Here is a 72,089-nt window from a genome sequence, read left to right as displayed (position 1 = left end):
TGAAACGCTTGTTCGCTGCTGTCGTTACTGCGCGGTCGGGAATCTTTCAGAGGGAAGGCCTCAAAATCCCTGGCTTTGCCTGCAGTTGGCGACCGAGATGGAGGTCGAATTGTTCGGACAGAGATGGCACTCAGTACTCGCTGTCGGAGAGTTGATCAGAGCTCGAAGTTTTTGGATATCTCAGAGTTGGACCATGGTCAGGTATGGCAGGGAGAGTTTTTCTTCTTTCTCCTGTCTGCGTGAGATGTGGGACATTTGAGAGACTTTGAATTTTTACTGTGCTCATGGACTTCTTAATCAAGTTATGGTATTGTTACACTGTTGTAACTATATGTTATAATTATGTGGTTTTGTTAGTTTTTTCTCAGTCTTGGTCTGTCCTGTGTTTTGTGATATCACACCGGAGGAAATATTGTATAATTTCTTAATGCATGCATTACTAAATGACAATAAAAGAGGACTGCGTGTCTTCATAATCTAATCTAATCTAATCTACAACAATTTTGCTCTTAGGTCCTCAATCTTGTTCTCCAGCAACAGTACATTTGCTAACACAATGCTGGGTAGAGGAAGTGTCATACCACTTCATTTGACTCTGTTTTGCAGTCCTCCCCTCCTCCCTCTCTTTTGGCGTAGTGATGTACCTATGACGGTTTAAAACTATATTATTTAAAGGGAAATTACAGGCTGCAGATTGCAATGAGAGTTATTCAAAAGAACTATATTTAGGAGTTTTGTAAACTGCCCACAGCTCATCACCATGGTTCACCAGCATCATCTTGCTGAAGCTATGCATTGACACAATGCATCAACTTGCATTCCAACTGCACCATCCATCCAGTTCTCTTCCCCTTCCAAAATTGGCTTAAACCTGACATAACATTCTAGCAAACTTGTTTGGTTTAAACCCGACATAACATTCTAGCAAACCTGTCCACAAGAGTATTGGTTCCTCTTGGGTTCAGATGTAACCTGTCAATTTTTTACAGATAATGCCTTCCCCAGAAGAGATCCCAGTGCCCAGTGATCCAGAAATTTGAAACCCTGTCCCCAGCACCACTTCCTCAGCCACTCATTCATCTATATTATCATCCTATTCCTGTCTTTACTAGTACATGGTACTGTGTGTATTCAAACAATTACTGCCAATTACTTCAGCCTCTTTTCTAACTCCTTGTACTTTAACTTTATTGACACCAAACAATTGATACTAGAATGTACAATCATCACAGCGATATTTGATTCTGCGCTTCCTGCTCCCTGGAGTACAAATCGATAGTAAATATTAAAAATTTAAATTATAAATCATAAATAGAAAATAGAAAATGGAAAGTAAGGCAGTGCAAAAAAAAACCGAGAGCCAGGTCCGGATATTTGGAGGTTACGGCCCAGATCCAGGTCAGGATCCGTTCAGCAGTCTTATCACACTATGCAGGACCTCCTTCCCCTCTCTACCTATGCCATTGTGCACCTCCACCTCTGATTAATCACCCTTCCTCTGCTCTCACCCAGGAGGCAACACACCATCCTGGCATCTCTTTTGTGGCCATTGGATCTCCTGTCTATCGTCAAGGAGATGGTTAGGTAGCCTACAATTCCACATCTTACAGGAGGAGCATTCCACTGACTTAACTACCATCCTGTCAACTCTTGTTATACCTCCAACTTCTCGGGCTTAAATTCTAGCCTGTGCCTATTCTCACTGAAGCCTGTGGAGCCAAATCCTGGCCACTCTAACATTGTCTACTCTACCAGGACTGCTCTGATTATACCTCGCTTCTTTCTATTGGCCCCTGCCGAGTCCCTAAGAGATTGCTATGATTGCAGCCTACTGAAAAGTTCCGAAAGGCACCAAGCTCTTTTTAAACCATACACTGCCTCACCAATGAAGTACATCTGCTGATGATTGTAGCCCACTGATATTTGCATTAACCAGCAGATCCACAGGTTACCTAATAAAGTGACCACTAAGTGTATTTTGATTCTAACTTCCGCTTGTCAAATCCATTTCCACCGATGCCCAGGACATCCCACATACTCTCCACCATTTTAACAACTTTCAATTCTCTGGCCTCCACCACTTCATTTTCGACACCTTACCTCCCTTCTATTCCCAATCAGGATGGCCCAAGAGCGCTCTATTTTTTTTCTGAAACATAGATCCAACTAGTACCTCTTAACTAACACCCTCTTCTACCTTGCGGAACCTGAGGTTACCCTGAACAAATTCTCTTTTGGTTCCTTCCACTTTCCAGTTCAGATGAAGCATCCCAGCCTGAAACATTGACTGCTCATTTCCCACTATGGATGCTGCCTGGGTTCCTCCAGAAGGTACATCCAATCTGCTGGAGGAACACAGCAGGCCAAGCAGCATCTGTGGAAAGAAAGGTTGTTTCAGGTTGATCTATGCGAGTGTCCTGATGCAGGTTTTAGACCTGAAACCACTCCACAGCAGCTACCTGACCTGTTGTGTTCCTTTAGCATTTTCTTGTATTGCCAAGGATTCAGGACTGTTTATTAAACAAAAAGCAAAAAGTGGGAATAAACATGTTATTCACAAGAAGCTTGGCTGTTACTAGGGGGATTCCATGGAAATCATATCAAAGATATAGTCCAACTAAGTCTTACTACCCAGTTGCTGATACAATAACAGTCAGACTAGTGAGCTGGGAGGAGGATGTGAGAATGTATGGAAGAAGCTAAAGATGAGATGAACTGACTAAGAGAATAAGTGAAAATATGGCAGTTAGACTGGTGAGCCTGACATTGGTAATTATTGGAAGATACTCTGGAGGGCAGGAGATTTAGATAGACAGAGCCTGCTTAAGGCTAGTCAGCATGGGTTTGACCATGGTAGGTCATGTCTAATCAATCTTATAGCATTTATAAAGGAGGGTACCAGAAAGTTGATGAAAGTAAAGCAGTTGATGTTGTCTGAGCAGACTTTGGCAAGGCCTTTGATAAAGTTCTGCATGGGAGTCTAGTCCAGAAGGTTCAGTCACTTGGCATTCATGATAAAGTAGGAAGTTGGATTCAATATTGTCTGAGCAGCAGAAGCCAGAAAGTGGCAGTAAATGGTTGCTTCTCTGATTAGAGGCCTGTACTGTTTGAGGTGCAGTAGGAATCGGTGCTGGATCCATTGATTTTTTTGTCATCAACTGTATATCAACGATCTGGATGATGATCAAATTTGCAAATAACCAAGATTGGAGATGTAGTGGACAGCGAGGAAAGCATCGGGATCTGGACTAGCTGGATAAAAGGGCTGAAAAACGGCAGATGGAATTTAATGTAGACAAGTTTGAAGTGTTGCACTTTTGGAGGACAAACCGAGGTAGGACACAGTGAATAGTTGTGCACTGAGGAATACAGTTGAACAAAGGGATCTGGAACACAGATCTATAATTCATTGAAAGTGGCATCATAGGTAGGTAGGGCAGTAAAGAGAGCTTTTGGCACATTGGCCTTCATAAATCAAATTATTGAGAACAGGAGTTGGAATGTTATGTTGAAGTTGTATAAGATGTTAGTCAGGCCAAATTTGGTGCATTGTCTACAGTTCTGGTCACTATCCCCATTTCAGTGCACAGAGCAGAAAGCAGTTAAATGGTGAGAGGTCAAGGTCCTAGATGAGCTTTCCATGAGGGACCTTGTCAAACACCTATCTAAAATACATGCATACAACATTCATAGCTCTACATTTATCAATTACCTCAAAAAATTAATTCAAATTAGTACTACCTGACTTGGCCATGCAAAACCATGCTGATTGTCCCTAATTAGGCATGGTTTTTCAAAGGCTGATATGTCCTATCTCTAAGAATCCCCTCTTGTAACTTTCCACATGAAATTCATCACTTTGTAGCTTCCTGGGTTATGCCTCTTTCCCTCTTGAATAACAGAACACAATGAGCTACAGCTAGTTCTTTGGGAACTCATTTGCACTAAGGACTTCTCACAAACTTTGCACCTCGGTGCTGAGTGGATGGTCAGATGTTCAAGGAACCCAGATGTTTATAGAGTCAGACAACATGGAAGCAGGTCCTTCAGCCCACCATGGGATACTCGTTTACTCACCTAGACACTTTTTAAATGCTGTCAGTGACTCTGCTTCCACCACTCTCTGCAACGGCGTGTTCCAGGTAATCACCACTCTCTGGGTGATAATGGTCTCACTCAGATCCCCTCTGAATTATTTCGCTCTTCCTTTTAATCTATGTCTTCTAGTTTTATCTGCCTCTGATATGGGGAAAATTTTCTGGCAGTCGACACTATCTCCACCCAAAATAATGTTGCAAAATTCAATACTATCCCTACTTAATGTCCTCTATTCCAGGGGAAACACACCCAGGATGTCTAATCTCTCCTCACATCTAAAACACTCCATCCAGGTGAATCTCCTCTGCAGATACTCTGGCACTGTCACAACTTTCCTTAACAACAGCATCGTACAGATCTTAGTTAGGATTAATTAATTAGTGCAGATCTGTACTATGGTTTCAAAACATGCTGACCCTGTGATTTGCCAGACCATTGAATGCTGGATTAGAGAGTAGAGTAAAATTTCCAGTGAACCCACTGTGCTTTAAAGAGTGTGGGGGATATACAAGCAATCCATACTCCAGCGCCTGCTGCAAATCCACCTATGTTCCTGACCCCTAGTGTCGCCAACCCCAACCATGGATCTGATTAGACATCTGGCTCAGAGTCCAGGTGTCAGCTGACTGAGCCATTTGCTGGATGATCAAGGTTTCTGAACAAGCAGGGAAAGGAATCAATATTAGCAACAGTATAGTGCTGTGGAAATTAACAGGGTTAAAGGGTGATGAGTTCTCAGGGACTGACAATCCACATCCTAGAGTAGAAGTGGCCCCAGAAATAGTGGAGGCATTGGTGGTCATTTTCCAAATTTCTTGCAGATCAGAGGATGGCAAAGGTATCCCTACTATTTAAAACCAAAGGGCTGATTGACTACAAGAGGAGGAAACTGAAGGTCCGTGAGCCAGTCCTCTTCAGGGATTAGAGGAGGAGAGAGTCAGCATCTTTAAATTCCTGGGCATTATCATTTCAGAAAATCCTGGGTCCAATACATAACTTCCATTATAAAGAAGGCACAGCAACACCCTATTTTCTTACCCCAAGTTTCTTAGAAGTTTGCAAAGGTTCAGCATGTCATCTAAAACTTTGACACACTTCTATTGATGTGCAGTGGAGAGTACATTGATTAGTTTCATCTTGGCGTGGTATGGAATCACGAATGCTCTTGAACGGAAAAGCCAACAAGAAGTAGTGAATACAGCTCACTCCATAATGGATAAAGCCCTCCCCACCACTGAGTATATCCAGAAGGGACACTATCGCAAGAAATAAGCATTCATCATTGACGACCCCTTCTCGTTGCTGCCATCAGAAAGGAGGCAGGGGAGCCTTAGGTGCCACACCACTAGATTCAGAAACAGTTATTACCCCTCAAGCATTAGACAAGGGATAACTACATTCAACTTCATTGATCCCAAAACTGAACTGATTCCATAACTTATGGACGCTCTTTCAAGAACTCTCCAACTCATGTTCTCAATATTTGATGCTTATTTATTTATTATTATTATTTTGTATTTGTTGTCTTTTTGTATTTGCAACAGTTTGTTGTCTTTTACATATTGGTTGTTTGTCCATCCATCAGTTTTTCACTGATTTGATTGTGTTTCTTTGTATGTAATGTGAATTCCTGCAAAAAAATGGATCTCCAAGTAGTACATGGTGACATATATGTTCTTTGAAAATAAACTCATTTTGAACTTTGAAGTGCAGTCTGATTAATGTTTTAAAAAGCCCCAGCATTACATCTTTGCTTTTACATTCTAGTCCTCTAGAAATGAATGCCAGCAACATCTTCATTACCACTGACTGCAAGGTAACCTTTAGGGAATCCTACGCAGGGACTTCCAAGTCGCTTTACACCTCAGATTTCTGATTTTTCTCCGCATTTAGAAAATAGTCTGGCCCTTTGTTCTTTCTACGAAAGTGCATGACCATACACTTCCCTATGCTATATTCCATCTGCCACTTCTTTGCCCATCTTCCTAATCTTTCTAAGTTTTTCAGCAGACTCTCTCTGTTTCCTCAACACTATATGCCACTATGCAGGGATGTCTTGTTGTAGCTATAGAGGGTCCTGGTGAAACCCATCAGGAGGTGTATGGTGTGGGTCTCCTTATCTCAGGAAGGATGTTCTTGCAGGAAGGTTCAGGGGAATATAACCATATAACAATTACAGCATGGAAACAGGCCATCTCAGCCCTTCTAGTCCGTGCCGAACTCTTACTCTCACCTAATCCCACCGACCTGAACTCAGCCCATAACCCTCCATTCCTTTCCTGTCCCTATATCTATCCAATTTAACCTTAAATGACATCGAACCTGCCTCAACCACTTCTGCTAGAAGCTCATTCCACACAGCTACCACTCTGAGTAAAGAAGTTCCCCCTCATGTTACCCCTAAACTTTTGCCCTTTAACTCTCAACTCAAGTCCTCCTGTTTGAATCTCCTCCACTCTCAATGGAAAAAGCCTATCCATGTCAACTCTATCAAGTCCCCCCTCAACCTTCTACGCTCCAAGGAATAAAGACCTAATTTGTTCAACCTTTCTCTGTAACTTAGGTGATGAAACCCAGGCAACATTTTAGTAAATCTCCTCTGTACTCTCTCAATTTTATTGACATCTTTCCTATAATTCAGTGACCAGAACTGTACATAATACTCCAAATCTGGTTTTACACAATTTCAACATTACATCCCAACTCCTATACTCAATGCTCTGATTTATAAAGGCCAGCATACCAAAAGCTTTCTTCACCACCCTATCTACATGAGATTCCACCTTCAGGGAACTATGCACCATTATTCCTAGATCCCTCTGTTCTACTGCATTCTTCATTTACCATGCATGTCCTATTTTGATTAGTCCTACCAAAACGTAGCATCTCACATTTATCAGTATTAAACTCCATCTGCCATCTTTCAGCCCACTCTTCTAATTGGCCTAAATCTCTCCGCAAGCTTCGAAAACCTACTTCATTATCTACAACTCCACCTATCTTAGTATCATCTGCATACTTACTAATCCAATTTACAACCCCATCATCCAGATTATTAGTATATATGACAAACAACACTGGACCCAGTACAGATCCCTGAGGCACACCGCTAGACACCGTCCTCCAATATGACAAAAGTTATCCACCACTACTCTCTGGAATCTTATCTTGCTCTGTCATTGGTGGAGGATTAAATGAAGAGACTGGAACTGGAGGAAGACAGAGATATCATGGGATTGTTGGTACAGAGAAGATTGTGGTGGTAAAAACGGCTACAGAAATTGTAAATAGTGGAAACAATCTGGAGGGCAGTCAGAGTTTACAGCACGACATTGACAGGATGTAGAACTGGGGTGAGAAGCTGCAGATGGAGTTCAACCTAGATAAGTGTGAAGTGGTTCATTTCGATAGGACAAATTTGAAGACGGAATATAATATTAATGGTAAGACTCTTGGCATGTGGAGGATCTGACGACAATCAAAGCTGCTGCGGTGGTTGACAGTGTTGTTAAGAAGGCATATGGTGTGTTGGCCTTCATCAACCATGGGATTGTGTTCAAGAGCCATGAGATAATATTACAGCTCTATAAGACCTTGGTCAGACCTCACTTGGAGTACTGTGTTCAGTTCTGGCCACCTCACTGCAGGAAGGATGTGGATACTATACAGAGAGGGCAGTGGAGATTTACAAGGATGTTGCCTGGATTGGAGAGCTTGCCTTATGAGATTAGGTTGAGTGAACTTGGCCTTTTCTCCTTGGAACGACAGAGAATGAGAGGTGACCTGATAGCTGTGATGAGAGGCATTGATCATGTGGATAGCAAGAGGCTTTTTCCCGGGGTTGAAATGGCTAACACAATGGGGCATAGTTTTTAGGTGCTTGGAAGGAGGTACAAGGGGGATGTCAGGGGTAAGTTTTTCACAGAAAGAGAGTGGTGGGTGCATGGAATGCGCTGCCAGTGAAGGTGGTAGAGGTGGTTACAACAGGGTCTTTTAAGAGACTCTTAGATAGGTACATGGAGCTTAGAAAAATAGAGGGCTATACAGTAGGAAAATTCTAGGTAGTTTCCAGAGTAGGTTACATGGTCGGCGCAACATTGTGGGCTGACAGGCTTGTAATATGCTGTAAATTTCTATGTTCTATAATGAAAATTTTGCTGAAGGGAAGGTTGTGTGACATGCTCCACAGCCTGGGTTATACACAATAGAAAAGGTACAGGAGGAAGCTTGAGTGGGAACTCCAGCAGAACAACATGAGAGAGGTCTGGAGTGGGATGAGGACCATCACTGGGTTTCGGCAAACTGGAGCTGAGGGCAGTGTGGACAGTGCCAACGAACTTAACCTGTTCTTTAACAGATTTCACATCTGTTGTCGGCCCCCAACCAACACATATTCCACTCTCCCCTCCTACCCCTCCTTACAGTCCCCCACCCTGCTCTCATGACTATACCCCTCTCCCACACGAAACCACCACGGTGGGCTTCATGGCTGAACAGGTGAGAAGACAGCTGAAACGTCTCAACCCAAGCAAGGCTGCAGGACCAGATGGTGTCAGTACCAGGGTGCTCAAAGCCTGTGCCCCTCAGCTATGTGGAATACTTCGCCACGTATTCAACCTGAGCCTGAGGCTCCAGAGTGTTTCTGTACTGTGGAAGACATCCTGCCTCGTCCCTGTGCCGAAGACGCCGCGCCCCAGTGGCCTCAATGACTACAGACCGGTGGCATTGACCTCCCACATCATGAAGACCCTGGAGAGACTTGTTCTGGAGCTGCTCCGGCCTATGGTCAGGCCACACTTAGATCCCCTCCAGTTCGCCTACCAGCCCCGACTAGGAGTTGAGGATGCCATCGTCTACCTGCTGAACCGTATCTACGCCCATCTGGACAAGCCAGCGAGCACTGTGAGGGTCATGTTTTTTGACTTCTCCAGTGCGTTCAACACCATCCTCCCTTCTCTGCTGGGGGAGAAGCTGACAGCAATGCAGGTGGATGCTTCCCTGGTGTCATGGATTCTTGATTACCTGACTGGCAGACCACAGTACGTGTGCTTGCAACACTGTGTGTCCGACAGAGTGATCAGCAGCACTGGGGCTCCACAGGGGACTGTCTTGTCTCCCTTTCTCTTCACCATTTACACCTCCGACTTCAACTACTGCACAGAGTCTTGTCATCTTCAGAAGTTTTCGGATGACTCTGCCATAATTGGATGCATCAGCAAGGGAGATGAGGCTGAGTGCAGGGCTACGGTAGGAAACTTTGTCACATGGTGTGAGCAGAATTATCTGCAGCTTAATGTGAAAAAGTCTAAGGAGCTGGTGGTAGACCTGAGGAGAGCTAAGGTACCGGTGATCCCTGTTTCCATCCAGGGGGTCAGTGTGGACATGGTGGAGGATTACAAATACCTGGGGATACAAATCGACAATAAACTGGATTGGTCTAAGAACAGTGAGGCTGTCTACAAGAAGGGCCAGAGCCGTTTCTAATTCCTGAGGAGACTGAGGTCCTTTAACATCTGCCGGACGATGCTGAGGATGTTCTACGAGTCTGTGGTGGCCAGTGCGATCATGTTTGCTGTTGTGTGCTGGGGCAGCAGGCTGAGGGTAGCAGACAGCAACAGAATCAGCAAACTCATTCGTAAGGCCAGTGATGTTGTGGGGATGGAACTGGACTCTCTCATGGTGGTGTCTGAAAAGAGGATGCTGTCTAAGTTGCATGCCATCTTGGTCAATGTCTCCCATCCACTACATAATATACTGGGTGGGCAAAGGAGTACATTCAGCCAGAGACTCATTCCTCCAAGATGCAGCACAGAGCATCATAGGAAGTCATTCTTGCCTGTGGCCATCAAACTTTACAACCCCTCCCTTGGAGGGACAGATACCCTGAGCCAATAGACTGGTCCCAGACTTATTTCATAATTTACTGGCATAAGTTACATATTACTATTTAACTATTTATTACTATTTTTCTATTACTATTCTATTACTATTTATTATTTCCATGACTATTACTATTTACTAAAAGTAGTATTACTATTACTATTTATTATTTATGGTGCAACTGTAATGAAAACCAATTTCCCCAGGGATCAATAAAGTATGATTATGACTATGAAAAAGAAAGTCTGCTCATTTTGAGAAAGGCAGTTACAGATTCTGTAAGTAATGAGAAAGGTAAATGGATGAGGGGAATTTTGTCACAACCACGGATTCGGCAGCGCAGTATATTTGGCAATTGCGCTCATGAATATGCATTTGTAAACTAATTATCATTTCATTGTGATAGTATTTAACTCCATTCATTCTGTCACAGTATTTGTTGAGACTTGGACACAGCAACTGTGCCTTGCTTGCATTATGACTTGCCTGAAAATTAAACTGTCCAGTCAACTGACTCTGAGGACTAGCGATACTTGTTCTATTCTTAGTTGTTCTTTTCAGTCGCAGTTAGGCTTCATTTTCCATTTGAGAGTTTTAGTTAATGGCCCTGTTTGGCCTAGCGTTTATTGTTTTCCTTTCCCTTTAACACTGTTCGCATTAAATTCTGTGAACCACCAACCTGCTTCAGTGTCTCTCACTCCGCACTTGGGCCATATACAAACCACAGTGACAACTTTATTGCAGATAGAATAGAATGTACTTTATACTTCATATCCTTTATACTTTATTGTCGCCAAACAATTGATATTAGAACATACAATCATCACAGCGATATTTGATTCTGCAGTTGCTGCTCCCTGGATTACAAATTGATAGTAAATATTAAAAATTTAAATTATAAATCATAAATAGAAAATAAAAAAACCGAAAGTAAGGTAGTGCAAAAAAAAAATGAGAGGCAGGTCCGGATATTTGGAGGGTATGGCCCAGATCCGTTCAGCAGTCTTATCACAGTTGAAAAGAAGCAGTTCCCAAATCTGGCCGTACGAGTCTTCAAGCTCCTGAGCCTCCTCCTGGAGGGAAGAGGGATGAAAAGTGTATTTGCTGGGTGGGCCATGTCCTTGATTATCCTGACAGCACTGCTCCAACAGCGTGCGGTGTAAAGTGAGTCCAAGGACAGAAGATTGGTTTGTGTGATATGCTGCGCCGTGTTCACAGTAAGCACAGGAACAGTGTCAAACAAGCACCTACACTCTTCCCAATTTTCCTCACCTCATCCAGCTTTCACACTGGAATAGAGCCAGGCTTCAGAAGCAATGGAAATCCGTTCAAACTGTAGTGATTACACTATAGCAAGTTGGTTGGCTGACCTGCAATACTTAAGCTGCACTTATGCAGACAAAGCCAAGCTCGAAGCCATTATCAACTTGCTCACCGAAGCATAAGGAAAGAAGGGGCTGACATTCGATATGTACAGCAACACACACACCAAGTGCTGGCTGGGTCAACCCAGCATGTCAAGAGAGCACCTATGGAAGGAAATGAATAGTCAATATTTTGGGGTGAGACTCTTCATCAGGACTGTACAGATTGCCCCAATGTGTAAGAAAATAAAGACAAACCCTGAAGCAGATGGACTACTTCCCAAATCCCTGAATCCCCCTTCCGATGACTACCGGCATCAGTCCACCAAGGTGCACCACTGAATGCCAGAGGAGATCCTTTCTCCCTGTGGCTATAAGACACCACATCTCCTTCTCCTTAAGTATATAAGTATACGGCTTCATTGCACATCTGTATGTAAGGGGTTTATTCTTTTATGTTACTGTGTAGGCTAATTAAAATGAATTCTTTGTTATGTTAAAAGCTGAGAAAGTTCTCTCGCTAGCAGCTTGTTTGGGTTATATTATTGATAATAGAGTAAACGAACCAATTGGGATAGATGTTATTCTTTCCAGTGTGTCTGCAAGTTATTGTGATGCGCGGGTTTTTGGGCAGAAGGCGCGAGAGAGAGAGAGAGAGAGAGGATGGACAAGGTGCTGTGAGCCGGCTAACGGGGTCAGATCCCAAGCAGGAGTCCAAGGTCCAGGGTTTTCGGCGAGGAGAGGAGACGGAGACAGACTCGTGTGGAGCGTCTGGTCCACCACCGTGGTTGGTCCCAGGCGGCAGGTCGAGGTGGTCAGAGGGGATTGAATGGCGAAGACAGGGTCGTTACTAGAGCTCCAACTGTTTGTGCATAAAGAGATTGAACTTTGCTAAATTGGCGCCTTTTATTTTCCTTTATATTTTATCTCTATTAATTATATAGTTCCAGTAATATCTATAAACTGTAATTTATTTAATCGTATCTGGTGTATTGTCTGTTATTTGGCGGGGTGGGGTACATCACACAGCATCCACACAAACTTAAGTACCCAGTCTGGGGGCTGTTTCCCCAGACGACAGTGAGTTTAGTGACCCTGAGACTTGCCGGGGGGGGGGGGGGCTACATGTATTTTACACTATTTACGTTTTAATGCACATTTTGTATTTTTTCATACCTCAATATATTTCCAAGTATATATTTCTGACTGAGCAACCTTGCAACAATAATTTCCTCTGGGATAAATAAAGCTTTATCTTATCTTATCAGTGGAAGAGTCCATGTGTTCCACATCACTATCTGCAGATCCCACAGAACCGTAGTGGAATCAGGTTACCCTCCATCCCCAGGGATTGTGTAAGAAGAGGGCAAATAAGGTGTGCAGGATCATTGCAAAGGGAAGGAAAGAAACTCAGAAAAAGCGTACAGTTGCGCTGTAGTCTGCACCTATACCATTGTACAGACAGCGATACAGGACAGAAAGAGGACCTTTAAATCCATGCCAATCACTGAACACCTAGTCACACTAATCCCAGAGACACAGGAGGTACTGTAGATCCTGGAAATCTTGAGCAACACACTTGAAATTCTAGAGGAACTTAGCATGTTAGGCAGCATCCACCATAAGCAGTCCCATCTGTTTGAACCAATTTTCCAATTCTAGTTGCATTTCACCCCTTGTCCTTCCATTGCCCATCCTTCCCTTTATTCTCAGTGCACTGTTCTCTCCTATTCGACTGCTTCATCTTCTGCCCTTTATCTCTTTGTCCATCATCTGAAATTCTCATAGCATCGTCTTTCATCCACCCAGCCCCACCTATCCACCTTCCCCCTCTCACGTGGACTCACCTATCACTTGCCAGCTCGTACTCCCCCCCCCACTTCTCCCGCCCTCTCTCTCTGTCTTCTGCCCCCTTCCTTTCGAGACCCCATGAGTGGTCGAGGCCCAAAGCATCAACTATTCATTTCCATTCACAGATACTGCCTGACCTTCTAATTTCCTCCACCACACAGTTGCTAAACTAATCCCATTCTTATATTATCCCTACTTTCCCATCGATCCCCACCCCCAAGTCCTACCACTGACCCACACTCTGGGGGAAATTTACAGTGGCCAACCAACTCATCAGTCTGCATGTCTTTGGGACGTGGAAGGAAATCGAAGCAGCCAGCGGAAACACTCGGGGTCACAGGGAGAAGGTGCGTAGATGGTGCCGGAAGTTGGGACTGAACTCAGCTCTACAAGCTGAGCCACTGTGCTGCCCTGTGGGGAGTAACCTGCTTACCTTTCCTTTTGGATTATGGGTATCACTGAAAGGTTCGGCATTTAGTGCCCATCCTGGGAACGCGGTGGGGAACCACCAGCTACTTCACAGCAGCAGCTTGTGTATGCCTCCATTGTGAAAAGGTGGGAAAAGAAACTTTTACAAGCCAAAGAGTCTGGATAAAGCCAAGTATCAAATTTACTGCACAGTATAAATGTATGCAAACGTAAGCAGGGAAACAGCATGCAATATTACCAACACTAATATTTAGAGCAATTTCTAAAACCAAAACAATGCAAAATTCACAGGGCACATCTCCCAGGTGGCAACAATACATGTTTTAGACTCCTAGAAAACATTACACTACATTGAACATTAGCTGGGCAAAATACATTCTGAGGTAAACTCAAGTTTCTTGATATATGTTCTTCTGATAGAGTATGTACACCTGTGTTTAGTACTGAACTCTTCTCTTTTGCATCTCCCTCGACAACGGAGTTGAACAGTGATGAGCCCTCTTCCCTGGTGTTGTGGGCTGGGCGTGTGCTGTGCCCAAACACTCCATTCATTTGGTTTCTAAAAATTATGGGAAGGGTTGTGCTCCTCTTACACCTTCACTTGCTAATCTCATGCATGTCTGATCACATGTGTCTCAGTGCAGAAAACTTCCAGAGACCGAAGATCCTGTCCAACAACAGCAACATATTTGTATTTGCCACAACGGAAGGAAAACTGGGTGTGCCATCAAAGACCCCAAAAACAGCCCTTCCAGCAAAAAGTTTGTTAATTCTCCAATCAGCAATCAGTTCCCACTGAGAATATATGTACACCATAATGGTGTCATTCAAATGGCTGGACTGATACAGTAGCTACAATTTCACTGACCAAATAAATGTAAAGCAAGATATCGACTTTGATGAAAGCCAGATGTGTTAACCCTGTATCTCCATCCAGTGGATACCGTCAGACTTGTTCCATGTCTCCGCTTTAACTTCAGATTTGCAGCAGCTGTACTATTTTGCTTTTGGACCAGCTTTTAAAAGTGGAAATTTTGAAGGGAAAATCTTCCATCAGTTAGGATGTGGAGTTCCTGGAATACAACATCCTTATTAAAGTGAGGTAAATGGGGGGAACATACCCCTGCGGAGATTTTTGACCTGCTTATGGTACGTATTCTAGATTTACCCCCAGTTTTACCCTCATTCCTCCAAGAATATACACGATTAAGGTGACAGGTGACGCCAATACTTCCAATGCTGACAATTCTTCCCACAACCATCTTTGAGTGTGGGCCTACCAGTGTATTATGACAGAGCGTTATCAGTACAGTTTGGCAGGTACCCATCCAGAAGCTTTTCAGCATTCAACCTTCCCTGTGTCCGCTCTTTTGAGTTAATCAACTAACTCTTTTCCTCCTCCTCCTCTGGAGATCTACAAGTCTTCCCTTCTCAAGGAGCATTTCCAATACCCTCTGGAAAGTGGTGTTGATTTGACTCTTTGGGCCAGGCTTTTTCCATAATCGCTGCCCTCAGGTACTCTTTGGCTTGCTTGAAGGGAGGATGGGAGGTTTCTCTGCGGAGTGGGTGTGCCTGTGTATCTCCAGGGAGGAGGAATAGGTGAAGCAGTGCTGGCAGAAGTCGCACTGGAAGCGCCTGTCGCCAGTGTGGGTGCGCTGGTGCTTGAGGAGGTGTGCCAGCTGCGTGAAGCCCCTGTTGCAGAACTCACACTTCAGGGGCTTGTCCCCCGTCGGGACGCACTGGTGCTTGAGGAAGTAGGACGAGCTGAGGAAGGCCTTATCACAGGCCTCGCAGTGGAACGGCCTCTCCCCTGTGTGGATGCGCCGGTGGATCACCAAGTAGGATGCACTGCAGAAGTCCCGGTCACAGGTCTCACAGCGGAAGGGCCTCTCGCCCGTGTGGCTGCGCTGGTGGATGCGGAGGTAGGAGACGTTGCAGAACACCTTGCCGCAGACGTCGCAGTGGAAGGGCTTTACCTGGGCGTGGCTGCGTCGGTGGATGCGTAGGTAGGAGAGGCTGCCGAAGGCTTTGCTGCAGACCTCGCAGCGGAAGGGCCTCTCGCCGGTATGGAGGCGCTGGTGCACCACCAGGTAGGCAGCGCTGCAGAAGTCCTTGCCGCACGTCTCGCAGCGGAAAAGCCGCCCGTCCTTGGGGACGCACTTGTGCTCAGCCAGCCGGGCTGGCGTCATGAATGCCTTGCCACACACCTTGCACCTGAAGCCCCGGCCGCCGGCGTGACTGCGCCGGTGCAGCACCAGTTGCGACTGCTTGGTGAAGGTGCTGCGGCACGTCTTGCATTGGAAGGGCTTCTCGCCCGTGTGCAGGCGCCAGTGCTGCAGGAGGGCGGTGGCCTGCGCGAACGCCTGCTCACACACCTTGCACTGGAAGAGCCGCTCGCCAGTGTGGACATGACGGTGCTTCACCAGGCTGGAGGAATGGCTGAAGCTCTTGCCGCACACTTCACACCGGAACGGCCTCTCACCCGTGTGCATCCGCAGGTGGGCACCCAGGTCGGAGGGCTGGGCAAAGGTCCAGCTGCACAGCTCACACTTGTATGGCTTCTTCCCCGTCAGGAAATGGCGTGACATCGCAGCCACTGGGCAATTGCTCTGGGAAACCGAGGGGCGTCCTCGCTGGGAGCCCTGGCGTTCGTCAAGTGCAGTCCATTCCCAGTGACTCTCCATCCCCCAATGCAGTCTGTAAACAAAACAACAAAAAAAAATCATGCATTGCAATACGGTATGGATCAGAGTGCTCTGATGTGCTTAGCTCATGTTGAACTAGAAACTCATCTAAGATAGTCGCATCTCCAAAGAGAACCTCAGATGTCACCTCAGCGCGTAGGCATTGAGACACAAAAGGCGCAGATGTTTCCTTAATTGGTCCCCCTCTGTCCCTTCAATGCATACAAAATGCTGGAGAAACTCAGCCAGCCAGACAGCATGTATGGAAAAAACGTGCAGTCGACAATTTGTGCCAAGATCTTTCTGCAGGGCTCTGTCGCTTTCCTCTCTCCTCCTGACATGCTCCCCTCCATCGCTCGATCTCTTTCCTTTCCTCACCCTCTCCATCTGCCTATCACCCACACACTCCTCCGACTGGATCCCCTCCCTTTATTTCATGCTCCACTTCCCTCTCCTGTCAGGTTCCAAACCTTCACCTCATCATCACTTCCACCCATTGACTCCACGTTGTTAATGCCATTCTACTTCTGCTTTTCCCATTTGCCTGTCACTTCCCTCCCCTCACCTGGATTCACCCGTCACCTGCCAACTCTTGCTCCACCCCTTCCCTCTGCCTTTCAATACTGATTGCTTCCCCTTCTCTTCCAGACCAGTTGAGGGATCTGAACCTGAAACTTTTACAGTCCATTCCCCTCCACAGATGCTGTCTGACCCACTGAGTTCCACCAGTGTTTTGTTTGTTGTTCTAAATTACAACATCTGCAGTCTCTTTTGTTGCCATTTGCTTGTGTTTGGCTTATATTCCTCTAAATGGCTCAAAGGCTCCACATTCTTCCTCTAAGGGCAATTCTAGTCACTCCACTACAGGAAGAAGGTAGGGCTTTGGGAAGGGTGCAGCAGATGTTCACCAGGTACTGCCTGGATTAGAGCGATGAGTTATATGGAGAGGCTGGATGGAAAATCCTACAGATGGTAGTGGATATGGCCCAGCTCATTATGGGTAAAGCCTTCCCCACCGCTGAGCACATCTACATGAAACACTGATGCAGGAAACCAGCATCCATCATCGGGGACTCCCATCACCCAGGACATGATCTCTTTTTGCTGCTGCCATCAGGAAGGAGGTCAGGAGCCTCAGGACTCACACCACCAGGTTCAGGAAGAGTTTCTTCCCTTCAAAGGGGATAACTTTACTCGCTCTATCATTGAAATGTTCCCAACCAATGGACTCTCCATGTTATGTTCTCGATATAGTTTAATTAATAAATATTATTAGCTCTATCCTTTTTTATTTGTACAGTTTGTTGTCTTTTGCACATAGGTTGAATGCCCTTTCTCATCTGCCTATCATCTCCCCCTGGGTCCCCTCCTCCTTCCCTTTCTCCGATGGTCCACTCCCCTCAATCAGATTCCTTCCTCTCCTGCACTTTACCTTTCTAACACACATGGCTTAACCCATCACCTTCTAGCTATCCTCCTCCCCCCCCCCATCTTTTCATTCTGGTGTTTTCCCCCTTCCTTCTCAGTCCTGAAGAAGGGTCTCAGCCCAAAACATCGACTGTTGATTCATTTCCATAGATACTTCATTGATTCTGTTATGGTTCTACAGATTTGTTGAGTATGCCTACAAGAAATAGAATCTCAGGGTTGTATAGGGTGACATATACAGCATGTACTTTGATAATAAATTTACTTTGAACTTTGGTAAACTTGGGTTGTATTTTCTGGAGCAGCAGAGGCTGGGAGACCTCATAGTTTATAAAACTACGATAGGTTGATGGTAGGAATCACTTCCTCAGAGAAGAAATCTTAAGTTGTAGAAGACATGGATTTAAAGTGCGAAACTTTAAAGGACATATTTTTCATACAGAGCATGGTAGGTTCTTAGAACAAGCTGCTAGAGGTTGTGGTGGTGAATTCAATTCCAATAACAGCATTTAAAAAACTGTTAGATAAAAACAAGAATATCCAGGAGTAGAGAAATATGGATCTGTTGGAATCAGAAGAGAATTAGTTTAATTTGGTATCTTGTTTTACGCAGACACTTTGGGCTGTAAGGCCTGTTCCTATGCTGTACTCTTCTGCTTTCCCCGTTCTCTGTTAAACCATTCCTATCTCTGTAACCATTCAGGTGTCTTTTTAATAGTTTATTTTACCTGCCTCAAACACTTTCTCATACAACTTATTCCATAAACACACCACCCTCTGTTACCTTGCAGATCCCTTTAAAATTGCTCACCTCTCTTTAAACCTATGCCTGCTAGTTTTTTTTTATTACTTTCTTCGGAAAGAAGATTGTGTGTGTTCTCCTCGTGATTTTATACATCTCTCTAAGGTCACCCCTCAATCTCTTATACATCAAGGGTTAAAGTCCTGGCCTGCCCAATGTTCCCTACAACTCAGGCCCTCGAGTCCTTGCACTAGAGACTGCAGGTGCTTGAATGTGAACAACAAAGAAGCAACTGGGAGAACTCAGAAGGTTAGGCGGTGTCTGTGGAGGGAAATGGACAGATAGTTGATGTTTTAGGTCAAAACTATCTGGACTACCTCCCTCTACAGACGTTGCCTGATTCAGTGAGTTCTTCCTGCAACACTGACAAAATGCTGGAGAAACTCAGCAGGTCAGTCATAGTCATGCTTTATTGATGCCGGGGGAAATTGGTTTCCGTTACAGTTGCACCATAAATAATTAAACAGTAATAAATCCATAAATAGGTAAATAGTAATATGTAAATTACGCCAGGAAATAAAGTCCAGGACCAGCCTATTGGCTCAGGATGTCTGACCCTCCAAGGGAGGAGTTGTAAAGTTTGATGGCCACAGGCAGGAATGACTTCCTATGACGCTCAGTGCTGCATCTCGGTGGATTGAGTCTCTGGCTGAATGTACTCCTGTGCCCACCCAGTATATTATGTAGTGGATGGGAGACATTGACCAAGATGGCATGCAACTTGGACAGCATCCTCCTTTCAGACACCAGCAGGCAGTATCCATGGAAATGAATGTACAGTCGATGTTTTGGGCTGAGACCCTTCTTCAGGACTGTAAAGGAAGTGGGAAAACACTAGAATAAAAAGGTAGGGGGGAGGGGAAGGAGGATAGCTAGAAGTTGATAGGTCAAGCCAGGTGCGTTGGAAAGGTAAAGTGCAGAAGAGGAAGGAATCTGATAGGAGAGGAGAGTGGACCATAGGAGAAAGGGAAGGAGGAGAGGACCTAGGGGGAGGTAATAAGCATTTGAGAAGAGGTAAGAGGCCAGAGTGGGAAACAGAAGAGACGGTAGGGAGAGAGAAAAATATTTTTACCAGAAGAAGAAATAAATATTTATTGCAGTTGAAATATAAGTATTGCTTCTCCTGAGGGTGGCCGCATATTGCCACAAGAAGAGGCCGTGGACCAGCAGGTCAGAACAGGAATGGGTATCCGAATTCAGGTGTTTGGCCTCTGGGAAGTCCTGCCTTCGGTGGATGGAGCAGAGGTGCTGAACGAAGCTGTCCCCCAGTTTACGGCAGGTCTCACCAATGTAGACGACCCACCTGGAAGTGTCGCCTCACCTGGAAAGACTGTTTGGGGTCCTGAATGGAGGTGAGGGAGGAGGTGAATGGGCAGGTGTAGCACTTTGGCCGCTAGCAGGGATAAGTGTCGGGACGGAGATTAGCGGGGAGGAACAAATGGACAAGGGATCCCTGCAGAAAGTGGAGAAAGTGTGCAGGGGAGGGGGAGGGGTAAAGATGTGTGCTGGATGCGGAGGCTCACAGGTGGGTAGTAGGTAAAGGCAGGAGAAACTATCACTGTTAAGGCAGTGGGAAGATGGGGTGACAACGGATGTTCAGGAAACAGGGGGAATTGCAGGTGAGGGCAGCATCAATAGTGGAGGAAGGGAAACCCCATTCTTTGAAGGAGGACAACATCTCTGATAACCTGGAAAGCAAAGCCACATCCTGGGAACAGGATGGGGATGAATGAACTGAGAAAAGGGAATAGCACTTTGTTTGTTTATTTATTTATATATATATCTATCAATCTTTCTATCATTCATTTTATTTATTTATTTATTGAGATACAGTGCAGAATACGCCTTTCGAGTCATGCCACCCAGCAATCTCCAAACTTAATCCTAGCCTAATCACAGGACAATTTACAATGATCAATTAACCTACAATCCGGTACATTCTTGGACTGTGGGAGGAAACCCACGCGGTCACAGGCAGAATGTGCTAACTCCTTCGGGTGGGAAGATGCACAGTCAAGATAACCGTGGTAAACTTCTTCCTGCAGCTTGTTTTCTACTTGTTTGATGGGTGACATAGACTCACACAGTGGTCCCAAAAGCTGCCTCACATCTGCTTATACCAGGGATTTCCATCCTCTGCCCAGACATCAGGAGTGAACATTTTTCCTTACTCCTACCTGAGATTATATTAGTTACTTATATTTCTGATTTCTAGTGAGAAGGTTTTGAGACAAGTGAATACATTCCATTCATTACCATTTTTAAAGATTAAATGCAGGTAAATGAGAACAGTAGAGTTGGATATTTGATGGTCACTGTGGACAAGATGAGCAGAAGGGCTTGGATCTTTACGGTACAACTCTATTTTGATTCAGTCACTCACACATGTTCTCCTTTGCTGAAGGTCCCTGGTGTTTAAAATCTTCTGTCAAGTTACAATCTCACATCCATGCGAACCTTACTCTTTGTACACAATATAGAGATTACAATTAGACAGAGAAGGTGAAAGTAATAAAAAAAATTGCCACATGCTGGTAATCTGAAATAAAAGCAGCAAATGCTGGAAAACACTCTGCAATTCAGGAAGCACTCTGTGGAGAGAGCAGCAGGCCTAATATAACAGTTCAGAGAATGCTCAGATCAGTCCCCTCACTTTTCAACTGGTGCTCCCTCACTTTCCACTTGAATAGCCAACAAGCCAACAGCACAAATGTTGAGTTTTCCTATCTCTGGTAATCCTTTCTTCGGTATTCCCAGTGCTTCGCTCTCCCTCATTCCAAACCTCCTCCAGCCCCACTATTTGTGTTTCCTTTGCCACCCTTACCAACCATCTTCATTCCCTCCCAGTTTGATGCACCTATTACCCATACATTTCACCCACTGGCTCTCCCCACCCTCCCACATGGTTCTAGTTCTGGTTCCATCCACCTTTCGGCTCTCCCAGTGGTTCCCGTTGTTGCCTTCCTTATTTATCCGGTAGTCTTTAGTGTTCCTGCTGCTCTGTTTCCATCTTCACCTGCCTCTTGCCACTCATGGCTGCATCGGCCTCTTTTTGTGTCTGCCTCCATCTAGCATCCACTTGCCTCCATCTTCCAACTTCACTCCTCCTCCAAAACATAGCTCGAACTGTCCATCATCCAACCCACTCCTCCAATCACCTCTGAGCTTTGTCCTTTGTCCCACCTCCCCCCCTATAATGCCACCACTACTCCCAGTCCTGAGGCAGTTTTTTGACTTAAGATGTCAACAGTTCTTCCTCCTCCATCTCTCCTCTATCTCTGCTTTAAATGCACTCAATGACTTGGACTCCAAAGCCTCTTGTGGCAACAAATTCCACAGATTTACCACCTGCTGACTAAAGTACTTTCTCTGCATCTCTGTTCGAATTGGACGTCCTTCAATCTTGAAGTTGTGCCCTCTTGTCCAAGAATCCCCTACCATGGGAAATAACTTTGCCATATCTAATCTGTTCAGGCATTTTAACATTTGGAATGTTGCTATGAGATCCCCTCTCATTTGCCTGAAGTCCAGGGAATACAGCCCAAGAGCTGCTTGATCTGCTAAGTTCCTCCAGCAGGTTGTTTATTGCACCAGATTCCAGCATCTGTAGTCTTGAGTGTTCTGACTTCTTGAGTGTTTAGAACATGGTAACAACAACATAACAGTATTCTTAATTGTGGATTAACCATGTACAGCACCCTCTCCATGAGAAATTAACTATGTGACCTGACACTGATGTTTTATTAACCTGCTTTGCAATGTTGAATGATTCTTGGATGATTTACATAATTGTATCTTATTCAACTCCATCACCTGGAATCATTTTCCAAACTGTATGTGTATTCCTTCATCTCATACCGATCACATCACCCAAGCAAAAACTTAACTAATTGTTCAAGAAAGACTTAATATTGTCATAACTATTACAGTCACATTAATTACACTCACCAAAAGGCACCTTCCACAAAGTTTAATTTCCAAAGCATTTAACTATTAGTTCTGCACTCCAGAACTAACCTGTAAAATCACCCAAGTACTTACTAAATGTGCCAAATATGTACTTAATAGTCTCTCCATGGAGAGTTAGACAACATGGAAAAAGGCCCTTTGGCCCAACTGAGCTACTCCCATTTGCCTGCAGTTGGCCCATTTGTAGCCACCAACATTTGCATGAAAGAGTTGCCTCGCAGGCCCCCATTAAATTCGCCTCCTCTCACCTTTAACCTGTGCCCTCTGGTTTTAGATTCCCCTACCTTGAGAAAAAGACTATGCCCATGATGATATTGTCAGCCTCTATGTTCCAGGGGAAATAACCCAATTCATATAACTCCACTCTTTTCAGCTGAATGGCATCTTTTCTACAGCATGGTGACCAGAACTCTCTCAATATTCAGTGTGCTCTCAATTCATCTGCCCAAGTCAACAGTGAATTAATTATCTTCAGAGCAACAGCTACAATGATTTGAATTATTAGATTAGCTTTGTTTGTCATGTACACATCAAAACATACAATGAAATGCATCATTTGTGTCAACTACCATCATAGCTTGAAAATATACCAGGGGCAGCCTGCAAGCATCACCATTGCCTCCAGTGCTAACAGAGCATGCTCACAACTTATTAACCCTAACCAATATGCCTTTGGGAATGTGAAAGGAAACTGAAGAGATGCAGTCACAGGGACAAGGTACAAATTTATTTCGGACAGCAGTAGGAATTGAACTCTGATATTCCAGCCACTGGTGTTGAAAAGTGATTTGCTACTGTGGGAGGAAAAAAAACAGGCTGCTTACAAGGGCACCTGCAGTGTAAACCAGTGTGATGCACTTCACTCCAGCCTGCCTGCAAGTTGGGAAATACAATCCTTCGATCATAAAACTGGTCAGAGATCTATAAAGCCCTGTCTTAAATATACAAATAGGACTTTACAAATTCGCAGTATTGCAGTTTCAAGCTGAAACCTCCACAACTGTGATTAAGTCAGAGAGATGTAACAAGGAAATAGCTCAATCTGCTGGAAGAACTCAGTGGGTCAAGTAGCATCTGTAGAAAGAAAGGAAATGTTGAGCTTTCAGGTCAAAACCCTGCATAAGAACTCAATCCTTTCCTCTCGCAAATGCTGCTTGATCTACTGTATTCTTCCAGCAGATTGGTCATTCTCCAGATTCCAGCATCTGCGGTATTGTCTCCACAACATGGAAATTGCCTTTTGCCCCCCAAGCCTGCGCTGGCTATTTACTCTAATTCATTTTATTCTCCCCATATTAACTCACCTACTCATGGGACAATTATAACCTACGAGCTCACACAGTCATACAGAAAATGTGCAAACTCCATATAGGCAACACCTGAGGTTAGAATCGAACTTGGGTCTCCGGTGCGGTGAGGAAGTGTCTCCAGTGCTCTGCCACTATGCCAGCCATGTGCTGCAGCTTCCATTCTGGATGCAACTGAACCTCACAAAGAAAGGCAAATATGTTACTTGGATCTGTTTGCTTGTGGACTTGAAATTTGGGGCTTCCTTTGATGCTCCCATGACCTGTGTCCATCACCTACCCAGCAAAGCACGCTCCACCTCCATGAGAAAAGCTAATGAACAGCAGCTTGAAAATCTTCCATTCAACACCCAATGCCTGAACACAGACAGCTAACAATTTTAGTGTCTCAGAGCTATGGAAATTACCCTCTAGCCCAACTCATCCATTCCAACCAAGCTGCTAGTCCCATGTCCTTCTACATATTTTCTATCCATGTGCCTATCTATTGAACATAGTAACTGTTGCTACCTCTACAGCTTCCTCTGGCAGTTTGCTCCATATATCCACATCAATCTGTGTGAAAAGGTGTCCCCTCAGACCCTTTCAAAATCTTTCTCCACCTCTCATTTCAGATTCCCTCACAATAGGAAAACAGACCGTGGCCATTCACTTTGTCTACGTTCCTCATTATTTTATGGACCTCTGTAAGCACACCCTCAGCCCTGTACACTCCTGGGAAAACAATCCCAACCTTTCCTTATAACTCAAGCCCTCCACTCCCAGTAAGATCCATACCCATCTCTTCTACACCCTTTTTCAGATTCCTGACATTCTTCCTATATCTGTCTATCTCATATGGGAGATCAGCAGTTTCATGTCCAAGGTATGTCCACCATTTGTCTTCATGCTTGTGACCAGGAGTTAAAGACCAGCCCTAGGTTGGGGAAGGTAATAATGTCTAATTGACAACTTCTCCAAGTCAGTGGGACCATGGTGACCTGGGCATAAGTTTGCAGTTACTGATCTTTGGCGCATGTCATTCACTGTCTTCGGGCTATGATGAACACAATGTGTTAACTCTGCAACCTTGTAAAGAGTTAAAACACACACACACACACACACACACACACACACACACACACACACACACACACGTCAGCCCACATTCACTTCAAAACATTTCACAAGTATATCAGAAAATCATTGAAAATATTGCCCCTATACCGGACGGCAAACAGCAGCAAGGAAACAGGTCCTTCAGCCCATCAATTCCATGACAACTATTAGCCGTCCATTTACATTACTCATATTTCATTCTCCAACTGAAGTTTGGTGGTGTTATGGATAGTGTAGAAGCTTGTCATAGGATACAATGGGACACAGAAAAGATAGAGAGCTGGGCTGAGAAGTGGCAGATGGAGTTCAATCTGGGCAAGTGTGAAGTGATACACTTTGGAAGATGAAAGTGAAGAAAGGAGTACAAGATTAATGCCTGTATTCTCAGCAGTGTGGAGTAACAGTGGGATCTTGGAACAACATCTATAGATCCCTCAGAGTTGTGAGGGTGGTTAAGAATGTGTATGAGGTATTGTTCTTCATTAGTCAGGGGTCACGAAGTAATGTTGCAGCTCTATAACTAAACTTTGGTTAGACCTCATTTGGAATATTGTGTTCAATTCTGGTCCCCTCGTTACAGCAAGGATGTGAAGCTTTAAAGAGGGAGCAGAGGAGATTTTCCAGGATGCTGCCTGGGTTAGAGAGCCCGCCTTAATGAGGAAAGGTTGAGCAAGCTGGGTTGATTTTCCTGTGGATGCTGCCTGGCCTGCTGCGTTCCACCAGCAGTTTGCGTGCGTTGCTTGAATTTCCAGCATCTGCAGATTTCCTCGTGTTTAAAGTTGATTTTCTCTTTGGGGAGGAGGATGAGAGATGGCTTGATCGAGGTGTATTCACCACCCTAAGGTGCTCTGAAGTGTCAACAGATAACAGATCACGCCTGCTCCTGACTATTCAACAACCTCCCTCAATCTACCAGTTTGCAAATAAAGAAAATGCATCGTTACTATATATCACATTCATTCTCCCCGGTATATCTTACAGTTCCGACCCTTTCCCATAACAGCAACAGTAGTGGCCCCGTCCATATCCCCACACCGCTCCGGTCTATGCGTCCAACCATCCCCCATCTCAGCCTCACCGTCTCCGCTCCGCTCATTTCGGCTGCTCGCTCTGCAACGAAAGGAGGCCGCGGCCGCTGTAAATGGGCGGTTCTTATCTGATTGGCAGGTCAAACAGCCAATCTAGTTCTTCCTGCGCCCGAGCTGTCAATCACCCATCGGACCCCCGCGGCGCCGGCGGACTGAACGGACTTGCTGCATTGCTGGGTGGACGTCCCGGCTGCAGGGGCCCGGAACATTGGTGGTTTTGGGGCAGCAGTGGGGTATCTGCAGCTAAGTATTCATGGGTGCTTGGTGCTCGGGACGGATCCAGTTTCCAAGCTATGACTTTTAAGAAGTGTCCTCTAAAACAAGTAAGAGTCTCCAAACAAAGACCAGAAAATTGCGCACATTTTTGAATCATTACATTCCAAATGAAGAATGAGGGGTGATATTTTTGAAACATGTATAATGATGAGTGCATGAGAGGGTAGATATTGAGATGGTTCCCCTAGTGGGAGTCTGAAATCTGGGAACATAATTAACGCTTCTCACAGTGGATGGTGAATTCTCCATCCCGGGGATTTATGGAGGCTGGATCACCGGAGGAAGAGGGTAACAAAGGGGAGGTTGGTTTATTGTCATACGCCTGCATACCAGGGTAGAAATGCCATGAAAATTACTCACTTTAGCAGCATACTGCAAACAGGATACAGGATATTACAAACATTACAACATTGACATGGGTAAACAGTTTCGAAAGAGAGGGAAATTTATGCCACAGACCTCTAGTGAACGCAGTCTTCACGACAGTACAGACATATAGTAAATTCAGACTTCTAATGAATACAAACCCGGAATGGACACAGTCCTCTAGTGAATACAGACATAGTGAATTGAGGATCTGGCACAGAAGCGGAGATGAGACCTGGACCAGATCAGTGCTGATGGTAGAAAGACAAGAAGCTACAGATGCAAGAATCTGGGGCAACAAACAATCTGCTGGAGGAACTCTGCAGGTTGAGTAGTATCTTTACTTATCTCCCTCCAGCAGTTTTCTCCAAACTCCACTCCCCTGATTTCACTCCATCTGCCTCTTTTTTTCTGTCTAACCTTTAGTCATCTACCACTGCCTCCCAATGACGCCCCCTCGAGCACACAGGGCTGTCCCCCCCACTCCCCCTCGAGCACACAGGGCTGTCCCCCCCACTCCCCCTCGAGCACACAGGGCTGTCCCTCCCACTCCCCATCGAGCACACAGGGCTGTGCCCCCCCACTCCCCCTCGAGCACACAGGACTGTCCCCCCCCACTCCCCCTCGAGCACACAGGGCTGTGCCCCCCCCACTCCCCCTCGAGCACCCGGGGCTGTATCCCCCCCCACTCCCCCTCAAGCACACAGGGCTGTGTCCCCCCCCCCAACTCCCCCTCAAGCACACAGGGCTGTGCCTCCCCCCACTCCCCCTCGAGCACACAGGACTGTGTCCCCCCCCAACTCCCCCTCCAGCACACAGGGCTGTGGCCCCCCCCACTCTCTAGCGTGCAGATGAATAGAGCTTTACTCTGATATCCTATCTAAAACACAGTCCCTGCACTCAGCCCACCAAGTACCGCAGTGTTTCGACTTTACGGTAGCCGCACTATTCTAATGTCAAGATGCAAGCCATACCACAAGCCAAATGCTGATTTTACTAATCGCCTGATTAGTAAAGATCTCAGAAGCTCATGATTGCAGTCAGTAAACAGCAGTTTAAGAACTCAGTCATAGTTGTTCAAGCCAATCAAGTTCCTGCCTATACTAAAAAACTGCTTTTCCCCTCCCGTTCCCCTACCATCACCACTCCACAGATGCTGAAATCCTCCAGCAATGTTTTCCACTGCAGATTCCAGCTTTTACAGCCTGCTGTCTCTACTAATCCCATTTACCAGCACTAGGTCATTCTGAACTTGATGATTCAGGTTGTAGGAGTCTCTGTCCCTGATAACCCTGTAGATTTCAGTCTCTGAGGCCAATGTGAGAGCATCCTTCAGGAGGCTGAACCTACAGAAAACAGCCAGCCTGGATGGGGTACCTGGTCAGTAGTAAAGACTTGTGCTGATCAACCGGCTGGAGTGTTCACCAAAATCTTCAACCTCTTGCTTCAACAATGAGGTACCCATCTGCTTCAAGCAGGCCTCAATCATGCTAGTGCTGAAGAACATGGTAACCTACCTCAGTTATCATTGTCCAGTAGCACTTACATCCACAATGAAGAAGTTGGTGATGAAACATCAATTCCTGCCTGAAAAGTGACCTTGATCTGCTCCAACTTGCCTAGCGGCACAACAGGTCCACAACATATGCCATTTCATTGGCTCTTTTCTCAATGCCAGAGCATCTGGACAGAAAAGACTCATACACTGCAGATGCTCTTTATCTACTACAGCTCAGTATTCAATACTATCATCCCAACAAAAATAATCTCTAAGCTTCAAAACCTTGACCTCAAGTCCTCCTTGTGCAATTGTTTCCTCGATTTGTTCACTTGCAGATGCCACTCAGTTCATATTGGCAACAACATCTCCTCCATAATCTCCATCAGCACAGGGGCTCCACAAGGCTGTGAGCTCAGCCCCCTACTCTACTTGTTTTATACAAGTGATGGCAAGGCTAAGCACAGCTCCAATGCCATATTCAAGTTTGCTGATGACACAACTGTCACTGGCCAAATCAAAGGTGGTGACGAATCAGTATATAGGAGAGAGGTTGAAAATCTGGCTGAGTGGTTCCACAATAACCACCTTTCACTCAATGCCAGCAAGTCTATGGAGCTGATTATTGACTTCAGGAGGAGGAAACTGGAGGCCAATGAACCAGTCTGATTGGGGAATCAAAGATGGAGATGGTCAGCAACTTTAACTTCCTCAGTGTTATCATTTCAGAAGACTGGGCCCAGTATACAAGTGCAATTATGAAGAAAGTTTGCTTCCTTTGAAGATTGCAAAGATTCGGCATGGCATTTAATACTTTGACAAATGTCTATTGATGTGTGATGGAGAGTATATAGATTGGTTGCATTATAGCCTGTTATGGAAACATCAATGGCCTTGAACAGAAGGTCCTACAAAAAGTAGTGGATACAACCAAGTCCATCACAGGTAAAGCCCTTCCCACCATTGAGCACACTTACACAGAGCACTGTCGTAGGAAAGCAGCGTCCATCACCTGGAACCCCCACCATCTTGATCATGCTCTCTTCTCGCTGCTGCCATCAGGAAGAAGGTACATGAACCTCAAGGCTCACACTACTAGGTTTAGGAACAGTTACTACCCCTCAACCATCAAGTACATCAACCAAAGGGTACAACTTCACTTGCTCCATCACTGAACAGTTCCCAGAACCTATGGACTCATTTTCTAGGACTCTTCATCTCATGTTCTTGATAATTATTGTTTATTTATTATACTATATCTATTATATTTGCACAGTTAATTGCCTTTTGCATATTGGTTGACTGTCCACCCTTTTGGATGCAGTCTTTCATTGATTCTGTTATGGTTCTTGGGTGTACTGTGTTTTATATGGATAGATATAGATATAAATTTACCTTTAACTTTCACCAGCCTCTCAGTCAGTGCACTCCAGAGTCCAACCACCCTTTGAAAGAAGAAAGTCTTTAGTTTCCCTCTAAACCTCCAGCCTCACCCTAAACCCATGCTTTCTAATTTTAGGTACGCCTGCCATGGAACAAAGTTTCCCTGTATCTAATCCTCATAATTTTGTCTATTAGTTCCTAAATTAGCTTCCCCCAGCCCAAGAAAAACAATCCCAGCCTCCCCTCATAATTGAAATGCTCCATCTCAGGCGAATCTGCTCTCTAAGGCTTCCCAAATTTTCAAAAGCGTGTCATTGTATTTGATCCTTTGATAAGTAAATCGTTGAATAAATGCATTTAACCTAAATGATACTGAGCATTTACTCCTCTCCACCACGAATAGCAGATAATCAACGAGTTCTGGCATGGTGAGGTTAAGGAGGCGCTGACACAGGCAGTGAGAAAGGTAGATGGCGAGCTGGACTTCATCAGCTGCTGCATTGAGTGCAAGAACTGGGAAATCAGATTAGAATTGTACAAAATGTTGGCTAGACCTCAGAGTGTTCTGCACAGTACGGCCTCAAGTTAAAGAGCATGCATAAACAAGAAGGTTAGGTGTACTGGAGGGCTTGAGTTATAGACACTGGATAAGCGGAGACGGTTTCCCCGGAACTGAAGGCCGAGTGGTGGCCTTATAGGGATTTATAAAATGATGAAGGACATAGATGGGGGAATAGTCACAGTTTTTTTTACCCCAGGGATAGTGAAGTCTAACACTAGAAGACGCAGGTTTAAGAAGAAAGAGGACAAACCTTAAGAGGACTTGAGGAGCATTTTCCCCACAGAGTGATGGGGATATGGAACAAGTTGTCAGTGAAAGTGGTAGAGTCAGTTACAGGTGCAACTTTTAAAAGATAGGTGCATGGATAAGAAAGGTTTACGGCCAAACACAGCCAAATAAGATTAATTAGATAGGAATTACGCTGGGCATTGAAGAGTTGGTTCTGCGCTGTATAATTCTACAAGGTTATGAAAAAAAAGTAGGAATTGGCTATTCATTCCCAGTTCCCACACTCCCTCTCACATACTGGGGACCCCAGTTCTCGCCTTCTCTCCAGCATACTGGAGCCCAGTTTCCCCACCCTCTCTCCATCACACCTCATTCCCGGTTACAGAATCGGATTTATTATCACCAGCATGTGTCGTGAAATTCGTTAACTTAGCAGCAGCAGTTCAATGCAATACATAATATAGAAGAAAAAAATAATAAATTACAGTAAATGAATAGATTAAAAATCATTCAAAAACAGAAATAATATATATTAAAAACGTGAGGTAATGTTCATGAGATCAATGACCATTTAGGAATCAGATGGCAGAGGGGAAGAAGCTGTTCCTGAATCGTTGAGTGTGTGCCTTTAGGCTTCTGTACCTCCTACCTGATGGTAACAGTGAGAAAAGGGCATGCCCTGGGTGCTGGAGGTCCTTAATAATGGACGCTGCCTTTCTGAGACACCGCTCCCTGAAGATGTCCTGGGTACTTTGTAGGCTAGTACCCAAGATGGAGCCTTCTACCCTCTGCAGTTTCCTTTGGTCCTGTGCAGTAGCGCCCCCTCCCCCCCATACCAGACAGTGATGCAGCCTGTCAGAATGCTCTCCACGGTACATCTATAGAAGTTTTTCAGTGTTTTTATTGACATACCAAATCTCTTCAAACTCCTAATGAAGTATAGTCGCTGTCTTGCCCTATTTGTCGCTGCATCGATATGCCGGGACCAGGTTAGATCCTTAGAGATCTTGACACCCAGGAACTTGAAACTGCTCACTTTCTCCACTTCTGATCCTTCTATGAGGATTGGTATCTTACCCTTCATCTTACCCTTCTTGAAGTCTACAATCAGCTCTTTTGTCTTACTGACGTTGAGTGCCAGGTTGTTGCTGTGACACCACTCCACTAGCTGGCATATCTTGCGCACTCCCTTTAACACAAACCAGGGTTTCATCACTTCAATCCCTCTTTCATATGAGGATTGAAATCTGGAGAGAAAAACAAACTGCTGGATAAATGAATCAGAATCAGAATCAAGTTTATTATCACCGGCATGTGACGTGAAATTTGTTAACTTAGCAGCAGCAGTTCAATGCAATACATAATCTAGCAGAGAGAGAGAAAAAAATAATAAATAAAATAAAACATAATTAAAAACAAGTAAATCAATTACATATATTGAATAAATTATTAAAAAGTGCAAAAACAAAAAAAGTGAGGTAGTGTCCAAAGCTTCAAAGTCCATTTAAGAATCGGGTGGCAGAGGGGAAGAAGCTGTTCCTGAATCGCTGAGTGTGTGCCTTCAGGCTTCTGTATCTCCGACCTGATGGTAACAGTGAGAAAAGGGCATGCCCTGGGTGCTGAAGGTCTTTAATAATGGACGCTGCCTTTCTGAGACACCGCTCCCTAAAGATGCCCTGGGTACTTTGTAGGTTAGTGCCCAAGATGGAGCTGACTAGATTTACAACCTTCTGCAGCTTCTTTTGGTCCCGTGCAGTAGCCCCTCCATACCAGACAGTGATGCAGCCTGTCAGAATGCTCTCCACAGTACAACTATAGAAGTTTTTGAGCGTATTTGTTGACGTGCCAAATCTCTTCAAACTCCTAATGAAGTATAGCTGCTGTCTTGCCTTCTTTACGACTACAGCAATATGTTGAAACCAGGTTAGGTCCTCAGAGATCTTGACACCCAGGAACTTGAAGCGGCTCACTCTCTCCACCTCTGATCCCTCTATGAGGATTGGTATGTGTTCCTTCGTCTTTCGTCTTACTGACTTTGAGTGCCAGGTTGTTGCTGCAGTACCATTCTCACTCAGAGGCATATCTTACTCCTGTACGCCCTCTCGTCACCTGAGATTCAAAGAACAACTGAGCGGGTTAATCAGAATCTGTCTGGGGAAGTGAACGATTTGTTTTTCAGTACAGGCGGGAACTTGCTGGACTTGGACATCTGACTTCTTCACCTGCAACTTAATTACCATAATCGCTAGCTTCCAATATTTTCTCTCCCACGGTTTCTTGCAGACTGGGTTATTGCATGTCAGGATGTAGATTTTCTTTCACACTGTGGCCAAGTTGCTATAGCAGCAGTTTTTGCCTTTTCCAAAGATCACCAACTCCCGACGATTCGACCAACACAAGCACACTCCACCACCCAGAGAGCCCATAGGCGGATTCATGAGCCCTGCAAACATAGAAACATGGAAAATCTACAGCACAATACAGGCCCTTCGACCCGATTTCAAACGATGCATGAAACTTTCCGCATCAAATCCGTGGTTTCGGTGAATGCTTTGCCCAATTAATTTTGCTTTTTCCGGCGGCACCTGCTAGAAATTCAGACTCTGCACAACCCAGCGCTGTCTTCTGTTACATAGCGACCAAACCAGCCTCTTTCAAACAGCTTCCCCGTGTGCCGTGAGACTGACGCCCTGTACTCAGCAGTGGCAAGGTCTCACCCTGCATCTTACCTCGTGTCACTGTCCACACAGGACCGTCGTGTTGTGTTCAGGAAAACTTGTGTCCCACTCGATCACCATGGTAAATGTATCCTGAAAAGTTCATTGCGGTATACAACACGTCCTGGCGCCAAACACAAAAGCCCTGGTAACAAATTCCTGAAAAATATTAATAAATGCAAAAGGCGATGTCTCAAAAAGGCGGCATCTATTATTAACGACGCCCATCAACTAGACCATGCCCTCTTCTCATTGCTGCCATCAGGGAGGAGGTACAAGAGCCTGAAGAGGCACTCAACGTTTCGGGATGGCTTCTTGCCCTCCGCCATCAGATTTCTGAAAGGCCAACGAACCCATGGGCATTTACTCAGTGTTTTCCCCTCCAATATCCCCAACTTATTTAATCTTTTTTATATATACTTATTGTAAATTATAGTTACGTATTGCAGTGTTCTGCTACCGCAAAACAAATTTCACGACACGTGCGGTGCTAATTAAACTTAATTCTGATTCTTCAATCCTCCCCGATATATCTCCTTGGTCTCTTTCTCTCCCTTACCGTTCTCCCCTTTGTAACCGCCATCATTCCTGTCCCCTCTTCATCCTGACGCAAGAGGTCGACCCGACCCGCCGACAACTTCTCCCCCACCCACCCCGGGCGCTACTCGACCCCGCTGCGTTCCTCCAGTCGTTTTTTTTTTGCCTCAGAATGTGGAGTTGTCTTCAACGTTTCACCAGAAGGAATCACAGGGTAAACCTCCAGGGACTTGTTTGCATCCTTTCCAGAGGGATGGACTTCCAAAAGAACAATATTTCCCACGAGAAATTGGTTTTCACCACAGCGAAGAAACTGAGAATTATCTGGGACTCTGCATTTCTTGGGTCATCACGTGGCATCTTAATTTTATAAGTTAGCCCGCAAAACTCAGCCCAGCTTTCAATTAATTTACAGTATCAGCTTGAGAGCTAAGCACATATCTCAAAGTAGGCAGTCTGGATGCTTTCACAGAACACGAGGCACGTTTCCTGTGCCCCCTCCCCCATTCTCCTATGGACATTGCTGGGTATTTTACTGTTTAAAAAAACGCAGCAGAAAAATCCCATTGAACCCTTTCCCGCTCACTTTGTTTCCAGACACAGGAAAGAGCTGAATCTTAAACACCAGAAATACTTAAGATGCTGGAAATCAAAAACAATACACACAAAATGCTGGAGGAACTCGGCAGGTCAGGTACCGACTATGGAAATAAACGGTGGGACCCTTCTGTAGGAAGGGGGTCACCTGATTGGCAGGTGTTTTAACCAATCAGCGGCACTGGGTTATTATGCAATCGCAACCACCAACTAATCAAACGCTGATATGAGCAGCTTTTGTTCTACTGCGGACAACACACACAAAACGCTGGAGAATCTTGGCGGTTCAGGCAGCATCGATGGAATTGAATAAGCAGTCGCCGTTCGAACCGAAACCTTTCATCAGGACTGTTTATTCATTTCCATTGCGGCCGTGAGTTTCAATGTGAGGCCAAGCATTTCGAGTTGCACGAGTGCGAAATGTTGCATTTAGTGAAGTTAAACAAAGTTAGAACCTTTATAGTAAATGGTAGCGTTGTAGAACAAAGGGACTGAGGTGTGCAGGTACATATTTCTCTGAAAGTGCCATCACTGGTAGATAAAAGTGTCGAATAACATTTTGATATACTGGTCTTCATCAGTCAACACACTGGGTACAGGACGTTATGCTGCATTTATGCGACTTGGTGATGTTATATAAGCTCAACCCTCAGCCTCCTACGCTACAGTGGAAAACGTCTTAGCCTATCCTGCATCTCCTTATAACGCAAGCCCTCCAGTCCTGGCAACATCCTTGTGAATCTTTACTGTACCGTTTCCGGCTAGGCAACCAGAAATGCACACTGTACTCCAAGTAAGGTCTCACCAATAACTTCTTCATTTGTAACATGGCGCCGCAGCTCCTGTACTCTGTACCCTGACTGATAGAGCAAAGTATAACACCTGACTACCCATGTCTCCACTTTTAGATAACAACATACCTGTACCCCTGGAGTCTTCCTTCTTCTTTACTCTCCAGGCATCAACATTTACTGTGTACGTCCTACCTTACTTTATCTTACCAAACCGCTGCACCTTGCTCAAGTCTGCACCTATCTAAGAGTACAGTATCTTAAAATACCCTATTGAATCTGCCTCTATCACCTTCGCTGGCAGTGCATTCCACGCTCCCACCACTCTCTGTGTGAATTGATCTGGATCTATTGTAATTTTAGATAATCCTCTTCACTGTACACTACACGTGACATCATCCACAAATTTAATTGGTTGAAAGTCAGTGTGAAAAAGATCAGTCTGATTCTCTATGACTTAAGTATATTCAGCATTGCTCATCTTTGCTAACTGTGACAGATAATTCCATACGTTCACCACTCCATGAATTTGGTTCTAAATAGCCTACCTTTGTGGGGGTGTAACTACTTCAATAGTTGGGAAGATGTTAGAGTCCATTATTGAGAACGAGACTTTGAGATACTTGGAGCACGTGATAAAATACGCCAAAGTCAGCATGGTTTCCATAACGGGAAATCGTGCTTGACAACTCTGTTGTGATTATTTGAGGAATGATTGTTGATGCCAGACTGGATGGCTCGAGAATCTCAGAAACTGCTGATCTCTGGGGATTCTCACGCACAACAGTCTCTAGAGTTTACAGAGAATGCCGTGAATAACAATAAAGAACGTCCGGTGAGTGGCAGTTCTCTGGGTGAAAATGCCTAGCTAATGAGGGAGGTAGGAGGAGGATGGCCATACTGGTTCATGCTGACAGGAAGGCAGCAGAAATACATGGTACAACAGTGGCGTGCAGAAGAGTAACCGGGATGGCTGCGGCAGCAAGGGTCCATGAGCATTTGGGCATTTTGTTAGGTACAGGAGGTACCTGAGTGCATTATTATTCAACAGTGAGTGCACTCAAGCAGAGTATTTTCCACTGTCATAGGTGGCTGGAATTATCCAGTATTGTCAGAGTGGAGCAACACACATCAAAGTTGCTGGTGAACGCAGCAGATCAGGCAGCATCTTTAGGAAGATGTACAGTCGACGTTTCAGGCCGAGACCCTTCATCAGCAACTTTGATGTGTGTTGCTTGAATTTCCAGCATCTGCAGAATTCCTCTTGTTTGCATGGTTAGAGTGGAATTTGTTTAGATGTCACTGTTAGTAGGGGAAGTGCCCCTCATCTGGAGAGGGAAGCACTTCACATCCTACCATTTGCTGTCCGGCAAATACGGTGGGTTCTGGTTAATTAGGGAGGGAGGGAGGGATCTGCACCTTGTAAGGCATGAAAATGCCCGACGCAGGCCTCAAGGTCTGAGTCGATGTTCCCTCCCTGGTTAATTAGACCACTGGTTAATTGGGGCAGCCACGTACATGGGACAACTCTTAAAAGACAAAAATGCGTTGAGAAAATAGCTGGGATTCCCTTCATTTATTTGTGATATATCAGAGGGGAAGAGAACCGAGTAAAAATTATGAATCAGAAACCCTTCTTTCGGAACAGCCTCTCCCCTTTATTAGTGGTGCAGCTAATTAATTCAGTGCAGAACATAGAGGAAATTTGTATCTTATTACTCATTAAGACTGGGCTGTTATACCTTAATCCTGAACTATCTTCCAAGCCTTGTCAGCATGTTACTGAACGTTAATAAAGTTCAAAAACAATATAGGTCTTGGCAAAAGGTCTACAGTATGTCTATTGTATCTCTGCCTCGCATAATTTCATACACTTCTGTCAGGCCGCCCCTCAACATCCGAGGCTCCAGAACAACAAAAAAACTGGACTCTAACTTCTGTTTATAACCAGCAACTGCCGCGCCTCTCTGTTAGTTTCTATTTCTCAAACTGCAGGCATCAAGACTGCCTGGTAACTGGTGATCAGATTTCCTTAAGCTTCTAATTGGCTGCCTGTATAGGAAAAGCTTAGTTTTTTTTTAACAGGCTTAGCACCGAGTACCCGGAAATGAAGCCGTAGAGTTGTGTGGATAAATCTGTCGGTTTTCATTATATTTTTTATATAATTTTATTCTGTGTTCCGACCGAGCATTAAGTTTGGGGAATGTTGCTGATAGTCTGTGCCCTGTGTCTTTCCATTCGTCCGGTTTGCCCAGGTAAGTGGTGATTTCATCAACCCAGCCTCCACTGTCGCCCCGGGAGACACTTCGTTGATAATTTTAGACTATGGTTAGGGTCTGAAAGGGGTGATATTTAATCCTTGCCCGATAAAGGACTCCAGTGAAGGATTCCTGTGTAACTTCCCTGACTAACAACAGGACGCATAATTACAGAACCGGGGAGGTAGTAAACGGGGAACAGACAACATTAAAATGATCCGTTTTAAATTGATTTCGGAACTACAGGAATAGGGGTGATCTGCACACCTCCAGTATGGCTGGGCTCTACTGTTGTTGAGCCATGGCCCATCAGACATGCAGCGCACAGTGTGCTCTTTGTGCCCCCTGTTGTCGAGGATTGTCCCTCTCTCTACTCTTTCCCGGAAGGGTGGAAGGGTGGAATCAACCTGGCTATCCCCCCGCCCCTCTAACTCTACAACTTTATGGAACTCCGTGTTTGGATCACTCCAGTCGACTTGCCTCAGGGCAAAATCATTAAAAAAAACTGTGGCTTGAAGGACTTGGGGGTGGTGCATCTGGTGGCATTGCTGTTTCGCTGCGCCGTCGGCCCAGGCTCAACGCTGACCTCCAGTGTTTGTACAATTTTTATTTTATCAGCCGAATCCACCCAAGTTGTTGATTCTGTCCCAGATCTAATGTCTCAACCCCCTGATAATTTTTCTGCTTCCTTTTAAGTTCTTCTCGTCTGCTGACCTCCGTCAGATGTTCAAAGTTCAAAGTAAAATTTATTACTGTATCAGAGTACGTACATGGCACCACATACAACCCGGAGATTCTTTTTCTAGGATCATACAGAGCAAATCTATAAAACTGTAACTGTAAACGGGATCAATGAACAACAAACTCTGCAAATACAAACATAAATAGATAGCAATAAATAAGGAGCATGAAATAACAAGTTTAAGAATCCTTAAAGTGAGATCATCTGTTGTGGGAACACCAGAGATAGAATGAGTATAGTTATCCCCTTTTGTTCAAGAGTCTGATGATTGAGGGGTAATAATGGTAGTAACTGTTCTTGAACTGGGTGGTGTGAGTCCTGAGGCACTTATACCTTCTACCTGATGGCAGCAGCCAGAAAAGAGCACGGCCTGGGTGGTGAGGATGATGTTGATAGAAGCAGCTTTTGTATGGCAATGTTTCATGATTTAGTGGGTTTTACTTGCAATGTAAAGGACCAAATCCACCTTTTGTAGATTTTCTGCTGAGGGGCATTGGTGTTCCCACTCCAGGCCATAATGCCGCCAGTCAGCACAATTTCCACCACATATCTATAGAAGTTTGCCAAGGTTTTTGATGACATGCTGAATCTTCGCAGACTCCTGAGGAAGTGCTTTCTTCGCAATAATGATGGTTCCAGGACAGGTCCCCTGATAAGGTGATTCACAGGAATTTAAAGTTACTGACGGTGTTCACCTCTGGTCCTCCATGATTGCTGGCTTGTGGACCTCTGGTTTCCCTCTCCTGAATTCCACAATCAGTGCTTTGGTACTGTTGACATTGAGTGAGAGGTTGTTGTTATTATACCACTCAGCCAAATTTTCAATCTCCCTCCTGTATGCAGATTCATCACCAGCTTTGATACAGCCCACAATAGTGGTATCATCAGCAAACTTGTATGTGGTATTGGAGCTATACCAAGATACAGTGGGAAACTTTGTTTTGTATGTTATCATTGTAGATAATTTCAAAACATAAGTACATCAAAGTAGAGCAAAGAGAAGAGGAATAAAAGAATGCAGATTATAGTATTACATTTTCAGAGAATAAGGTGCAAGTGCCATAACAAGGTAGGCTGTAAGGTTGATGGTTCAAATTTATTTTACTGCAGGTCTGTTCAAGAGCTTTATGACAGCTGGACCAAAGCAGTCCTTAAAGCAGCTGGTTCCTGTTTTCAAGTTTTGAATCCTCTCCCAGTAGGAGTGGGGAGAACCAAAAATGATTTGGGTGCAAAGGGTTTGTTGTCTTCTTTCCTGAGGTAGGGGGAAATGTAACCAGAGTGATGGACTGTGCTGTGTACTCAGCTCCCTGCAATTTAGAACATAGAACATTACGGGAGTAGATCCTGCGGCCTGCAATGTTGTGTGAAATAATTAAATTTGCAATTAAATGCCTTACTAAATTCATCCCTACTGTGTAAATAAACTTGCCTTGCACATCTCTTTTAAATTTACCCTCACTCCCATCTTAGATGTATGCCCTATAGTATTAGACGTTTTAACAATGAAGATACTGGGTGCTTTCTGTATCTATGCCCCTCATAATTTTATCAGAATCAGGTTTAATATCATGGGCATATGTCATGAAATTTGTTCTTTTGTGGCAGCAATACATTGCAATACATAATAAAAGAACTAAAAATTACAATAGTAAGTGTATAAGTATAAAATAAGTCACGGAAGAAGTTAGGGAAGAATGACTGTGGTAGTGTTTGTGGGCTGAGTGTCCATTCAGAAATCTGATGGCAGAGGAGAAGAAGCTGATCTGGAAACATTGGGTGTGTGCCTTCAGGCTGCTGTACCTCATCCTTGATGGTAGCCATGAGAAGAGGGCATGTGATGGCATAACGATGGATGCCGTCTCCTTGAGTCATCTCTCTTTGAAGGTATTCTGGATACAGGGGAGGCTGGTGACCACAGTGGAGCTGGCTGAGTTGACAACTTCCTGCAGCTTTTATCGATCCTGCGCAGTGGAGCCGCCATACCAGATGATGAGGCAACAGGTTAGAATGCTCTCCACGGTACATCTGTAGAAATTTGTGAGTGTCTCTGGTGACATACCAATGCCATCATTAAGCACGCCCATCAGCCATCACATGTCCTCTTCTCATTGTACAGAAGCCTGAAGGCACACACTCAATGATTGAGGAACAGCTTCTTCCCCTCTGTCATCCAATTTCTGAATGGATATTGAACCCACGAACACTATCTCACCACTTTTTTGTTTCTATTTTTGCACTACTTATTTAATATAACTATATACTGTATATATAAATTTGTATTGTAATCTGCAGCAAAGTTAACCAATTTCATGACACATGCCAGCAGTGTTAAACCTGATTTTGATTCTGATTCTCCCCAATGTCCCAATGAAATATAACCACTGTTCTGCCTTTGTAATTGCATCAATATTTTAGTCATAGGATAGATCCTCAAAGATGTTGACATTCAGGAACTTGAAACTGCTCGTCCCTTCCACTTCTAATCCCTCACAGAGAAATTGTGTTTGTTCCCTCAGTTTCCCCTCCAGAAGTTCACAGTTAGTTCCTTGGTCTTATTAGCCTCGAGTGCAAGTTTGTTACTGTGACACCACTCTACCGGCTGATCTGTCTCACTCCTATACACCTCCTCGTCACCAGCTGAAATTCTCCCAACAATATTTGTGTTGTCAGCATATTTATAGATGGGTTTGAGCTGTGCCTCAGCACACAATCATGGGTGAGAAGATGTTACTTCTGATCCTCACAGGAACTCAAGGATACAGATGCAGAAGGAGGTACAGAGGCCCAGGTTTTAGAACTTGTTGGTTAGAACTGATTGTGTTGAATGCTGAGCTGCAGTCAATTCCGAGCAGAGAGTCAGTGAGATTGCATCACTGTGGACATATTGCAGCAGGTCCAGGTCCTTGCAAAGGCAGGAGTTGATTCTGGCCATGACCAATCTCTCAAAGCACTGTATCACAGTAGGTGTGAGTGCCACTGGCTGATAGCTTTTGGGGCAGCTCACCCTGCTGTTCTTGAGCACTGGTATGATTGTCACCCTTTTGAAGCCGGTGTGAACCTCTGACTGCAGTAATGAGAGATTGAAAATGTCCTTGAATACTCCCATCAAATGGTTGGCACAAGTTTTCAGAACTCTACCAGGTACACCACCAGGTCCTGATGCCTTGTGAGAGTTCACCCTCTTGAAAGATGTTCTAACACCGATCTCCAAGACAGGGATCACAGGGTCATCAGATGCTGCAGGGATCCACACAGGTGTAATTTTATTCTTCTACTCAAAGCATGAATAAAAGCATTGATCTCATCTGGGAGTGAAATTCACAGCCATACATGATATTAGGTTTCACTTTTTTAGGAAGTAATGGTCTGCAAGCCCTACCAGATTCCATCTCCAATTCCATCTCTAACCACAATGGAAATTGGGGGTTTTTTCGCCCTTAAAATAGTCTTCCATAAGTCATACCTGGACATTTTTTTATAGTTATGGACACACCACAGCCGCTGCAACTCCAGAGAATAAAACAGCACAAGTTTGACCAACCCCTCCATACAACAGATGCCCTGTGATACAGGCAGCAGCTCAGTGAACCTCTACTGCACTCTCTCTAAACCTTTCTCATCCTTCTTGTAATGGGGCAGCCAGGACCGGATGAAATATTCCAAGTAACCAGAGTTTTATAAAGCTGCAACATAGCTTCCTGACTCTTGACCTCAGAAATTCCACTAATGAAGGCAAGCATGAATATACTTTACTTACCAACATATCAACCTGCGTTGCCCCTTTCTGGGAGCTATAGACATGGACCCCAACTCCCTCTGTACATCAATACTGCTGAGAGTCTTGCCATTAACAGTGTAATGACTCTTGTGGTCTTCGGCAGAGTGGTTACAATCTGTGATCACACACAAAATGCTGAAGGAACTCAGCAGGCCAGGCCACATCTATGGAAAAGAATACAGTCAATGTTTTGGGCCGAGACCCTTCAGCAGGACTGGAGTGAAAAAGCTGAGAATAGGGTTTAAAAAGTGGAGGGAGGGGAGAGAGAAACACAAGGTGATAGGTGAAAGTATAGAGCTGGGAATTTGATGGTGAAAGAGATACAGGGCTGGAGGAGGTGGAAGTAGGATAGATAAGGACAGAAGGCCATGGAAGAAACAAAAGGTGGCGGGGGGTGGGGGGAGGAGCACCAGAGGGAGGTAACAGGTGGGCAAGCAGATAAGGTGAGAGATGGAAAAGAGAAAGAGGATGGGGAATGGTGAAGGCGGGGCAGTACTGGAAGTTCGAGAAATCGATGTTCATGCCATCAGGTTGGAGGCCATGCAGATGGAATATAAGGTGTTGTTCCTCCAACCTAAGTGTAGCCTCATCATGAATTATGGGAATGGGAATGGGAAGTGGAATGAAAATGGGTGGCCACTGGGAGATCCTGCTTTCTCTGGCGCACAGAGCACAGGTACTCAGCGAAGCGGTCTCCCAATCTACGTCGGGTCACCAATATACAGAATTTCTCGACCTTCCAGTAATGCCCCCCCTTCCCCATCCCCCATCCCCCATCCCCCATCCCCCATCCCCCATCCCCTTTTCCCTCCTTCACCTTACCTCCTTGCCCACCCAGCGCCTCACTCTGGATCTCCTCCCCTTTTTTGTTTTCCTGTTGCTCACCATCTCTTTCACCAATTAACTTCCCAGATCTTTACTCTTCAGTTTTCACCTATCATCTTGTGTTTTTCTCCCTCCCCCCCGCCCACCTTTTAAATCTACTCCTCAGCTTTTTCTCGCCAGTCCAGCTGAAGGGTCTCGGGCCAAAACTTCGACTGTACTCTTTTTCATAGATGCTGCCTGGCCTGCTGAGTTCCTCCAGCATTTTGTGTGTGTTGCTCAGATTTCCAGCATCTGCAGATTTTCTCTTGTTTGTGTCTGAATAGCATGCAACTTTATAATAGCACAATTATTCAGCAAGGAGAACAGTACAACTATGAAGTGGAGCACTGCTCTGCTTGCTGAATCATTGTGCTGCTCTCGTGTTCATGGTATGAAGCTGTGGGAAATGGCTGATTGCATCAATAAAGAATCACCTATGACTCTATAACTTGTGGGGGAATTTCTTCACTCAGAGTGTGCTGTGGGCATGGAACAAGTTGACAGCAGAAGGTATATGTGCAATTTTGATTGTAGCATTAAAGAGAAACTTGGATTGGTACTGTATATCGATGAGAGGTATAGATGGTTATGGTCAGGGTGCTGTTTGATGGTCCTAGGCAAAAGACCAGGTTGGCATATACTGGATAGGCCAAATGGCCTGTTTCTGTGCTGTAGTGCTGTATGACTCTAAACCATCTCCCTTAACAGCTTCTGGAATTATATAGCACAGAAATTGCCTTCAGTTCACCATATACTTGTTGACTATTGAGTACCTTTGCATATAACTCCATTTACTAGCTTTTCATCTACAGCTTCTGTGCCTTAGTGCTTTAAATGCTCATCCAGATGCTTCAACATTGTGAGAGTCTCTGGTCCACCACCCCTCAGGCTGTTCATTCCAGAATCCAACCACCCTCTGGATACAAATTGTGTTCTCCAAATCCAGTCCCACCTTTTCTTTATACCTCAGCCCTTTGGTTTCCTACAGTCTGTTTTATTTGTGTAGCAGGTTTGTATCAGTTCTCCCCTGGCCTCGCTGCTGCTGCGGACAATGAATCCAGTCAGATTACACACGTCAGGAGTGCTAACGTGTACTCTTCTCTTTGCTGGATGTCAAAGCAGCCTGCCATCCACCACCCTGAACATTCATTCCTTACTTTACGAGTGGATGGCAGCTGCAGTTTGCACCATCTATGAAATCCATCACAGTTCCTCACCAAAAACTTGTGACCACCACCAGGAGGGTCAAAAGCTTAATTTGCATGGGAACACTACTCCCTGCAGGTTCCCCACGCCATCCAGAGTTGGAAATATATTGCCACTCCTGAATGTTCATTGGACATTAAGTCCTAGCATACAGCACCTCACTCCAATGGCTTATTGGTGGAACTTTCACCAGAAGGTCTCCAGCAGATCGACAAAGATGGTTCATCCTCACCTTCAATGGGGCAGTAATGAAGGGCCTATAAATAATGCCTCTCCAGCAGATGAGTAAAAGAAAATGTTCTCAGGGCCAAGGTGGATGCAGAGGCATTAAAGTGCTTTCCACTTTCCCTACACCCCACTTTATTCACATTGAGACGCACATTACAGAAACAGTCTGACCATCAAGCATTCATCTACACTAGTCCAAGATCCAAAACTCGGTTAGCTAGATGCCTGGTGGTCAGCCCACATTTTCCCACATTCCTGTCCAGGCAGTCTCAGGAAGGATGTGCAAACTCCACACACACACAGACACACACACACAGACACACACACACACACACACACACACACAGACACACACACACAGACACACACACACAGACACACACAGACACACACACACACACACACACACACACACAGACACACACACACAGACACACACACACAGACACACACACACACACACACACACACACAGCACTGGATGGCAAGGGGAGAACGTACAAACTCCTTACAGGCAGCAGTGGAAATTGAATTTGGATTGCTGGTACTGTAAAACGTTGTGTTAACCACCACGCCGCCCCTGGATCGTCCAATCCGGCACATAAAGTCGCAAAATAACATGAGCACAATCCCTGAGTGGCATGTGTGAAGACTGACAGGTTGGCATGAAGTGCGATGTGCATGTTTATGTAAGACATTATAATGTATAATGTTACTGTACCAGACAGTAATGCAGCTGATTAGGACACTCTTTTTGGTGCTCCGGTAGAAGGTGGTGAAAATGGGAGGGTGGGAGGAAATGTGGGGAAGGTGGGGAGATAGGAGATTGCCAGTCATGTGCACTCCAAGAAACTTGGTGCTTCTGACTCTCTCCATAAAGAAGCCATTATGTGTAGTATGAAGTTGTCAGCCTGCATCTTCTTGAAGTCGAACATTATCTCTTTTAGTCTTGTCAACATTGAGATTTATGTTGCTGTGTTTACACCTGTCCACAAGCTGCACTACCTCCTTCCTGCTGTTTCATCATTGCTGTTGATGAGGCCAACCACTTTTGCATTGTCTGCGAACCTAATGATGCAGTTAGAATGGATTTGGCAACGCAGTTGTGTGTTAGTGTAATGAACAGCAGTAGGTTGAAAGTACGGCCCTAGGGGCGTGCTAGTGCTATGTGTGATGGGATCAGAGACATTGCTGCCAACAGGGGCAGTGTGTGGTCTCTTCAGAGGAATGAAGCAGTGCAGACCAGCAGGTATAAGAGGAATAGGTAGAGTGGATAGCCAGCTCCTCTTCCCCAGGGCACCACTGCTCAATACAAGAGGACATGGCTTTAAGATAAGGGGTGGGAAGTTCAAGAGGGATATTAGAGGAAGTTTTTTTACTCAGAGAGTGGTTGGTGCGTGGAATGCACTGCCTGAGTCAGTGGTGGAGGCAAATACACTAGTGAAGTTTAAGTGACTACTAGACAGGTATATGGAGGAATTTAAGGTGGGGGATTATGTGGGAGGCAGGGTTTGAGGGTCGGCACAACATTGTGGGCTGAAGGGCCTGTACTGTGCTGTATTATTCTGTATGTTCTATGTTCATCAGAAACATCAAGGTCCAGTTACAGAGGCAAGTAGTGGGACCAAACATGGACAATTTTCCAACCAATATCTGGGGAATAATTGTATTGAAAACAGTACTGACATCAATCAACAGCATTTTGACACAATTGACACTCTCAGAGAGAATGGATAATCTCTGGAATTCCCTATGCAGGGGAAGCTGAATCATCTGGGATATTCAAAAAAAAAGAAAGCAGGCAAATTTTGAAATGAGAGGGTCATAGATTCATGGAGGACAGTAGCAGTCCCTTCAGACCATCACAAACATGCTAACTGTTGTGTCCTCATCTATAGCAGTTCTGTTTGCCAGCATTTAGTCCTTAGCCTTCTGTGCCTTTGCAATTCAAATCAACTCAAATCAAGTTTATTGTGATGTGCACAAATACAGCGAGGTACACATGCAGTGAAAAACTTGCTTGCAGCATCATCACAGGCTCACAATTGCAGAATATAATTTGTACATACAGGTAAGTTATATGTAAGCTATATGATGGTGAATAGAAATGAAAAAATGTGCAAAAAGGAGACATTATTCCAAAAAAAAAACACAATCAACAATAAAACCAGGATAGTTCTAGAGGTGGTCTGCACTGCTCCATTGCTGAGGTAGATTGGTGTCGTGCAGGTCAGTTCAAGGACCTCTTGGTTGTAGGAAAGTATCTGATCCTGAAGCTGATGATGTAGGACTTCAGGCTTCTGTACCTCCTGCCCAGTGGCAAAACCCAGAGGAGGGCATGACCAAGATTGAAAAGATGCTGCTGATAGATGCCATCTTCTTGGGGCAGAACCTCCTGTAGATGCTGTCAGTGGACGGGAGGGCTGTGTCCATTTTAGACCAAGCTATGTCCACTACTCCCTGCCATATCTTGTGTTCTTTAGCATTGGAATTGCCATACCAATCAAGAGGCCTCCAGTCAGAATACTTTATAGTACTTCTGTAGAAGTTTCTTCTCATTTTTGGTGCTATGGCAAATCTTAAGTTTCTCAGAAAGCAGAGATGTTGATGGACCTTTTTAATGATTTAATTTATGTGCCATGCCCATGAAACGTCACTGAGATGTTGGCAGCCAGGAATTTGAAGCTGATGACTCTCCACTCTCACCCACCCATGAGAACTAGCATGTTGTCTACTGAATTCAGACACTTTTATGTCTCTGAGATTACCTATCTGCTCCTCAAAGTGTGTTTTACAAATTGCAATCAAAGTTCAAAAATTCAAAGTAAATTTATTATCAAAGCATGACTATGTCACCATATACTACCCTGAGATTCACTTCCTTGCAGGCATTCACAGTAAAAGAAACACAATAATCAATGAAAAACTACACATATACAATTACAGACAAACAACTAATGTGTAGAAGAGACAAAATGTACAAATACAAAAGAAAAAAAGACAAACAATAATAATTAGCTGTGTACATACATCTATTGATGCTTCTGGACACATCTTCAGTGATGTTCCTGGAATCATCGGGTGTTTCGGGTCTTTCAACATCATACACCCTCCTCCAGGTGACCCAGCCGGGGCTGATCAGACCCCAGCTTGTGTCCAGATGGCTAGCTACTTATGACTCCATGGCTCCCCTCTTTTGAGCCACAGCCATCTTGAGGCCCTCTCTGCTGCATCGGTGGTACTGCGGATGGCTCTCCTCTTCCTCTCTCCCTCGATGCCCAAAATGCTGAAGGCTCTAACTAAAGAACATGCTATGAATCCCCTACAACCAACCTCTACTGGGAGACACCTCGCTCTCCATCCAGCCTGCTGACAGTTGCTGACCAGTCCTGCGTACTTGGAGAGCTTCCTTTCAAAGGCCTCCTCCAAGCTATCTTCCCATGGGACTGTCAGCTCCAGCAGTACCACTTGCTTAGTAGACTCAGACACTAGGACAATGTCTGGTCGCAGGGTGGTGGCTGCGATATGGTTGGGGAACTTCAGCTGCCCTTCGAGGTCCACCAACAGCTGCCAGTCCCTTGCAGAAGTCAGAATGCCTGCAGATGTCCTTTTGGCAGGTATTGGCTGCTCCCCAGCTCTGACAAAGGCAATGGTCTGCTTGGAGGGTCGGGACCTCTTCGCCCACTCAACCTCTGCGCTGACGGCTTCAGCGGTGGTCTTCAGGAACTGATCATGCCTCCACCTGTACCATCCCTCACCAAGTGCGCTTGCACAGCCGCTGAGGATGTGCTCCAGGGTTCCTCGCTTGGAGCACAGTGGCCACGCAGATGACTCTGCCTTTCCCCATGTGTGCAGGTTTGATGGGCTTGGAAGCACATCGTACACTGCATGGATGAGAAATTGGATGCAGTGTGGTTCGGCTTTCCAAAGATCAGCCCAGGTCACTTTCCTCGCAACCGCATTCTCCCATCTTGTCCAAGCTCCCTGCTGCTTCATTCCCACCGCCTTGCAGGCTCTCATCTCCTCCACTAAATAATACTGTGAAAACTAGATGTAGTCTTTGACAGTTAGTCCGTAGGTTATGGAATTGGTCCAGTGTTGAGGTAGTCTGAGGGTAATAACTTCCTGAACCTCACCTTCTGGGTGAAAACATTTCCCTCAATTCCCTCTCAACTTCCTCTCTCCTTAAGCCTACGCTGTCTACTTCAGATGTCTTTGTTATGGGGAAAAGGTTCTCATTATCTTCTCTATGTGTCTCATAATTTGACACACCTCTTTTGGATCCCTCCTCAACCTACTCTGCCTCGAGGAAAACAAACACAGTCTCTTCAGTCTTTCCTCATAAACCGAATACGCCATATTCTTTGCGCCCCTCCGGTGTGGTCACATGTATCCTGTAGTGCAATAATCAGAACTGTACGTGTTTCCCTTCCATCTGTCTGTTTTAGTGATTTTCTTCAAACACTAAGTTGAATATGTTCATTTTTTGAGCTTTGCACATCACTGATGACTAGCGGGGCAGGAGATGAGGAAGGAGAATCGCCATGATATGTGACCTCATTATGAAGTTGTGGTTGTTTTGTATTTGGCAGAGACACACAAACTGCAATATTTTTACACCTCGATGACCGGAAATGTGGATTTTCCTGAGTTTGTACACGTTGGACTTTTGGATGATGTCCAGATAACCTACTTTGACAACAGTATTATGGAGGACATTTCAAGACAGCCGTGGATGGAGAGAGAACTGGATGGTGACTACTGGACGAAGGAGACCCAGAGACTAATCAATCGGCACAAGCTGTCCATGGCCAACCTCCAGATAGCAATTCAACGAACCAAGAGAAACATGACAGGTGCGTGCATCATTATGCTTGTAAAGTGAATGGGCTTCACACTGTATGCAGACCCACATTGTTTTTATAGGAGCCATGTGTGAGGCTGATTGAAAATGTTCAGTCACTTCAGTTGAGATAGTAAATTGGATGTGACATTGGCTTCATTAGAGAAGCCAGAGATGTTTGCCTCTCTGACTGGAGGCCTGTGACTAGAGGTGTGCTGCAAGGGTCAGTGCTGCATCCATTGATTTTCATCTTTATTAATGATCTGGATGATGATGTGTTAAACTGGATCAGCAAATTTAAAGATGACCCCCAAGATTGGGAGCATAATGGACAGTGAGAAAGCCTATCAAAGCTTATGCAGGATTTGGACCAGCCGTGGTGCGGGTGGAGGGATGGGAGGAAAAGCTGAAAAGTGACAGATAAATTTAATGTAGACAAATGCGAGGTGTTGCACTTTGAGAGAACTAGGGTAGGACATACAGTACACAGTGAACAGTAGGGCACTAATGAGTGTGGTAGTACAGAGGGATTGTTAATACGTATCCATAATTCCTTGAATGTGGTGTTACAGGTAGATAAGGTCATAAAGAGAGATTTTGGCATATTAGATTTCATAAATCCAAGTATTGGGAACAGGAGTGGGGATGTTATTTGAAGTTGTATAGGAAATTGGTGAGGTCAAATTTGGGGTGTTGTGTGCAGTTCTGGTCACCTCCTGTACCTACAAGTAAGGTATTGATAATGTTGAAAGAGTGCAGAGAAAACTTATAAGGATGTTGTCGGGACTTGAGGACTTAAGTCATAAGGAACTGTTGAGCAGGTTAGGACTTTATTCCCTGGACCATAGGAGTATGAGCAGAGATTTGATAGAAATATACAAAATTATGAGTATTATAGATCGGGTACATATAAGCAGTGTTCTTCCATTGAGGTCGGGTGAGACTAGAACTAGATATCATAGGCTAAAGGTGAAAGATGAAGTACTCAGGTGAACATCGGTGGCTGCGAATGTGGAATGATCAGGTTTGATTTCAACATCAGAGAAGTTCAGATGAACACCTGGATGGCATGGTTATGGAGGGCTATGGTGCAGGTGTAGGTGCAGGTCGATGCGGCTATGCAGAACAATAGTTTGGCATAGACTAGGTGGGCCAAAGGGTGTTTTTCTGTGCTGTAGTGTTCAATGGGAGCGGACCACTATATTGGGAGAGCAACCCAATGGTGTATTGGAGAGAGGACAGTGACATGAAAATGGCGGGAAATGGTAAGTGGACAGGCACAATGGGTGTGCGATCCAGGCTACGTAATGGTGAGCAGATGGTAATGTTGGGAATGTAATGAATAGGAATGATGTCTGACTCAGAACGAGGAATGGCTGTGACTGCAAAGTTAGGACTAATGGGAGGGCAGTGATGAATTGACGTCTGTGTTGGAGGTAATAAGTGGATAATGATCAGTGATAGCTATGTATATGTGTAATGAGTGTGTAATGGTGAGTGGATGGGTGTGTAGAACTGTAATGAGTATGTAATAGTGAGTGGATGGCTGTGTGGGAGTGTATAGGTGGGTAATGATGAGTGATTGCAATCTGGGTATTTAAAGGGTGGGTAAAAGTGAGTAGATGGCTGTATTCAAGTGTAATGGGTGGGTAATGGCTGGATGGGACTGTTGTGAGTGGATGCCATATGAAAATATAATAAGGAGTGGATGGTTGTATGAGATTGAAAAGTGTGGGTAATGGTGAGTGATGGCCATGTGAGGATGTAATACGTTGGTAATAATGTGTATATGGCCATATGGCAATGTCATGGTGTAACAGTGAGTGGATGGCTGTGGGAGTGTAATGGTGAGTAGATGGCAGAGTGGGAGTGTAATGGTGAGTGGATGGCTGTGTGGAAGTGTAATGAGTGTGCAATAAGTAGTTATTGGACATTGAGTGTGTAATGTGGAACAATGGTGAATGGAGATCCATGCCCCTGGGTTCCACATTATCGTACGAGATGCAGGTGTGACCTGAGGCCAGATTTTGATTTCTCCTCCTTCTCCAGGGCTGAACTACCTGCAGTACACATCAAGCTGCCAGCTGAATGACGACCAAACGGTGAGCGGGGTCCGCCAGTTCGCCTTCAATGGCCAAGACCTAATCAGCTTTGACCTTGAGCATGCCACCTGGGTCACCACCTCTCCCATCGCGATCACCACGAAGGACAAGTGGAACAGTGACAACAGCAACAATCTCTACAAAAAGCATTACACAGAGAACATCTGTGTCGAGTGGCTCAAGAAATATCTTGAGTACGGAGCCCAGACACTGTCTCGCAAAGGTAGGTCAGGCTAAACATCTGCCATTCAACATCTGATCAGTTCCCTGCCAGCCACGTCCTCCCGCACGTTTCACGTTGCCCCCACTAATTCCATGGTGTTAGTTTGAACTGGAACCAATAGCTCGAGTCATGAGGAAATGCAGCAGGACTTTGTTTTTTAGGATCAGAATTAGGATCGGGTTCATTATCGCTGTTATACACTAGGTGGCCACTTAATTAGTGTAAGGAAAGAGTTAAATGTGATACCACCCAAACCACACCATGTGGCACCAACAATTCCAGTCACAGTCACTAAGATCATTTCTTTCCCGTTACGATGTTTTGTCTGAACAACTGAACCTCTTGACCATGTCTGCATGCTTTTGCTGTCACATGATTGGCTAATTAGATCTTTGCATTAACGAGCAGGTGTACAAGTGTACCTAATAATGTAGCCACTGTGTGTAATTTGTTGTTTTGTTACAGCAGTGCAGTGGGACACATAAAAAGTTATTATACATGAGGAATGAACTGAATAAACAGAGCAAAAAGACAATTAGTGAGATGTTCATTCGTTCATGAACTTTTCAGCAATCTGATGGCAGGGGGAATGAACCTGTTCTTAAAACAGGAAGGTGTGCTGGTCTGCAGGTATGATTAAAATATGGAGCCCTTAGACTCCTACTTCCACCTATCCTACTGGTGAATGTATGGTCTCTAGAAAATAAAATGAAGACCTCACAGCAAAATTGCAGTACCAGAGGGACATCAGGGTCTTCTGTGTACTTTGCTTCATGGAAGTATGGTTCATCCTACCTGTGGGCTTCACTATTCACCACAAGGACAGAATAGCTGAGACTTTTCATTGTGCTGCACAAACATGGCAGTCTCGTCTCAAACCTGCTCACCCAACATGGAACATCTAGTGGTCAAATTTTGTACGCTTTATTTATGAGGGTGTTTTCTGCTGTCATCCTGGTAGCGGTACACATTCAGCCTCTGGTTGCATCACTGTCTGATATGGTGGTGCCATTGCACAGGATCAGCAAAAGCCGCAGCAAGTTGCAAATCGAGCCAGCTCCAGCAGGGGCACTAGCCTCCCCAGCATCAAGGACATCTTCAAAGCACAATGCCTCAAAAAGCTGGCATCTATCAAAAAGGACCCCATCACCCAGGACATGCCCTCTTCTCATTGCTACTATCGTGGAGGCAGTACAGCAGCCTGAAGACACACACTTAAATGTTTCAGGAACAGATTCTTCCCCTCTGCCATCAGATTTCTGAATGGACAATGACCCATGTACACTCTCTTATTATATTTCTCCCCTTTTTTTGGCTCTCTTTTTGACCACTTATTTAATCTAACTTTTTATATATATTTATTATTGTAATTTATAGTTTGTGTTTACTATATATTGCATTGAACTGCTGCCACAATGACAAATTCCACAACATATATGCCAGTGATATAAAACCTGATTCTGAATGCACTGCCAGACCTGATTGGAGATCCACAGCTCTAGAAACAAGGGAGTGTCTATGACACGTCATCAGTGTTCATTTATTCTGTGAGTAAATTACAAGAGAGTTGTGGAGGCTTTGGAGAGGGTGCAGAACAGGTTCACCAGGACACTGTCGGATTGGAGTACAAGAGCTATAAGAAGGGTTTGGATAAACTAGGGCTGTTTTCTCTGGATTATCAAAGGCTGAAGGGAGACCTGACCGAAGTTTCTAAAATTACCACAGACATCTTATCCCCGGGCATGCCTATCTGATGCCATGTGCCTGCTGCATGGAAGCTTCTCAATGCACCGGTGCATACATGTCCTTGTCTACATGACAGTAAACTCAACTTCAACTTTGACTTTGAGGTATTTAAGGTGAGAGGGGTAAAGGGCACAGGACAGTGTATGGAAAATGTCTTTTTACAAAGATGGTAGTAGATGCCTGGAACGGGCTGCCAGTGGTGGAAGCAGATAAAGGTCTGGTGTTTAAAAGACCGTGAGAGAAATGAATATGCAGGGAACGTCGGGATGTGGATCTTATATTCAGTGCAGATATTGTTGGCCAAAGGACCTGATCCCGTACTGTACTGTTCTACAAGTATGATTCTGAATACATGCTGCTTGGAAAGTATTAGGTGGTGTAGTTCACAAAATAAGATCTATCTTCAATCATTACAAGTGCTTTCCTATTGGCCAACTTTGATGTAAGTTATTATTAAGCATGCAATAAATTATTCATAAATCCCTACTGCAAAGAAGCAGGCCATTCAGCCCAACATGCCTGTGCTGGCTCTATGAGTGAGATATCCAATTAGTTACGCTCTTTTTCCATGGACTGCAATTTTTTTGTTACTTGGTGGCGTAAATCTTGGTCTAACAATCAAGTTGAGCAACAGTGAGATCTGGTGAGTGGTCACCATTGGCAGATCTTATGAGATCCATTTGTAACTGTATTGGTTGGTGTCTCCTTTCCAACTACAGCACTGTTTGTATCCTTTCCATCGCTTTGTTGATGATCAAGAGTGGACTAATGGAGTAGTAAGTGGTTGGCTTTGTTTGGCCCTGCTTTGGAGAACAGGAGGCTCCTGGGGAATGATCCATATTGTTTGGCGGCTCTGGGTATGTTCTCACTGAGTTTCGAAGAATGAGGGGAAATCTCATTGAAACCTGTCTAATATTGAAAGGCCCAGATAGAGAGGACGTGGAAAGATGTTTCCTATAGTGGGCAAGTCCAGGGCCAGAGGGCACAGACTCAGAATACAAGGATGCACCTCCAGATTAGAAGAAGGATGAGGAGGAACTTCTTTTGAGGAATTCATTGCCGCAACAGATGTATAGCCAAGACATTCGGTATACTTAAAGTGCTGCTGGTTCTTGATTAGTAAGGGTTTCAAAGGTTATAGCGAGACAGTAAGAGAATGGGGGTAATAAATCAGCCATGATGGAATGGTGGAGCGGACTCAATAGGCTAATTCTGCTAATATGTCTTATGGTCTTACAGTCGTATTGTTGGGTAGATACCAGTGATGTTAGCTGGACTGGAACAACTTGGCCAAGGACACGACAAGTTCTGGAGACGCAGGTCTTCAGTACTGCTGTTGAAGTGTCATCTGGGCACACAGCATTTGCTATATCGTCATATTAGTTAGTGGTTTATGTCTGGTTATAGCACCATTTCACAATATATTGTAAGATCATGCACATTACAACAAGTGGTGCTGTTGGTTGCTGAACCTATCAGTAAATATTTGGCAGCTTTTGCTTAGGCAGTGACTGTGTTGCCTGTAATCTAGCCAGTCATTGGTGAAAACCTGCCCGTGGGACCAGGCCTCATAACCTTGGCTGGAGTATACTTGAACAGGTACACCTACTTGTTAATACAAACATCTAATCAGCCAATCATGTGGCAGGAACTCAATACATAAAAGCATAGAGACATGGTCAAAACATTTAATTGTTGTTCAGACCAAATATCAGAATGCGAAATAAATGTGATCTAAGTAACTTTGACCATGGAATGATTGTTGGTGCCAGATGAGGTGCTCATCTCCTAGGATATTCATGCACAACAGTCTCTAGAATTTACTGAGAATCATGCAAAAAAACAAAAAAACTAATTCCAGTGAGAAGCAGTTCTGTGGGCAAACACACCTCGTTAATAAGAGAGGAGAATGGCCCAACTGGTTAAAGCTGACGAGAAGGTGTCAGTAACTCAAATATCTGCATGTTAGGACTTAGCGTGCAGAACAGCATCCTGAATGCACAGCACATCAAAGTTAGAAATGGACAAACTGCAGCAGCAGAAGACCCCACTGGGTTCCACTCCTATGGACACTTTATTAGGAACACTTCTTTACCTGATAAATTGACCATTGAGTATAGAAAAGCTATTTTATTCTCCCCATGTTCCTATCAATTATCTCCATCCTTCACCACAATCCTGATTCTATCGCTCGTGTAATTACTGAGGGCAATTCACAGTGGATAATATAGATGACTTTCCCACCAGTATGCATGACTTTGGGATGTAGGAGAAAACCAGAGCAACCAAGAAAATTCCCCAAACCCACACAGTCACAGTGAGCACATGCAAACTCCATAAACACAGTGCTGGAGGTCAGGAGCAAACTAGTTCTTTGGAGCAGTGAGGCAGCGGCTCTTGTCAGCTCTGTTCCCGTCTGTCTCTCTCGCTCCCTCTCAATCACTCGCTCTCTATTGCTTTCTCTCTCCCTCTCAATTGCTTGCTCACACTCTGTATCACTTGCGTTCTCTCTCTTTTGTGGTCGCTTTCTCTCTCTACCACTCTTTAATGCTCTCCCTGTCTTTCCAATGCTCTTTCTCTCTCTACCACTCTTTAATGCGCTCCCTGTCTTTCCAATGCTCTCTATCAATCTCTCACTCTCAATCACTCCCTTTCTTGATCACCTCGCCCCCTCTCACTCGATTGCTTTCTTGCCCTCTCTTGATTGCTCCCTATCATGCCCACTCCGTCTCTGGCATTGTTTTCCCCTCCCCCTCCCTCTCCCACTCTCCCGCACGTGCACACTCCCACGCACACACACTCACACACTCCCACACTCATACTCCTACACTCCCACACTCTCACACTCCCACGCTCCCACACTCTCACACTCATGCTCCACACTCTCACACTCACACTCACTCAGCGCTTACAGTACATCGGGCCAAAGGACCTGTCTGCAAGCTGTGTATCTCTAACACTAACTGTCTTCTCCCACAGCTGTCCCAGATGTGATGGTCTACTCCAAGATGACTCCAGATGGGGAAGGCCTCATTCTCCATTGCCTGGCCACTGGCTTTTACCCACAGGCCATCACTGTGACCTGGTTTAGGGATGGCCAACCTCTTCCCCCACATGCAAACTCTAGCATTTTACCCAACCATGACAACACCTACCAGATAAAGGTGTCCTTGCTGTTAGAGCCTACGGAGAGACGGCAACATGTCTGTCATGTGCAGCACAGCAGCAGGCCGAAAGGAGTGGATTTCACCTGGGGTAAGACATGGATGAGTAATGAGTAAATCATGGGGTGAAAGGGTGGAGAAGGTATTGTGGGGTGTGTGGGTGTAAGATATCAGTATTTGTATTGGTTTATTATTGTCATGTAGAATCATAGAGCATTACAGGGCAGAAACAGGCCATTCAGCCCTGCTTGTCCATGCCAGCCTACTCTTCTGCCTAGTCCTATCTACCTGCACCCCCCAGATCATGGCCTTCCATATTCATCCATCCATATACCTATCTAAATTTCTCTCACATGTTACAATTGAACGTCCATCTAACACTTCCACTCGCAGCTCGTTCCACATTCGCCCCATCCTCAGAGTGAAGAAGTTCCCCCTCTGATTCCCAGTACATGTACCAAAATATAGTGAAAACCACTCAGTTTGTGTGCCCTTCAGAAAGATCATTCTATACATAAGCACATCAAGGTAGTTAAAAGAAAACAATGTTGAATATAGAGTTACAGTAACATAGAAAGTGCAGTGCAGATAGCCAATACGATGCAACGGCAACGTTGATGTAGATTGCGAGGTCGAGATTTCGTCTGCAAGCATAAAAGAGGACTACTTTTCAGGGATCTGATAGAAGCTATTCTTGATCCTGGTCACATATGCTTTCAGGCTTTTATATCTTCTGCTCAGTGGGAGGAGGGATAACAGAAAATATCTTGGGTCGGGGGGGGGTGGAGAAGAGAAAACTGACTGGTGGGGGATGGGTCCTTGCTTATGTTGCCCACTTTCCTGAGGCAGCGAAAAGTGTGGCAGAGTCAATGGAATTGAGGCTGGGCTCTATTCACAACTTTTGCAGTTTCTTGTGGTCTTGGGTAGCCAATTGCCAAAACAAGCTGTGATGTATCCAGATATGGTGCATCAATTAAAAATTGGTGAGGATCAATGGGGACAGGCTGAATTTTCATGGTCTCTGAGATGCTTATTTATTTTTTTCATAAGCGTTGCTTCCTCAGAATTTTTTTTGTTTATGCTTGAAACTGAACACAAATACAATTTCAGACTACTTGTATCACAGAGGAATTTGGAGAAACTGGAAATTAACTTTTATTGAATGTAATGTGTTAAATTGCATCATGGTGCTGTCACTTTGCAGTAGTTCAATTTGCTGATGATTTTCATCTGATCTCAGTGTCTGAGACTTTGCGTTAAGTGTCCAGCAATAATCAGCCAGCACTGATGGATTCCAGTTCCCTGATATGATTTCTCCATGTCCACAATATCCTACTGAAGCCTTTCAACACGCTCCTCACTGACAATGCCAAGATTTGCTGGGAAGAAGTCTAAATGGGAATGCAGGAAGTGAACCTTTAGTGACATGTTGCACTTCATGGTTTCATCTGCTTGGGACATCTTGTTAACCAGCTGCGCGTAGTTTGGTGCTCTGTAGTTCCCAAGAAAAAATTCAACAACATTCTTGAATGACTTCCATGCAATTTCCTCCATTTCCACTGAAGTTCTTTAAATTTCCTGTCATTGATGACCTGTTTGATTTGTGGGCCAACAGAAATTCCTTCCTTAATCTGGGCCTTAGTTATTCTGACTTGGATTATGAATTGAAATAACCAATATGGGCAATCTCAAAAAAATGGTGCGTGATAGGGAAATTTCATGGTGATTTTCATAATTAGCAGCCTGAAATCCATAAGATACACCCAAAAGTATTCAGGAAGCAAAATCTTTGTTGTCCAGTGTTATTTATTTATTATTATTAATGTTTTTGTTTTATTTTCTTTGTCCACTTTGTGTGCAGATTTTCATTGATCCAATTACGTTTCTCTGTACATACTGTGAATGTGTACAAGAAAATGAATCTCAGGGTGGTATATGGTGACATATATGATTTTAATAATAAATTTGCTTTGAACTTTTTAAAACTTTGAGATGCAGAGGCACTGGTGTGCTTTTTCGGCTGTGGTGGTAAAGTACCTGGATCTGGCCAGATTGTTGGAGACGTTTGCACTGAGGAATTTGAAGCTCTCAACCATCTGCCAGGAGTTTTCAAGTGCCAAGACCACTGCCATACTGAGACTGGGTAGTTTTTGATAGAGTTGAATGGATATATTTATTCAATACCCTTGAGAAATTTAATTTGAGTCCGATATTCATTTCCTGGATTAAACTGATATATTTTACCCCTTTGGCCTCGGTATTTACTAACAATCAAAGATCCCCTTTTTTTCATTTATTCTGTGGTACTAGGCAGGGTTGCCCTCTTAGTCCACTACTATTTGATATTGCCTTGGAACCACTAGCTATTGCCATTCGTTCCTCTCCTAATATATTTGGTATTACCCGTGGAAATGAGACTCATAAATTATCACTATATGCAGATGATCTACTATTACATACTTCTAACCCAGGAAAATCTATTCCAGCAGTATTAACTTTGCTTGCTCAGTTTAGTAGTTTTTCTGGTTATAAACAGAACCTAGGTAAGTGTGAACTCCTTCCATTAAATATGCAGGTTCCCATTTATAGAAACTGTCCATTTAGAGTGATTACTAACTATTTTACTTATTTGGGAGTTAAAATTACTAAGAGACATAAGGATCTATTCAATTTCAACCTTTTACCATTAATTAATCAGGTTAAACAACTGATTACTAAATGGTCCCCTTTGTCTCCATCACTGATTGGCCGTATTAATGCTATTAAAATGATGATTTTATCCAAATTTTTATATTTATTTCAAGCGATACCGATTTTTATTCCTAAATCTTTTTTTGATACTATTGACTTTAAAATTTCCTCTTATATATGGCAAACTAGAAATCCCAGATTAAGTAAAAAATACTTACAGAAATCTAAGAAAGAGGGTGGTTTGGCATTGCCTATCCTAAGATTTTACTACTGGGCAATTAATATCCGATACTTAATATTTTGGACACAAGATTAGAATATAACTCCACGACCATATTGGGTAAACCTTGAAGGCCATTCTGTACAAGGGTTTTCTTTAGCTTCCATTTTAGGAACTTCGCTGCCTTTTGCACTATCTAAATTGAATAAATAAATTTTCAACCCTATAGTTAAACAAACATAGTGAATATGGTTTCAATTTTGTAAATTTTTTGGCCTGAATGAATTTATGTTATCAAGCCCTATTATATCTAATTTCTTTTTCCAACCCTCGGTAATGGATCAAGCCTTTCTGATATGGAAAATGAAAGATATAATATGTTTTCGTGATCTATTTCTGGATAACTGCTTTACGTCTTTTGAGCAGTTATCTGAGAAATTTGATTGGCCTAGATCCCATTTTTTTAGATACCTACAAATAAGAAATTTTAAAAATACCACGTTGCCTACCTTTCTGACTTCAAATCATTCTGGCATTCTTGATAAAATTTTAGGTTTTAATCCTTTGCAGAAGGGATTAATAGCAATAATTTATGATATAATTATTAAATTACAGCCAGATATATCTGATAAAATCAAAAATGAATGGGAAAGGGAGCTTCAACTTTCCCTACCTATAGAGAAATTGGAAAAAAAATTTCAATTAGTTAGTACTTCTTCTATATGTGCTAAACATACATTAATACAATTTAAAGTAGTACTCAGAGCTCATATGTCCAAAGATAAACTAGCTCATTTTTATTCCCACAGAGCCCTACTTGTGATAGATGTCACTCTGAAGTGGCTACTTTAACTCATATGTTTTGGTCCTGTCCTCTTTTGGAAAAATATTGGAAAGACATTTTTGATATTATTTCAACAGTTCTATGCTTTGATTTAAAACCCCATCCGATTACGGCAATCTTTGGATTGCCAATGGTAGAACATAGATCTTTGTCTTCTTCAGCCTGTCGAATGATAGCTTTTGTTACTTTAATGGTGAGAAGATCTATTTTGTTGAACTGGAAGGAAACTAACCCTCCAACTACATTCCAATGGTTTTCTCAAACCATATTAAGTTTAAATTTAGAAAAAATTAGAAGTGATATTTTTGACCCTTCGGTTAAATTTGAAGAAACTTGGAAACCTTTTATGCAACATTTTCATATGATGTAATCTGACCTTTCCGAATCTTTTTTCTAAACTTAAATTATATGAGAGGAGAGGAGTTGAAGACATTAGTGAACATGTCTGATACAAGCTGTTGGTCTAGCCCTGTTTTGCTTTTTTTGGGTTTTTTTTCTCTTTTTCTTTTGGGTTTTTTTTTGTTTATATATATTTTTTTTCTTTTTATTTCTTTTTTTAATGATTAATCTCATTATGAGTTTGAAAGTCTTTTATATCTATGATACTTAAAATTCATTTTATATATGCTGATGAACATTATCCCAATCTCTTTGTACCAACTTTGTTATTGAGTTTATAATTTTGAAAAATTAATAAAAAGATTTAAAAAGAAAGAAAAGAGACTGGGTAGTAAGGTCAGGGGTCAGGTATGTGTGGGCAGGTATGGAGATCAGGATGGTAGGTTGCTTCTCCTTATGATCTGTTCGAAGATGTCCCTGAACTGCTAGATAACAGGCTTGCAAGGGAAGGCACAGTGGTACTGATGATGGTGCTGCTTCCCAACAGCACCAGATGTATCACAGTCTATCATAGACAAAGCCCTTTCCACCATTGAGCACATCTACAAGGAGAGCTTCCACAAGAAAGCAGAATCTATCATCAAGGACCCCCCCCCTCCACCCCCCTCCTCCCTTCAGGTCATGCTCTCTTCTCACTGCTATCATTGGGGAGGAGGTATAGGAGCTATTGGTCCCAAACCAACAGGGACAGGATCAGTTATTCCCTACACCATCAGGCTATTGAACCAGCATGGTTAACTTCAATCACCTGAACTCTGAACTATTTCTACAACCTATGGTCTCACTTCCAAGGACTGTAGAGCTCATGTTCTCATTACTCTTTACTTGCTTTTTTTATTTTTACCGTTGCCTTCTTTTACACATTGGCTGTTCGCCACTCTTTGTGTGTAGCTTTTCATTGACTGTACTGTATTTCTATGTTTTACTGTGAATGCCTGCAGGAACTTGTATCTCAATGTAGTATATTGTGTCTCTAGGTAGAATATGTATACTCTGATAATAAATTTACTTTGAACTTTCACTCAAACCTGTCCTAACAGTCTGTGCGGAGAGGCACTGGCCAGAATGTCCTTCCTTTGACCTGATATGGAATGGCCTTAATCTATGCTGCAATTATTCTACTATTTGTAAGGAATAGGGGGAGCCTTGTGTAAGGCATGGGAAAAGTGCAGGTGGACTGATGCTCACTGCACAGTGATCTGGTAACAATTCTCTCCTTGCTTCATTAGAGCCAGACAGTGGAGTAACTATATGGCTGATTATCCTCAACCTGCTGGTAGTTATCAGTGCTGTGGGAGCTGTTTGCATCTGGCTGATGTACAGTAAAGGAGTGATAAAATGCATCTGCTCAAGCAGAGGTAAGACTGAGTGGTGTACTTCAGTTTTCATGCCAAGCTCATGAATGGGTCGCTCACAGTTGCAAGGTTTGATTCACCCGAAGCACCTCTTGGCCTATGTGCTGAGATGTCAGCAGTGAAATTGTAGGCTGCAGAACTGAACAGAGATCAGGCAGAGATGATGATCAATAGTCTATCACGAGGGACAGGCCATTCATTCTCCAAATCCCGACTAACCATCAAGCACTCTCTTATTTCCTTTTCTAGCAGCACATCCTCATTTTCTTTACAAAAATAAATTTATTTCAAGAACCACAATGCTACAACTCTGCAACAAAACACTAAGCAACAACAATTGATGAAGACCAATTAAATTAAAATATTCACATCCTCGTCTAGAATGCAATGTATGCCCTGTGGGGACATATGTTTCTGGACTAACTAGATGGTGCCCGTGGGCATTGCATCTTATTTCTGCATGGATACCTGGGTGTGAATGTACCCCTGGTGGATTGCCAGGCAGGCAGCCCGGATGGAGCCCTCAGCTACCTGCCTCCAGGATCCTGTGATATTTAACTTGGCCAACCCAAGGAACAAGTTAACCAGGCATCCTCTTCCTGTCCTGTGTCCCCCTGCACTAGCTGACCAAATACAAAGAGGGTGGAGCTTAAATCCAACCAGAAGGCGAGGAGAAGCTCCCTCAGATATGTGAATTGGGACTGCAGCTACACACAGTCTATGTGCATGTGGACATTGTGCCTTCCAGCCCAAAGAAGCAACAAGTGGCTGGGAGATCTGTGTACAGTCTCATAAACTTATTGCAAGAAAGTGTTGTGCAGCACTCCTCCTTTTCCCCATCCGGGGGCCCTGTGCTGGCTCTTGCTCTCCATCCTGTCTGACGGCCCAGTGCTCCCTCTGGCCCCTGTCCAGTGGCCCAGCGTTCCCTCTCGTCCCTGTCCAGTGGCCTGGTGCTGGCTCTCGCCCCCGTCCAACAGCCAGGCACTCCCTCTCACCCCTGTCCGGCGGCCCGGTGCTCCCTCTCGCATCCGTCGGATGGCCCAGCCTCCCTTATCCTCTGACCATCTGCTCTGGATATGATTAGTCCTCAAGGATGCCTTCTTGTAAATTGTGACCAAAGGCATTTCACGAACCATACCGCATTGATGTGACATTGTTGTTGAGCTACCTTTGGTCACTCTTAAATGAAAATGTTTTAAGAAGTTCAAAAGAAGCCTCTGAAATATTTTGTTGGTGGTATTTCTCAACAGCTAATGTGTGCATCTTTCTTTGTTTAGAATCCACGGGGACGATATTTAAATCAGGTCAGTATCAAAATGCCAATATGCTGTACTCTGTAGGGTATTGCCAGTATGGGTGTGGCATCCCATTGTATGTGATTCAAGATTCTATCCCGTTACTTTTCCTGCCAGCTGTATACCACAGATGGAATAACAGGAAACTTTACAGTCTTTGTATTAAGATCATCCCCTACTCCAATGTCTGAAATACCACACTCAAGGGAGATATTGCTAATTTCATTCTCAAATCCCACAGGAACAAATCGTGGCTCAAAAGAGGGGAGCCATGGAGTCATAAGTAGCTAGCCATCTGGACACAAGCTGGGGTCTGATCATCCCTGGCTGGGTCACCTGGAGGAGGGTGTATGATGTTGAAAGTCCCGAAACACCCGATGATTCCAGGAACATCACTGAGGTTGTGTCCAGAGGCATCAGCAGATGTATGTACACAGCTTATGAACACCGCGGCAAATAACATGGTTTTAATGCACAGGGACCAAGGATAAGCATGAAGTGTTTAGAATCACAGGGTAATTCAGCATGGATATAGGGCCTTTGTCGCATTGTGTCCATGCAACCATGGTGCCCACTCAACTAGCTCCAATTTCATGCCATCAGCCTAATCCCCCCAAGCCCTACACCTCTTGTGGGACAGTGGCCCTGTGTAGACTTTGTGTGTATGCGTAACAACAGCATGTAGGATTATTTAGGATTATTTCTTACCATCAAGAGTTTTTATTATAAACTTTGTCCAGAATCTTCACTCATCTTGTGACTTTCTGTTATAGATGCTAGTAGCGAACAATCAACACAAATGATACCAACACAAGAAGCAGACTGCAGTGGTGAGAAAGGGAAAGTGCTTGTGTCGTGAAGCGTCTGATCAGAGACTCCGCTTAAGTTGCGCTGGTTGACTGGCAGTGTGTAATCAGGAAGAGGAATGAATTACAGAACACAAAGATTAATTCTGAATTAGATTTACTATTTGCTCACCTTTTATGTTCGAAGGTCAGAAGTGTCCAGCTGTGATCATAGTCTCAAAACATGGAAGCCCATCAAGTGCCCATTTACACAACAACCTCCTCAATATTCTCCCACATTCCCATCAACTACCCCTGGATTCCACCACTCAATTTATTTACCCTTCCCACACCCCTGCAACTTCCCCTCAAATTCTACAATTTACCTATGCACTGGAGACAATTTATTCTGGCCAATAAACCTACAAGCCCAGGTATCTTCAAGATGTGGAGGAAAACTGGAGCACCCAGTGGAAACCCAGCCAGTCACAGGAAGACTATGCAACCTGCACACAGACTGTGCCAAGTGACTCCATCAACCTGATGTCTCAGGATATAGAGATCTGACCGACCAAATGACCCTGTGCTATAATGGCCCTGGGTTCATTGCTCTGACATTTTATCCAGAGTCCACTTCCAGCAATTCAGGAAGATAGAAAACTTACAGCACAATACAGGCCCTTCGGCCCACAATGCTGTGCTGGATTAGCTGGAAGAGACTGATTAGCATCGTCTCTTAAAAAAGAACATTGTTATGTCAGGTTTGAGCTGCAACAGACCTGTAAATCTAAATGCTAATTTTATGGTGCATTGTCTGGGTTACCATTATGGTCCATGCCTTTGTAATATTATATGTGCTGTAAATATTTTTACCACAGTTTTGTGACAAATACCAATAAAACCTGTGAATGAAAGAGCTCAGACATGACTGCTCTCCTGCACCATTCCTTTCCTTCAGGTGCTCCCTTGCTACTCCAGCTGTTTGTTTTGTCCATGAACCTGCGGCTTTTGTGTGGGAAAAGCAGTGAAATAAAATCAGAAAATTTTGTAAACACCCAGTAGGCCAGCTAGTGTCTGTGGAGAGAGAAACACCATAATGTTTTGGGTCTCAGATCCTTCAGTGGAATGTGAAAAGAGAGAAAGAAACAAGTTAAAGGCAGAGAAGGTGGGGTAGGGTGGGATGTTATAGAGTCATTGACTATGCTGCATAATGGGATTAATAGAGACAGGCACACTGGTCAGCATAGACACAGAGGGCCGAGTGGCCTGTTCCCAAGCTGTGTGACTCTATAACATCCCACCCTACCCCACCTTCTCTGCCTTTAACTTGCTTCTTTCTCTCTTTTCACATTCCAAAGAAGAATCTGAGACCCAAAACAATATCCAAATTTCCAATCATATTTATGTTTGCTGATGACACCACTGTCATTGGCTGATTCAAAGTCGGTGGTGAATCAGCATATAGGAGGGAGATTGAAAATCTGGCTGAGAGGTGCCACAACAGCAACCTCTCACTCAATGTCAGCAAGACCAAGGATCTGATTATTGACTTAAGGAGAAGACTGTGGAGGTCCATGAGCTAGTCATCATTGGGGAATCAAAGGTGGAGATAGTCAGCAATTTTAAATTCCTTAATTTTATCATTTCAGAAGAAATGTCCTGGGCTCAGAACATAAGTGCCATTACTAAGAAAGCAGGGCAGCACCTCTACTTCCTTATAAGTCTGCAAAGGTTAGGCATGACTCATAAAACTTTGACCAACTTCTACAGATGTGTGGTGGAGGGTGTGGTGTGGTATGGAAGCACTGATGCCCCGAACAGAAAAACCTACAAAAATAATGGATACAGTCCAGTCCATCATGAGTAAAGCATTCTCCACCATTGAGCATATCTACATGGAGTGCTGCTGCAAAAAAGCAGCATCCATCACCAAGGACCCCTACCACCCACGACATGCCCTGTTGTTGCTGATGCCATCAGGAAGAAGGTATTGGAGCCTCCGAACCTACACCAGAGTTGTTACCCCTCAACCATCAGGTTCTTGAACCGGAGGGAATAATTTCACAGTTTAATAACCTATGGACTCACTTTCAAGGACCCTTAATCTCATGCTGTCCCTGCCTTTTTAGTTAACTGAAAAGACACAAGAGACTACAGTTTCTTGAATCTGGAGCAGCACACAAAATACTGGAGGAAATGAACAGGGTCAGACAGCAGCTATGGAAGGAAATGGACAGTCATCTTTTCAGGCCAAATATTACTTTTAGACTGGAAACATAGAGGGGAGATAGCCATACTATGCTTGGTTGGTTATAGGTAGAGCTAACTGCTTCCTGAGGATCTGGACTTCCTGCCAATTCACCGACTGATTTACAGTAGATGCAGCCTCACTGTCTTGGTTTTGGAGCACCCAGAAAACAGCAATACATATGTTAGGCTGCAGTTTTATTAACTACAACTCAACTTTCAACACCATCATCCTCTCTGTACTAATAAATGAGTTCAAAACCCTGGCTACTGTACCTACCTCTGCAACTGGATACTAGACTTCCTCATCAGGAGACTATAGCTGGCATGGATTGATAATAACATCTCTTCTTTGTTGACAGTGAACACTGTCAATCCTCAAGGATACGTGGTTAGCCCATTGCTCTACAGTTATGACTGCGGCTGGTCACAGCTCAAACACCCTCTATAATTTTGCTGCTGTTAGTAAATTTTGGATGTCCTGGCGGAGGCATACAGGAGTGAAATATTGGGTTGGTTGAGTGGTGTCACCACAACACTCTTACACTCAATTTAGCAAGATTAATAAATTGATTTTGAGAACTTCAGGATGGGGAAGTCAGCAGAACACACATCAGTCCTCATTGAGGGGTAGTAGTAGAAAGGGTGAACATTTTTAAAGTTGTGGGTCTCAACATCTTGGAGCATCTATCCTGAGCCCAACACATTGATATAATCTGAAGAAAGCATACCAGTTGTTCTATTTCGTTAGGCATTTGAAGCAATTTGGTATGTCACCAAAACCTCTTGGAAATTCCTATAGATAAATGGTGGACAGCATCCTGACTGATGTCTCAAGATGTCAATGTTTTGAGGGCATCTTACAAAACCTCTAAATATACTTCTTCTGAACTAGTTTCACTGCAATCTGCAGCCTGTAATTTCCCTTAAAGTAATGCACTTTTGAACCATCTTGATAAACTAGCGATTTCATGATCTTCTGAAGGATTTGGCAGACTTAACTCTCAAGAATGCACATATGGGACCTTTAAGCAGACAAGGATACATCACCATGGCCTTAAGAGAGGGAGGCAGGGAGGACTCCAAGCCAAACTAAAACACTAGGGCATGAAACTTTCTCTACCAAGTATCTTGTTAGCAAACGTACAGTTGCTGCAGAACAAGGTTGAGAACCTAAGGGCAAGATTGCTGTATCAGAGGGAAATGAGGAATTTCTGTATTCTGTGTTTCATGGAGACATGGCTCACTCCAGACATGCTGGATTCAGTGATCAGACCTGAGGGCTCCATGTACATAGGATGGACCAGACTGCTGATTCAGAGAAGGCAAAAGGTGGGTGTCTGTGCTTCATGATAAACTCTTTGTGGTGCTGGGATGCAGCGATCTTGCTGCAGTCTTGTTCCCCAACACTGGAACATCTAATGGTTAAGTGCTAACTGTTCTACTTGCCAAGAGAGTTCTTCTCTGATCCTTAACACAGTTCACATCAGGGTTTCTCAACTGAGGTTCTGCGAGAGATGGCTAGGGATTCCACGAGGTTGTCATTAAAAAAAATCGTATTTTTTTAACTTTGCACGATGCTAGCACTCAGAGTGGTGGGCAGTGACCAAGCAGCCCCATTAGCAATCTCGTTAGAGGTCTAGTGAGACAACACTTCACTTGTCAGTCTGTTGGGGTCATCTATTGCATCCGGTGCTCCCGATGCGGCCTCCTCTGCATCAGTGAAACCCGACGCAGATTGGGGGACCGCTTCATCGAGCACCTCCACTCTGTCCACCACAACAGACAGGATCTCCCGGCAGCCACCCATTTCAATTCTGCTTCCCATTCCCATTCAGATATGTCCATACATGGCCTTCTCTACTGCCATGATGAGGCTAGACTCAGGTTGGAGGAGCAACACCTCATATACAGTCTGGGTAGTCTCCAGCCCCTTGATATGAACATAGAATTCTCCAACTTCCGGTAATTCCCTCCCCCTCCCTTCCTCCTTCCCTATTTCACTCTACCCCCCTCCCCCAGCTCCCTCATGGTTCCGCCTCCATCTTCTACTACCCATTGTTTTCAGGGCTATGACATAAATGCTTCCCCTCCCCCACCCCTTTGTCTTTCAAATTACTGGTCTTTCAACTGAAGCTACAAGCATTCTTCAAATCCTTCCCCATCTTTCATTCTTCAGTCCTGTTGAAGGGTTCTGGCCCGAAACGTCGACTCATCGTTTCTAACTGATGCTGCCCGACCTGCTGAGTTCATCCAGCGTACTGAAAGTGTTGCTTTGATCCCAGCATCTGCAGATTATTCTGTGTTTACGACTCGTTAGAGGTCTCTTAGCTCGGTATAGCAGTGCGCAATTGGGCCATGTTTATTTAGTTGAGACCATTCTCAGTGAGATAGGGAAGGCTGTTGATAATTGGTGAGCACTATATTGCACAGAGGGGAAGATGATAGGCTGACGAGGAGCATGAAGTGTGTTTTCTGAGCATTCAATAGACTCACCCAACTTGGGTTGTGACGTCAGCCTCTCCCTCCTGAATTACTTCCCCTTACATGCCACCAACTGACTTATGGGAGTGAACAAACTCTCCCAGTTTGTAGTCGAAAGTTGGAGGGAAATTTTCATTCTAAAGGTGGTCCAATGTGGTGATTTTTTGAAGAGGAGGTGTGAGATAGAAGATTCCAGATCTAGGCTTATGGACAATTCTGCTAAGGTTACAATCTTCTGAGTCATTTCACTGCACTAGTGCAACAACAGACACAAAAAAGTCATCCTTACAATAAAATCTGCTTATCAATGGGTTTTACATGGACTGGTGATCAAAGTTGTCCTAATCCATTGTGCCTAGTCTGTGACAAACAACAAGCAGAGAGTTTAACACGTGCTAGGCCAATGTCTGAGCCTGATCATGACACTTGCTAAGAAAATGTGTTTTCAAAAACTTGTATAAAATCATGTCTTAGGCTATAATTTTATTCATTTTGCTTTGGCTCGTAGTTTTTAGTAACTTTACTATTTAACATTGTCAATAAATTTTCATGTTGTAAATGGCATTAATTAAAATCAATTTACAACTTTTATTTAAATTAAACCTACCGAGCCTACCTTTAGAAAAATTAAATCCTATTTTGGCTTAAGCCATTTATTTAACAGAAACTTATTATGTTTGCCTTATGAGGTTTTAAAATTTATGGAAGAGAAACAAAGAGATTAATTTCAAGAAAGCTAAGCTGAGTTTAACTACCTTTTTTTTTCCCTAAGAAAGGTTCTCTACTCAAAAGAGCATTGACAACTATTTTTGGATGATTATATCCACAACTTACTGATCATACTAACATACCGTGAGCTATAGATATAATAATTTATACGTAGGGGGTTCCCTGAGACCTGAAAATGATTTCAAGGGTTCTTCCAGGGCAAAAAGGTTGAGAAAGGCTGGTTTACATAAGTACTGCTAAAGGCCGATGTTAAGCAGGCACTTGATGTACTGAATGCTGCCATCGGCAAATAAGAAACAGCCTAACCCAATATCTTTCAGATCATTGGTGGAGGCTTTCATTAGGCTTGTATGAAGAAATCTCTGCCCAATTAACATCAACATATCACCTGCAGCACCAGGGATCCCAACATACTCAGCCACTGCTATACTACCATAAGAAAGAGCTACCATTCAAACTCTAGACTGCATTTTCAGAAATCAGGCTTTATAAAAACAGTTGTAGACATTCGTGTCCCCACAAAATCATTCAGAGTCCTATGAGGGTCAGATCAGTGACATTCAGTACTGGTGTCCAAGTAAAATAAAAGGGATCTAGGTGCGATCTCCAGAAAGCCATCTCACATGTACAGTGGCAATTCAAGACCAGACTGGAATCAGTGAAGGATGCTCAACAGCTGTGGCAGGGCTCGGATGCAATTACCTCCTACAAGTGAGTCCAAGCGACACAGGTCACCACAAGGCTTTGCTGCCAGATGAACTCAAAGCCTTTTATGCTTGCTTTGACCATGGAGGCACCTTCACAAACTCTCATAGCTCCTGTTGACCCTGTGATTTCAGCTCTGAGGTCGACGTGAGAACATCCTTCATGAGGCTGAACCCACAGAAAGTATCTGGCCCAGATGGGGTACCTGCCTGATTACTAAAGACCTATGCTGATCAACTGGTTGGAGTGTTTCCCAATATCTTTAACCTCTTGCTTTACCAGTCTGTGGTACCCACCTACTTCAAGTAGTCTTCAATGATACCTGTGCCTAAGAAGAACATAGTAACCTGCCTCAATGCTATTGTCCCTTTGTACTTACATCCATTGTGATGAAGTTTGAAGGGGATCCCCCCACCACCAAGCTCATCATTCCCTGCCCCCCACCACAAAGCACTTCATTCCCTGCCCCCCCACCACAAAGAACATCTTTCCGTTCCCCCCCACCACCAAGCACATCATTCTGTGCCCCCCCACCACCAAGCTCATCATTCCCTGCCCCCCCACCACCAAGCTCATCATTTCCTGCCCCCCACCACCAAGCACATCATTCCGTGTCCCCCCACCACATCATTCCCTGCCCCCCCCACCACCAAGAACATCATTCCGTGCCCCCCCACCACCACCAGGCACATCATTCCCTGCCCCCGCAACACCAAGCACATCATTCCCTGCCCCCCCTCCATCACCAAGCACATCATTCTGTGCCCCCCCCACCACATTCCGGCCCCCCCACCACCAAGCACATCATTCCACCCCCCCACCACTAAGCACATCATTCCGCATCCCCCCCACCACATTCCGTGCCCCCCCACATCATTCCACCCCCCCCAACAAGCACATCATTCCGCCCCTTGAAAGCAGAATTAATTGCTACACCTGCCCCTACATCTCCTCCCCAACTACCATTTAAGGCCCCAAACAGTCCTTCCAGGTGAGGCAACAACACTTCACCTGTGAGCCTGTTGGGGTCATTTACTGTGTCCGGTTCTCCCGGTGCTGCCTCCTGTATATCAGTGAGACCCAAAGTAAATTGGAAGACCATTTCGCAGAGCACCTATACTCCATCTGCCAGAAGAAGCATGATCTCCCAGTGGCCACCCATCTTAATTCCACTTTCCATTCCGATTCCCTATTCCATGGCCTCCTCTACTGTCATGATGAGGCCACACTCAGGTTGGAGGAACAACATCTTATCTTCCCTCTGGGTAGCCTCCAACCTGATCGCATGAACATCGATTTCTTGAACTTCCGTTAATGCCCCCCCCCCCACCTTCACCTTCACCATTCACCATGCCCCTTTCGCTCTCTCACCTTATCTCCTTGCCTGCCCATCACCTCTGTCTGGTGCTTCTCCTCACTTTTCTTTCTTCCATGGCCTCTGTTCTCTCCTATTGGACTCCCCCTTCTCCAGCCCTGTATCTCTTTCACCAACCAACATCCCAGCTCTTTACTTCATCCCTCCTCCTCCCAATTTCATCTATCACTTTGTGTTTCTCTCTCCCCTCCCCCACTTTTTAATTCTGCTCCTCATTTTTTTTCTCCAGTCCTGTCAAACGGTCTCGGCTTAAGATGTCAATTGTACTTTTTTCCATAGATGCTACCTGGGCTGCTGAGTTCCTCCAGCATTTGGTGTGTGTTGCTTGGAATTCCAGCATCTGCTGATTTTCTCTTGTTTGGACTTCAAAATTTCACTTCTGTAGGTTTCCCATTTGCCAAGTACACCTTTGCCAGAAAACAGACTGTCCCAGTTCCCACTTGCCAGATCCTTTCTGATACCATCAAAATTGGCCTTTCTCCAATCACAACCTGCGGACCAGACCTATCTTTCTGCATATTTATTTTGAAACTAATGCCATTATGAGCACTAGGTGAAAAGCTTTTTCCTACACAAACTTCTGTCACCTGCCCTGTCTCATTCCCTAAAGGCAGATCAAGTACTGTACACTCTCTCATTGGACTTCTGTGTACTGATTAAGGAAACTTTCCTGAACACATTTGATAAACTCCGTGAAAAGTTAAAATCACCTACTATAACAACTTAATGTTTCTTGCAACAGTCTGCGATCTCTCTGCAAATTTATTCCTCTAAATCCCATAGACTGTTGGGTGGTCTACAATATAGCCACATTAACACAAACACCTTTCATATTACTCAGTTCCACCCATAA

The 72,089-nt window shown here is 44.2% G+C and overlaps 2 protein-coding genes across 8 annotated transcripts; one reads left to right on the top strand and one right to left on the bottom strand.

Moving 5' to 3' along the window:
* Window positions 1-13,272: 13,272 nt before the first annotated feature.
* LOC140198077 (uncharacterized) lies at window positions 13,273-34,257 on the bottom strand. 7 transcript variants are annotated; one of them, XM_072258951.1, is made up of 3 exons: window positions 33,588-34,257; window positions 33,041-33,187; window positions 13,273-16,319 (listed from the first exon to the last, which is right to left on the bottom strand). In XM_072258951.1, exon 3 carries the CDS (start codon window positions 16,304-16,306, stop codon window positions 15,134-15,136), a length of 1,173 nt encoding a protein of 390 aa, XP_072115052.1. In that variant the 5' UTR covers window positions 16,307-16,319; window positions 33,041-33,187; window positions 33,588-34,257; the 3' UTR covers window positions 13,273-15,133. The 7 variants fall into 7 exon arrangements, 3 of the variants coding, with proteins under 3 accessions (XP_072115052.1, XP_072115054.1, XP_072115053.1); XR_011886097.1 differs by lacking the exon at window positions 13,273-16,319 and adding an exon at window positions 31,333-31,558; XR_011886095.1 differs by lacking the exon at window positions 13,273-16,319 and adding an exon at window positions 31,623-32,420 and having other exon boundaries at window positions 32,549-33,187.
* A 2,767-nt stretch (window positions 34,258-37,024) lies between these two features.
* On the top strand, window positions 37,025-64,619 carry LOC140198076 (major histocompatibility complex class I-related gene protein-like). Its single transcript, XM_072258950.1, has 7 exons — window positions 37,025-37,208; window positions 48,622-48,885; window positions 50,922-51,197; window positions 55,923-56,198; window positions 61,491-61,619; window positions 62,894-62,920; window positions 63,685-64,619. Exons 1-7 carry the CDS (start codon window positions 37,157-37,159, stop codon window positions 63,768-63,770), a joined length of 1,110 nt encoding a protein of 369 aa, XP_072115051.1. The 5' UTR covers window positions 37,025-37,156; the 3' UTR covers window positions 63,771-64,619.
* Window positions 64,620-72,089: the final 7,470 nt, after the last annotated feature.

Source organism: Mobula birostris, chromosome 5 (genome assembly GCF_030028105.1).
Source record: "Mobula birostris isolate sMobBir1 chromosome 5, sMobBir1.hap1, whole genome shotgun sequence".
Taxonomy (NCBI): Eukaryota; Metazoa; Chordata; class Chondrichthyes; order Myliobatiformes; family Myliobatidae; genus Mobula; species Mobula birostris.
This window is presented reverse-complemented; position numbering and strand designations above follow the sequence as displayed.

What these genes read in the sequence shown, in the direction of transcription:
- LOC140198077 (XM_072258951.1), bottom strand. Translation starts at nt 16,306, where the DNA reads ATGGAGAGTCACTGGGAATGGACTGCACTTGACGAACGCCAGGGCTCC.
- LOC140198076 (XM_072258950.1), top strand. Translation starts at nt 37,157, where the DNA reads ATGTTGCTGATAGTCTGTGCCCTGTGTCTTTCCATTCGTCCGGTTTGC. An exon ending in AACCAAGAGAAACATGACAG is followed by an intron (nt 48,886 to 50,921) that starts GTGCGTGCATCA and finishes CTCCTTCTCCAG; the next exon opens with GGCTGAACTACCTGCAGTAC. An exon ending in AGGAGTGGATTTCACCTGGG is followed by an intron (nt 56,199 to 61,490) that starts GTAAGACATGGA and finishes TTGCTTCATTAG; the next exon opens with AGCCAGACAGTGGAGTAACT.